This window comes from Homalodisca vitripennis, chromosome 2 (assembly GCF_021130785.1).
Source record: "Homalodisca vitripennis isolate AUS2020 chromosome 2, UT_GWSS_2.1, whole genome shotgun sequence".
In the NCBI taxonomy this organism is placed as follows: domain Eukaryota; kingdom Metazoa; phylum Arthropoda; class Insecta; order Hemiptera; family Cicadellidae; genus Homalodisca; species Homalodisca vitripennis.
This window is the reverse complement of record NC_060208.1, coordinates 64,066,033-64,138,121: the sequence shown is the minus strand read 5'-3', so window position 1 is coordinate 64,138,121 and position 72,089 is coordinate 64,066,033. Positions and strand designations below refer to the sequence as shown.

The 72,089-nt window shown below is 33.2% G+C and overlaps 1 protein-coding gene across 14 annotated transcripts; it reads left to right on the top strand.

Moving 5' to 3' along the window:
- Nucleotides 1-21,554: 21,554 nt before the first annotated feature.
- On the top strand, nt 21,555-71,706 carry LOC124354078 (histone-lysine N-methyltransferase, H3 lysine-79 specific-like). Of its 14 annotated transcripts, XM_046804271.1 has the most exons (15): nt 21,575-21,637; nt 23,307-23,372; nt 37,191-37,251; nt 44,809-44,874; nt 47,192-47,242; nt 49,732-49,788; nt 50,089-50,145; nt 53,496-53,552; nt 53,854-53,910; nt 54,242-54,298; nt 56,396-56,446; nt 59,388-59,435; nt 63,015-63,062; nt 68,433-68,519; nt 71,335-71,706. In XM_046804271.1, the coding sequence occupies exons 3-15, from the start codon at nt 37,228-37,230 to the stop codon at nt 71,581-71,583; spliced, it is 909 nt and encodes a 302-aa protein (XP_046660227.1). In that variant the 5' UTR covers nt 21,575-21,637; nt 23,307-23,372; nt 37,191-37,227; the 3' UTR covers nt 71,584-71,706. The 14 variants fall into 14 exon arrangements, with proteins under 14 accessions (XP_046660225.1, XP_046660227.1, XP_046660229.1 ...); XM_046804269.1 differs by lacking the exon at nt 23,307-23,372 and having other exon boundaries at nt 21,555-21,637; XM_046804273.1 differs by lacking the exon at nt 23,307-23,372 and having other exon boundaries at nt 21,593-21,642.
- The last annotated feature ends 383 nt before the right edge of the window (nt 71,707-72,089 follow it).

Genomic DNA, 72,089 nt, shown 5'->3' with positions numbered 1-72,089 from the left:
ATTAAATAAGTAAGGCTAAATGAAGTCAAAACTGTCCAAAGTCCATTTTCAAAATGTTATATAGCTTCCTTAGTGAAATGTGTACTAATTATTGTAACAAAATATTTCCTTCATAAACGTAAATGTTGATCGATTTAATTAGAGTATTTTGAGGACATAAATGTTTTTGATTTAAGAACTCACGTCTTAATTGCATGATCACATTTAGAATACAAACCTAAAAATATTTCTAAAATAACAGCTGAAGCAAAGACGCAAAATTTCAGTTAAGGCATTTCGGCTGACGATTAATCGTTATGCGTTCTAGAGGATTTAATGAAAGAATTGTTTGCTGATATTCTTATAAGGTAACGCAAGAAGTCTCAAGAATAGTATCAATAAGGGTATATGGCCATTGAATGTACAAGATTCATCAGAGGGATGAAATTTAATTGCTTAACAAATTCTCTCTCTCTCTCTCTCTCTCTCTCTCTCTCTCTCTCTCTCTCTCTCTCTCTCTCTCTCTCTCTCTCTCTCTCTCTCTCTCTCTCTCTCTCTCTCTCTCTCTCTCTCTCTCTCCTCTCTCTCTCTCTCTCTCTCTCTCTCTCTCTCTCTCTCTCTCTCTCTCTCTCTCTCTCTCTCTCTCTCTCTCTCTCTCTCTCTCTCTCTCTCTCTCCTCTCTCTCTCTCTCTCTCTCTCTCTCTCTCTCTCTCTCTCTCTCTCTCTCTCTCTCTCTCTCTCTCTCTCTCTCTCTCTCTCTCTCTCTCTCTCTCTCTCTCTCTCTCTCTCTCTCTCTCTCTCTCTCTCTCTCTCTCTCTCTCTCTCTCTCTCTCTCTCTCTCTCTCCTCTCTCTCTCTCTCTCTCTCTCTCTCTCTCTCTCTCTCTCTCTCTCTCTCTCTCTCTCTCTCTCTCTCTCTCTCTCTCTCTCTCTCTCTCTCTCTCTCTCTCTCTCTCTCTCTCTCTCTCTCTCTCTCTCGCACCACTGCGCCTGTTGCAGTAATTTATGTCCTTCTCATATTAGGCTATCTGGAATTTTTAATTCCTTTTGTATTATTTTTTTCCTGTTTTAAATTTTTTCTTTAGGAATCAAACTATAGTATTAACAAGTATAGTATAAACAAGTTGGGACAGGTTTTCACTTGCAGCCAAATTTTATCATAATTAGCATGAGCTGGGCTTTAGAACGAATAAAACGTTTGCCACGTGATTAAATGGAAATGGGCATTTGAAGGAGTTGAAGATAAATAAGATCAACAGAAATATAACATTTTAATTCAAAAATTGCAGAGTAATCAGTTTTTAAGTTGTGAACTACTTCATTTTCCAATTGCCAATGGCGCAGTGTAGTGGGTACGGCGGTTATCGCAAGATAACCAGATCAAGCAACGCCGAGCGTGGCTGCTGCTTGGACAGGTGACCGCTGAGCGATCCTGTCCTTGCAAGCGGCCCGCCTGCCCGGCCATTGGTGGTGGTTCGGAAGTCACCTTTAAGCCGTTGGTCCCCAGGTTAAGTGTTAGAGAGGGCTTCTTAGCCCTAACTTCGCCTGGTAAAATAAGACATTCTTTACTTTTTTTACTTTATTTTCCTCAATTTTCGTATTAAACATTGATTTTGCCTTGTTATAACGTAAATATGGAAGAGACAAAAATATAACAGTTTTCTAAATTTGTATCTTAAGATTCATTTAGCGGTATAACAAGACTGTATTGTATTGACTACATCTCATGAAAAGTATATGAAATTGTATTCAGCATTCACAACCAGATCAAAACGAATTTCCGTAATGTATGGTTTTTTTAGAAATCCAATAAATCAGACCGCAGGTCTTGGTTAGAAATAATGCAGATTCTTCCACCGTCTAAAACAGAACTCTTATTATCAGTATTGTCCACTTCGGTTTCCATTTATCTTACTTGGTAAGAGCTTGTCATTTTCCAGGTGCAAATCTATATTATTTTGGAATTGTGTGATATGGTTAAATTGTTTAAGACCTTTCAGCAATAAAATTTGTCTCGAAATTTTTAATCGTGTAGCATTGATATCTCTCTCCAGCTTAGTTTTATCTTTCACAGAAATAATAAACTATATTCTGTGATATTAAGAAATGTATTACTTTTACTAAAATGTAATGTTTATGTGGGTTTTATATATAAATATGAATACATTTTACATAATTTTACATTTGTCTCAAAAAGTGGAATGTTCTAGATATTAAAGGTGTTAGTGACATATTTTAATATAATTATTTTTACAATAATCTTTAACATTGCTCACTTAATTAGTTACGGAAAGAATAAAAATACTCTAGAGGAAACAAGAACACATATAAATCTGCGGGTTTGAGATAATTGCAGTAAGTGTAGATGTGGCTGCAGTTGATAGTTGTAACACCAGTGGATTTATAGATATAGTTCCAGAGAATATGGATGTAGCCGCTGTGCCTCATCTACTCCAAAATTGGTGAACTCTGGGGATAACTTATTGAAGCGAATGGTTACGTTTTAAGTATTCATTCATTAATCTTTAAATCATTTACAGTATTTTAATGGGCCACACACATATACTCAAATTGACAATCTAAAGAACTTTATTAATTTGAGTCTGTTTTTTTTTCAGATTCTAGCATATGTTTATAAAAGGAAGTGAAGGTTTTGCCTTCTTGCAGGTATTTCAGGGTAGTATTGATTCTTTAATTTTTATACTTTTGGTTCTAAACAATTTTAAATTTAAAGCTTGTTAATAGCTAACCGTTGGTGAAGCATATTTATCACTCAGAGGGTTGGTAAAATTTCTCTTCTGACGGTCTGTGTGTGTGTGTCTATATGTGCACAGGATATCTTGAAAGTGAATTGAGTTAAAAACTGGAAATTGTACATAAACTATTTATATTCGAATTTAAAAGACCCGGCAGAGGGTACCTAATATGGTACTCCACATTGTTCTTCACTAGTATATACAGGAATTACACGGGAGGAATATGTTTATCTTTATAAATTCAAAATAAATTATTTATGTTTTAACAGCTAAACAATCTGAGGAACGGTTTGATAAGATATACAATTGTTTACATGAACTCGAGAGATAAACAACTCTGTGATGTATTGGACTTTCATAACCAGACAAAGAATGATTTCTGATACCCAGAAGTTGTTTACCAAGTATGGTATTATTTCCATATAAGACTTATTGTACCAGACGTGAGTTTGTTTGTTCGCCAAGTTATTTGATATATGGCATATCATTGTTACTTTTGTTGTCTGTTCGCAATTTAAATGATTGGTTCTCCAGCAGATCTTCAATTTGCCTAATGTATTAAAAAAACAAGGTCTCTTGGTAATTAAAATTCTTGTTACTAGGATAATACGTCACTAATGTTATACAATGTTACTCGTTACTGCCTTTGATATGTGGGTTAAACTAAGAATTACATATAGGTTTCGTTCCTGCTACATATAGGTAGAAGGTATTTGGAATTGGGGCAACCGTTCTGAGAAAAGTTGTAAATTTCTTCAAAAACATTTAAGGGGAAAATCTTTCAATGCCAGCGGCTTATATAATATTCTAAGAATAGACTGTCTCTGTGTACTTTTATACTAAGAACTTCTACATTAATCAATACAAATTGATTGTAGTCCAGAAAAAGACAATATTTTAGAAAATGTTTATAACTCAACGTGAAGATTATATTCAGAATTTTTGATGAGTTCTATTACCTACTTATTTTAACCTAAATAAAATTACAACTGTCTAATTTCATTAAAAATTATGATGTAGATGCAATTAATCCAGCAAATTAAATTGGAGACTCTTTTTTACTTTATGGCATACTCTTTTTTATATTTAATTTTAAAACCCCAAAGCTTTCAAGTTCATGTTATTAAATAAAGGGGTTAATACTAAAATAAATAAGGTATCTTTTTTACATCACATGTGGTTGTAAAGATTGAAAAAATGTACTAAGCCTGTGGTTACTACAGTTTTCTTGTCAACATTTGCACATATTTGATACGGTAGGACGAGTTGTGTTTAAACAAAATATTTATTTATTTTAAGAACATGTGTGCAATTCTTACTATTCTGAAATGTTCCTAGAACGTAACGTTAAGATATCTGTGTTTTCGGGTTTTGAACCTAATGACTTTCACCAATAGTTATCATTGTTACTATATTGATCCTGAACTTTAGTTTATCAAAACTTGCCTCTTTAGTAATGGTTTCTTAGTTCCGATGTAACAGAATTCCTCCGCTTTAACGGAATGAACACATAAAATGAATGGTCCAAGGGGTAAAATCGTGACAGAGACAAATAGCAGGTTCCCATGGAAACGGTGGTTGGTACCTAACTGCCACTAACATGCAAGTGGCGGTTTCGTAACTGTTTACGGTATTGTTTCGTATTTTATGTTCCTTGCTAGTTATTTTACATGCTTTTATTGTTGGAGTAAATATAGGTGTTTTGTCAAATGAAATGTTTTGTAATAATTAAAATATTGTCAATCGCGGGAACTCCACTCATAAAATTATTTAATTTTTAAGGTAATTATTTTATCATTACACCTCAAATGTAATGAGCAATAAAAAAGAACATTTTTCATAGCAAATTTTACTTTTTAAAACTTTTTCTGGAGGGAAGGGGGTGTATCGAAAAACATAGTTTACGGATACTAAATTTGTATTAAAGGGAGACTTATAATTATTTTCATATGAATTCTTATAATTTTATCTACAAGCTATAAAAATCGTCAAATAAATTAAATAAGCCTTTTAATTTGATACAGCTTTTATATTTAATTAAATTATTTAAAATTCTCCTAAGGTTACGTTTTAATCCATGTTACAATTTGAAGATAATTTTATAAGCCTCCAATAACCCAAGGCTCTACCTGCCAAAACTTGATTCATGACTGATCCCAGTGTAGAGAACTTTGAGAACTACAATTTTCAGTAAACTGCGTTTGAAGTAATGCTGAGATTTTGAAACACTAGTAGCGCTTATTTAATTAGTAAAGAAACTACTGTATAAATATTATTTACTGTGTGTGTGATATTATATATCTAAATTTTCAGGAAGTGCTAGCTATAAAACAAGTTTATATCAGAAAAGATTTGATAATTGTATCATAAACGAATAATAAATCATAAATATGTTATAAAGAATAAACAATTCTATCATGTAAAATAATCCTTATACGTGAAATGAACATATATTTCTGAAAAATCATTAAATGACAACCTTAACCATTTTTCTACTAATTTTGTATGTTCTTGAGTCCTTACTAGGTGTTTATTTCTTGTTAAAATCAAGTCATGAGTTTGACTCTCTATTAAAAAATTAAAAAAGAAGTAAGTACTTTAAAAGCCATTATACAGTGTTTGTACGAGTAGAAAAGTCTTCTAGGCGTTACGAATGGAATCAGTTGATAGGACAAGATCCAAAACAACAGGATATCACACACATATAAAATTATATTTAACGCAATAACCTTGAATCCAAAAATAAAACTTCAATCTAATGGTTATTCAAAAACAAAATACTTAAAACTGTCGGTTATTTCTTATATAAATAAGGCGCAGTTATTTCATGTTTTGTGTACATTTAATAATTCTCTAAAAGCAGACATCGAAATTGTTCATTTATTAGAGTAATTAAAAGACAATTAAATTTTAGTAAAGTTGCATACATTTGTATTTAAAAAGAAAATGTATAGAATTTATGTTCCAAAGAAAATACTATAGCCAATCGATCATCTTCGGAACAGCTTGATTTGCTGTTGAGCACAGAGTAAGAACATACCTAGACAAAAAAAAATTAAAAGTTTTAGTACAAATATAATTTTCACTGTACATTTTTAGAAAATATTAAGTATTAGATATAAAAGGCAAGGTTACTATAAAACTTTTACTGTAAATTTAAAGACTTACAAAACTAATCCTAGTTGTCTTTAGACAGAAGTAGGCTTGTCATACCTTTGTATGTATTTAAATTTCTGGATAAAAAAAAAAAAAAAAAAAACAAGGTAAAATCTAGTATCGAGCAAAAGATATTAAGACCGGAGTAAATTAAAATGGCCTTGAATATATACTTCTTGACATATTTTATTGATCGTGGCAACAAGGCGAAATTAACATTAGCGTCGTAAATACAGGGTGAGGCAAACCACCCGTACAGTACGTATATCGGTCAAACCAAACGAGGTAGATTATTCGTAACAACTTAAACCCCCCTATTTCCACCCCAAAGAATTGGGAGAAATTATTTTGAAATCTCTAAAACTCCCCAAAAGGGTAGTTTTTGGGGGGTAGGGGTGGTTTTTGGAAAATTTTCAAATGTAAAGGTATGTTGAGTTATACCTCATTTTAAAGGTATTTCTTCACTGATTATTTTGATGCAAAAACTTTGAACCTATCTTGCCGCTTATGTACAGGGTACACCAAAACGTAAAAAAATCAGGGGTTTGTGGGTAAATTTATTGCAACTACCTGCACAAATGTAGAGAGACGATATTTTTATTGAAAACCAATGATGAGATGGTTTATCGAAAAATATCATCAAATGCCACCCTCCCACAAAATTTACACATTTTAAAAAATACATAGAATTTGAAATATTTAACAGCCCCAATCTAAAAAAAATTCAAATAGCAATCTAGGTTTTGTTGTACATCATTAGAAAGGTCTTTAAAAAATAAACATTTTCTACATTTAAAGTTTGTCTCTATCTCCAATTGTTTCAAAACTGTAGTACAAAAATAGATTTTTTAATAATTTTGCTAAGTTAGTTTGTATCGTCTCTCTACATTTGTGCAGGTAGTTGCAATAAATTTACCCACAAACCCCTGATTTTTTTACGTTTTGGTGTACCCTGTACATAAGCGGCAAGATAGGTTCAAAATGTTTGCATCAAAATAATCAGTGAAGAAATACCTTTAAAATGAGATATAACTCAACATACCTTTACATTTGAAAATTTTCCAAAAACCACCCCTACCCCCAAAAAACTACACTTTTGGGGAGTTTTAGAGATTTCAAAATAATTTCTCCCAATTCTTTGGGGTGGAAATAGGGGGGTTTAAGTTGTTACGAATAATCTACCTCGTTTGGTTTGGCCGCTATACGTACTATACGGGTGGTCTGCCTCACCCTGTATAATTCACTCCGACCAAAAGTGTTCATACACGTGCGAAGCCACGTGTATCTGCTCATAGTTAGTAATTTCAAAGTACTAAATTCAAAAATACGCAATAATATATACATTCTGGGATTATTTCTTTTGCTTAGAACCTAACTAAGTATAAAGGTAACATTAAACGTTTATCCAAATTTATATGGTAAAATATATATATATATCTTTATATGTATATATATATATATATATATATATTTCTTGTGTGCGTGTGTATGTTACTGAACTCCTCCTAAACGGTTGGACCGATTTTAATGAAACTTTTTGTGTGTCTTCAGTTGGATCCGAGAATGGTTTAGATTCATAATACGGTCCAATTTTAATAGTTTATTTAATTAATTTTTTAGTAATAAATTGTTGTTAATGGTGGAGTGTTTTACATTGCATCCGCCAGACTGCGCTACGACACGTAATACAAAGTGAACTGTTACTTAACAACTGTGAATATTTTCAGCTGAAGTTCATCAAAGAGGCAGAAACATTTGTTCACATTTAAAATTTAGAAAGTTCATATTTTAAATTTGTAAAGTGCTTGATCAGTAGTGTAATGCAGATTGCAAAGATGAAGTTTCACCAATTGTTCTACGTAAACATTATAATATTACAACACAGCCATAATGTTTTTCTATTTTAATTCCAGGTTTTCCCGACAGTTTGTGCTGCTATCAAATTTGTGCGTTGTTTTGTAACATTCTGTAATTATTGTGTGAGTGCTAATTGTTATAATACATTAATAGAGATTGAAGATGTTTGAAGTGCATAAAAAACTATAGTTATTTATTAAAGTTATTGAACTCATTTTGCAAATTTATTGAAGTGAGTATATTGGTCGCATACCTCAAATAACCTAAGTAGCATACAAATTAAAAGGTTGTGTTTCTATGTGTGAATATTGTTAACAGTTTAGATAATCAAGTTTTAATCTAATTGGATTTAAAATAATTTGTTGTAATTGACATTTTTTAATCTGCAGTCAGAATTGGTCACATAAGTTCAAATTAAGTAGCATACAAATCACATGTGTGAATAACTAACTACTTATTGTTAATAGTGTAGGAATTGGGTTTAAATTAAATTCTGTTGGCCAGTTCCGATATTATACTATAATTTTAAATAACTAATTTTATAACAAGTATATGTTTTAATTTACAACTTAATTTATAGTAATGCCTCTACATTTCACATCACTCATGTTATACTCACACACTATCAGTTGGTCGAAGTGTGATTAAATGTACATGTGATGAAGTTAGATATTGTAATAACTTTTTAATAGACATTTTTATCAAAACAGACCAGATTGTTACAGATTAATCAAAGATTAAAATTTTCGAATTAAAGACGTGTGTACAGGACAACGTCTGTCGGGTCTGCTAGTATATATATATATATAAGTGAAAATGACAGAAAATAATATCAGCTTAAATTCCATTATTACTATAAAAACTTTACTTGTATTTTCATTTAAAATTGTAATAATGGCTGCTGCCAATCAAAATAAATAAATATAAAGTTTAGGAATTAAAAATTTAAAACTGTAAATTAAAGTCATCTGCTGTAAAGGCAACAACAATAGGCAAACTTCTTGATTGCAGGGAATAAAAGGTTCCCACAACTTTATGTATAACCACAACATTTTCTTTTTATTTCTAACTTTGACATAACTGTTCATTTTTGTCAAAGTTTAAGTTTCTTATGAGGATTTTTATTTTCTGTCACAACAAAACTCCTGACTTTCTTGTAAGTTGAACAGTTCTTGTAAGTCAGATTTTTTAAAGTTTACAAGAGTTTAACTTGATGCAATTTTACTGTTTTGGTTGTGCAAACATATTAAGTGTATTTTCGTCGGAAATGAATTGAAGATATCTCATCATAACATTTAATTTAATAACGAATATCAGGGCTTCAAATGTGCATTGTCTTAAGAATGTTTTTGTCGGAGTTGAATCCAAAATCTTTAAAGGGCATTCTCAGTTAAGTTCAAATTGGCAGGATTAAATATACAGTACTGGGCTTAAGTGTTAAGTGTTTGTTATATTCCAGACAAACACTTTCTTAGGCTTAAAATTCAACGTATAATTATACTTATTTCTCCTAGAGCAGAAAGTACAACTTAAGAACTTTAGCAATGTAGCAACTGAAGTACCAGTCACACAGTAAAGAAGAGTATCACTATGAAGTTCTGCCATGGAACTTTATCACAAACTTAATTGCTGGTTTGAAGTGTACTTTAATTAGTCACGTGATCCCCAGTTTCGTTATTACCTAAGCACTACCTTGTACTGGTACAATAGAGTTTTAAGAGTTTCATTGTTAACAATACTTATAGCGAACACTTCTAAATTTCCTAACCACTAAAAAATTAGTATACTTTTGCATACTCGTGTCATTTATGTTGCTATTCCAACAGTTAATTACTGTTTTTTGAGATGATAAGTGTCAATTGTTAAAAGAAGTGCCATGACATTAGAAACTACAAAAGTTTTACATGTAAGATTACTTGTTCATAAAAGAGCCTTAATTAAATATTATGATTTAATATTACAAAAAAGGACTCTTGGCTTACCAGCTATAATATTTCAATAGAATTCCACTGCACTTCCTAGGATAGTATATTAAAACTTACACAATGAACCAACTGGTTTCTTTTAGCCACAAAAATATAGATTAAACTTACTTGTGAACACTTTAAGGTCCTAGCCTCTGTCAGCTCCATGTCTTAAGAAACTCTGGGGCTGTGAGCTCTCAGCTTTTAAAAGACCTCTAGCAGTTACCAGCCATTGCAAGCATTCAACCTATGGGAGTTTCCGGCAACTGAGAGTTCTCAACCTCAGACAGGTCAAGCTCTAGACCACTACAAGGCCATTAGCATGGCCTCTTGCAGTTCCTGACTATGGCAGTTTCTAGCCTCTGGTAGCCTTCAGAATTTCGAAGCCCCAGCCCCTTATCGGTCTCGAGCTTTGAGAGTTCCTGGTCTCTGATAGTTCTGGGCCTACGATAGCCTTCGGACTCTGGCAGAGCACGGCTGGTAATTGCGCCCAGCTCCTTCTGGCTACTGTCGGTTTTTGCTACTTCTCATCTTCTAGGATTTCACGACCTCCGGTTAGCTTTTGGCAGCCTCCGATTTTAAGTACATTTCTGGCATTAGATAGCTGACGGACATTAGCAGTCCTCAGCCTCTCGTAAGTCCTGACATCTCGTTGGTCTCAGGCTCTGGGGTTTCCCGCTTTCTGGCATCACCTGGCATATCAAAATGTGTAATTTGTGTATGTTTTGTATATTTCCATTAGCAATATGGCTTCCAAAAGTGTAAAAAAAATTAAAAAATTTTTATATTTTTATTCATGCTTTTAGGTAGTATTGTCCATCTATAATGTAAACCTTCTTATTTTAATGAGTGCTGGAAACAGACTTACAATCATTATAAAACTGTAAAATCACGCAAACAACTAAAATATTATATTAAGGAATAGATAGTAATAGATAGGCTATAGTGTGATAGTTTGACTATAAACCCTTAATACGAGTTTAGGTTTAGGTCGTATATCCTGCTGTCTTTGCTATGTCTCTCTATGCAACCAATATTCCAAAAGTTTAATATATTTTAGCTCTATCTCTGTTACCGCTGAATAAGTTAATGAGGAAATAAAGTGGTTAGCTGATAAGATTTACATAAGAGAGAAGTTTCCTGCCTTAAGAACGATAACGACTGCGAGTTTGGTAGAAGAGCGGTCGTTGGCAGTGCTGAAAGTGTGGTCGTTAAGTTCTTTACGATCCGCGACTCGAGAAGATTAAAACCGAATATAATATTAATCTTATAATAATTGAAAACCCCTTTGGAACTACAAGTATTCTCATTTGTTAAGGACTCATTTTTGTATAAAAATCATAAAGGTTTTTGTAAAAAATAATGCTGCTTACCCAGTTGTTAGTTAAGTTATATATCAAATTTCTTTTGTACAACAATTGGACCATAAATAAAAGTTTTCTCGTTAGTGATGCATAATTTGATGTTAGTAACATTTAAGTCACATACTAACACATAATGTACACCTTGTATATTGTACAATCTTCATGTGGTAATGCGTACGTACGTGATTCAACACGCATATTATTGGGATTATTTCAGATAACAGTGTTATTGAGTGAGATCTGAGGAAACAGACACATAAACCTTTTACCTCGTTATGATCAGCCAGGTATATTCCTTATAATAATCGTATAATTTACTGCGCAAAGACTTGTGTTGTAATAATTGAAAAAGTTCAGTACCCATACATTGTACAAAACTCCGCGAATTAATTACGTAAATACGTATAATTCAAATATTCATTGAATAATAAATTGGTTTCTAAACTTAAAAATACATTAGATATTTTATGCAGTACACTTAATAATCACATATTTTGTGGAAAATAATGGGAAATTCCAAAAATAAACCTCGTTTAAACAAACAAATTAGACGTTACTGCAGACTTTTACTACTTTCCATTGAGTAATCTTGTCTTTTAAAAGTGTGATGTAACATATTTGACTTTCCAGCCGAGGTAATCCTAGATTTCACATATATCCTTTTCGTAGGATAAGATGTGTCCCAGTAATCCCTCCATTGACACCACGTAATCCCAGGGACCTCTAATGCCCTTCCAGCTCGACGGGATCAGCTCAACGTGTAGAACTCATCATTGGAATGGTAGCACAGCTTATAACATATCTTAGAGAGTTCTTTTATAATTTATTACGTAGCATCATTAATGTTCAGTGAAAACTTTATATGAAAGTAAATTCATTATTATAATACATTTTTGGTAGAATTTAATATAACATTCGTTTGTTACATTAAAATGGTATCAAAAATAGAATTTGAGTTAACTTTTTTGTGTGAATATATTACACTAAAATTAGTGCTGAACTGAATATTCTTTGAGTATTCATATTTGATAAGTATTTGTAACGTGTGTACAACCATACTAATTAATTGCAATAAAAAAGGTATAACATTTGCACGTTGTCAATACTCAGTATAAAAACAGTATTGTGATAAAATTAACACTTTATACTACGTGTTATATGAATAAATTTAGAACAATAGAGAAAGACAAATCTTGAATTACAAAAACTGTTTGTTTTAAAGACATTTCAATGGGATTTTCGTTCATTTTAAGCAGATTCATTCAATCCTAAAGATTTATATTTTATGAAACTACATGAAAATATAAATCTGTAGGTTTTTTTGTGTTCTCGGTGATTTGTAAGATTTGGAAAACCCAATTGAAAGTACCTCTATTACATATTTCATGATAATGCCTCAGTAATAAGCTTGCAAAAAATGTGGTACCCTCCCATATTTTACTAAGAATAACTTAATTTTAAAATGTTTTATAAAACTTACAAACATCCTATAAATATAGTTTTAAATAATTGACTTTATTTTCACAAAAATTATCAGTATAATATGACCTTTAAAATTATTTAATAAACAAACCCCTGTTTAGATTTAAATTTTCTAAACGGAGATCACCCTCACATCCCAAATTGAGTTGTATTTAGGCACTGTCTTTACTTAAAATAATGTACTGAGTTACTTGCGATAAAATTAGGAGGTATAGAGAAAGCTAAATTACAAGAGCTAGCCTCCTTGGTATGATACTTTACATACCACAAAAAAGTTACCTCACCTTGTATAATTAATTGAATCTATCCTAAAAAGTATGGAACAGTGTAAAAAAGTAAAACATTGTAGTAGTGTGTTCTGACTAGAATTCTGCAAACCAACAACATGATGTTTGGTCTTATCTTCCATGTTTATACTTGATAGTACTAGAGTAAAAATCACATTTTCCATGCAGGATCCAGAATTTTAAGTATTTTATTGACAAGATCTACGTAAAAGAAAATTTTGATGGCGTCACAATTCAGAGCTTGACGGGGGAGGGATCTGTGGAGTCGTCAGAAGTTCGCTCATAAAGTTCCTTTAACGAGCTGTGACTTGGACAATAATTTTAAAGGTCTCATTTACGGTTTAGAAAATCAAATTTTATAATACGGCAGATTACCCATTCAATTTCTATTACAAATAACGTTTGTTGATACACTATAAATTATAGTATTTCTTCATTAGTTAGTATCTTGCTATTTTACTCTATTATCAATTCTCACTTCTATATAGCAGTGCATTGTTAAAGTCTAGTAACACAAATGATCACACGAAAATACTCAAGCTTTCTTTTATAAGAATGAATTATAATGAATTTTAGTCCAAAAGGTCACTTTAGATATCTTTAAGTTGTTAATATCACTAATATTTAAATCTTAGGATAATTGCTGGAGAAAAAACAGTACATTTATTTTATACCAATAAAAAGTAACTATAATATAATTTTGATTATTGCTTATATTTTTAGGAGCAATGTATGTAGTGATTAATAAATATGCCAAAGCTTAAGATTGAATTTAAATTATTCACTTTATACCAGTCCCTATTTTCCTTGTAAGGTCGGTATTGGCATTACGCTCAAATAAGAAGAGAAAATCACCAAAACTTTGCAACTAATTCGAAAATATTTAGTTAAGAAATTAAAGTATTTTTTTATGTATTTGAATAATTATGTCTTTTACAAAATACACACAAAGGCTCACTAATATAACTATACGTTTTACGTTTTTACATTAGTGTTAGGAAATAGTGACTGCGTCTGGGGCCTAGATAGTTTTACACTAACACGTACACGGATACCACACACATACAAGTACAGGGGATTAGGACCGGCCGCATATCCGCTTTATTAGTTACCTAATTCACTTTCCCAATCAAATTCCCGATTTTTTGTATTTGTGGTTGTATACTTTATAAATAAAAATGATACGATAAATTTATTGCTAAGCTCTAGTCTCAGGACAGCTGGACCAACTAATTTGTTCAACGAAGGATTTTATGTAGAGAAAAATCTAAAAAGTTATTCGAATATTTTGAAATTTGGAATAAATAATGATGATATTTACTTATACTTATTTAATATTTATTATTAGTATAAGAAGCTCAAAATTGACTCTCTGCATCGTTTCGGCATTAGAATCACCTAGGCTACAAAATATAGTGCAATCCTGGTGAAGAGCTGTTCTTATTGTCTTTTCAGGTGCAAAATTATATTTGGAGACCAAGAGATTGACTGCCAAGAGATATTTACACTTTCTACAACACCCTTTGCCTACTCTGTAAATGGATTTGATGACAACGAAAGAGATTCGATGATATTTCACCATGACGTTGCTTTTCCTCACTGCAAAAGTGTAATACGGCATTAGTAAGGTGTCAGTTACCCTGATTTTATTTGACGGCGTGGGAATGATGCGTCCTAATCACTAATAGGAAAAAAATTTTCATGTTAAAATAACATGAAGACTAGTTCAATGTCAAGACATATATCATTGTCACCATACATGTCATATATGTCAAACGTACATATTGCCAACTTAGCATTTAAGATTATGTATATCCCATAAGCCTAATATATAATAAATTTTCTTTGGTATAAATGGAAACTCTACTAGTTTAACAAGCTGTAGTATGTGACAACCTTAATTTTAAAAGAGATCTAATAGGCATCATTTTAGCCACGTATTTAATGTGTTTAGTAAATGCAGTCATGAATAAGTTTTTTAATATAAAATCGACTGCTACATCAAGATAAATTACATAAACAACACATAATTTGCACCTTTTTCTCGTGTTTTGTATATAGTTTTACCAGCTCAAAATTAATTACACTAATTGTCAAACACCCCATATTACTAATACCTCAAAGCTAGTTTTGAGTTTTAGAGTTTATATCTTGATATATAACAAATATAGGTGTAATAACTACATTTTTGGTTTTGATGTTATTCACGTACTTTAGAATTTAAGCGAACATTGGCATATTAACTTAACATGAGAGAACTTGTATTACCACCCGCTGGCTGTTTAGCGTTACAGTTTACATCAAACGCCCCTGTTCCTGCTCAGGAACATTCTCGCAAAGCAAACACACTGGAAATATTACCGCTCTTCAGTCAGTAGTTAGAGTTCAATATCTTGTATACCCGCTGGCTGTTTAGCGTTACAGTTTACATCAAACGCCCCTGTTCCTGCTCAGGAACATTCTCGCAAAGCAAACACACTGGAAATACTATTACCGCTCTTCAGTCAGAGAGTTCAATATTTTGTATACCCGCTGGCTGTTTAGCGTTACAGTTTACATCAAACGCCCCTGTTCCTGCTCAGGAACATTCTGGCAAAGCAAACACACTGGAAATGTTACCGCTCTTCAGTCAGTAGTTAGAGTTCAATATCTTGTATACCCGCTGGCTGTTTAGCGTTACAGTTTACATCAAACGCCCCTGTTCCTGCTCAGGAACATTCTCGCAAAGCAAACACACTGGAAATGTTACCGCTCTTCAGTCAGTAGTTAGAGTTCAATATTTTGTATACCCGCTGGCTGTTTAGCGTTACAGTTTACATCAAACGCCCCTGTTCCTGCTCAGGAACATTCTGGCAAAGCAAACACACTGGAAATATTACCGCTCTTCAGTCAGTAGTTAGAGTTCAATATCTTGTATACTCGCTGGCTGTTTAGCGTTACAGTTTACATCAAACGCCCCTGTTCCTGCTCAGGAACATTCTGGCAAAGCAAACACACTGGAAATATTACCGCTCTTCAGTCAGTAGTTAGAGTTCAATATCTTGTATACCCGCTGGCTGTTTAGCGTTACAGTTTACATCAAACGCCCCTGTTCCTGCTCAGGAACATTCTGGCAAAGCAAACACACTGGAAATATTACCGCTCTTCAGTCAGTAGTTAGAGTTCAATATCTTGTATACTCGCTGGCTGTTTAGCGTTACAGTTTACATCAAACGCCCCTGTTCCTGCTCAGGAACATTCTCGCAAAGCAAACACACTGGAAATATTATCACTCTTTTGTTCGTACTCTGTGTACAATAAATTTTTTTAAATAGTGTAAATCAATATTTCAGATACTTGTGACCGTACCGTATAGAGGCAACATATTGTGCAAATTTTTAATTTCTACATTCCCAGAAATAGTTCTTATACTAACATATCTGCTGAAAACTAAGTTTGATATCTGTAAATAAATTAAATATCTTTGCTTAATCAAGCAGATTTTTTTTGTATTTGAATTTAATCTGCAGGATAAATTTGAACTAATTTACAGTAATGTATATTTATGTTAGTTTAATAATTTGGGTTATATTAGATAAAATATTATTTTGCATTTGTGAACTTACAGTCGTTACATGTATTTCAATCTTATGTACTCTAAATATTTAAAGCGAACAAGGTTGTGCTTATCCGAGAATGGGTGCCCTATCAATTTATTTCAACGGTCACTCATTACACAAGACTTAATACAATGTTTTGCAGTAAATACACTTAAACTAATAAACTAAAAAAAGTTCAGTTTATCAACAATAAATTAAATGTATTTGTAACAAAGTAATCCATAACAACCAGAAGAAGAGAATATTGAAGTGCATGTAACAACAATAATAATATAATTAACCATAATAAAAGCTTAAATTAACAAACATGTAGGGGTGAAGCCGCTATAATTGAGTTAAAACTACTTTATGGCAAACAGATTAAAATGAATGCAATACATTAATTAAATAACAGCAAAAGTATTCTAAGAACAAACAATAATAACAAAAACGTAAAATAATAAACACAAATCTGTTAACAACATCAATAAACTTAACAAAAACAACAAGTAAAAAGACAGTGTTGAATACGACTCTCACTCTATCAAAAGAGAGAATAATTTAGGTAACTAAACAAGGAGGGAAGGAGAAAAAAGTTAAGGTTTCAGAGGGTGTCTGAGACACCCCTGTAGGCTACCATCGACTGGCTGTCAGCTCTGCTCCCCAGCTCGTTGGTGTCGTTGAGAAGACGAGGAATACATAAGTGTTGACAATAAATAGTAGGCTGGAATCGCTTTGCGAAAAGACTCTTGAGATTGAGTTCTTCTTGGCACTTTAAAGTCAAAGGAAACTAGAATCTCCTGACTATCGGTAATTTCGTTTAGCAATTTGTAGAGTAACAACTGGTCCTATATTCCCATTGTATTGACCATGTACTATGATTTTAAGGGCCTTCTGGCTACGCTACTCTCCAGACTCTTGATTTCTTTCTTACTGCACCCATAGTGGATTAGCGGAGTCACAGGAACTCAAGCGTATATCTACCAACACTCCTTTATCCACATCGGGGGAGATATGGTACTTACCTAACACTCATTATAAAGTAGTCTAAGTGGTTAGGCCTATATTATCCGCTTTATAAACAATACAGGTCCACAGACCTATCTTTGATGCAGAATTAAAGATTTCCAAGACGATATCTTTAAGCCTATGCAACAAATATCTTCGATGTTGTAATACAATATTTTTATACATAACAGCCATCTGTGTGTGCTCTGTCAAAACTCAACGATTCAACCCCTACTTCAACCAAAATGGGCTTCCCCATGTGGGAGGTCCTTTCAATTTTGTTAATCTTCCTCTGGAAGCTAGGCATACCTACATTGTTCCCAAGACGTACATGGATGGCTGTGATTATTTTTATTGATCATAATCTATTATCTATTCACCTTCATTCAAGTGCACAGTTGACTCAAATTCTACTTTTTCGCTACGTCTGGTAGAAGTCCCATCCAATATCGAATATTTAGTTATATAAAACTTACTTCAGAACAAAAATACCATAATATAATTTTACATATGGGATCGGAAGAACCCTCTCTCTTCTTTTCTGAAAACAAATATAGACTATTTCGAACTTCTCACTGTAAAAGATGCTTCATTTGAGTGCTTTGATACATATTACTGTGTAACTTATTTGTTCACTTTTGTGAGCATGGCAACAAAGCATGTTCGTTTAGAAATTAAAGCAACATTAATACAGTAGCCGTTATAGCAGCCTGATCTCTCTCCTCAAGGCTTTTTGCAGATTTCGACTCAGATTTGGTTTCTAATTTTTCATATGTCTTAATATCTTTCTCCGTAAGCACACTGAGCCTTTCCCATACTAAAATTTTAGGGGAAAACATTCTAATTTCACTAATTTTATAACTATTCCTTACTATTTTAACTCTCCAGGCACTCCTCACCCAGGTGAACTGCGGAAAAATATGGTAAACGTTTAAAAGAATATTTCTATCGAGTTATGGGAAACTGTAATGAACTCTATCCCTCACCCCAGAGGAGTGGGTAAACCAGTGCTGGGCTCAACTCTACTGGCCCCTCGCTGTGTCAGAACGTCCAGGCCGTAATGATGGAAAATACATTTGACCTATAAATAATCATCTTAGTTTAATATTCATGAATTTATACTAAGTGTCCCCATGTTCCATTCCTAGTATAGCACATTTCTTATTCAACCTACATTCAACGACGGAATTATCCAACTTCTCCATCATTCCAGGGACTTTATTGTGGATCAACTCACCTAAACCGATAATGACATAAATCTTGAATATAGCGGAAGCAGTGAATCTGAGTAAGTAAAGTTTGAAAAAAATCATTGATTGTATATTGACTTATAATATGTTTATTGATTTTGATCACCCATCAAATAAAAAACTTAATAATTTCCAATGTTTACAAAACAGTGGCAGTTTAATTTCGGTACCGGCAGTTTACTTCGTAGTTTAAATTACAAATAAATAATTAAATCAAACATAGTGTGTATTTCATTTAATATTTCCTGATTGCATAAATATTTCAATATGGTATTGACGTGCCAATTAATTTTTTACGGGTGTGAAATCGAATAAATTAAAAGATAGTCTTGACAATTGCTACAGAAGCCCAATTAAGAAATATTACAATTTTTTCGAATTATATTAAAATATTTGAAGTGGTTCGTATAAATTTCTAACCTATTTATTTCAGTAATTTACATAAAGACTAACAGGTTTGAAACTGAAAAATACATTTTATGCCTCGATTTCATTTTACAATATAAAAGGCAAATTAAAATAAACAATTTAAAATACCTTCCACTTTTTGCCAATTTGTTACTTGTATTTAACAATTTGTTTCAGAGATGTATTGTTAATAATTTAATCAAACAAACCAAAACATTGTAAATGGAACATTTACAGACTCAGTAGCACAAGTGTATATTAAATTAAATTGCATAAATTGCTAGGGGTCTCAATTAAAAATATCTAAACAAATAACGATTTTTTACTTAGCTCATGTTACAGACTGAATAAACTCCCTTTATGGAGTTTTTGTCACTATCAACACTACTCCTTTGATATTAGGTAATCTACATTAAAACCAATATAATTTGAAAGGATGATATAATTTTGAACATCGTTTCCATCGCTTATTGTTAATAGAAACTGGTTTTAAATGTATAAAAACACTTTGAATCTAGAGCTGATATCTATCGTCTTCTTTAGGTGTCAAAGAGACTAAGTCATTATCATCATGTTAGGTTAAGTATTTTAACCTAAATTAACAAACATGTGTCGATTAACAACATCAAATGTCATACTTGACAATACATGACACATATTCATTCATTTATGCAAATGCTTAATCTTATGTTTCTGGCACCTAAAATTACACATCTCATCAGTGAATCTCTTGCCAGCATAGTATTTTAAGACTCATATTGATATTATCTGCTACTTCAGAGATTTTAGAAAGAATTTTCACTCGCCAAATAAAACATTTTTTTATGAAAGAGAAAATTTTGTAAAAAATGCATTCAGGTTTTCGAAAAAGCCACAGCACTTGTTCTTCCCTGGTAAATTCAATTACCTTTTAGATAAAAAAAAAGATCAATGAAAGTTCAGCACACTAGTTAACATTACTAGTGCGCTAGTGTGGAGAAATCTTTCTAATCAAACTCTATTGATTATTCACTGCTGATGGCTAAGATCTCTTTCTATGGATTCTGTGAAAATGCAATCGTATGTGTGAGATCGTATCTAAAGGGAAGAACACAGATCACAAGGCTAAGGAGTGAGCCATCTATTCCTCTGGTCAAAACGCGGGGTGTTCCTCAAGGTAGTTGTGTGTGGCTTTTGCTGTTCAACCTGTATACTTTTTATTTCCAACGTTTCACAGCTCATTTATATGCTGATGATTGTCAGTTACACTTGTCTTATGAACCTAGCTTGGCTGAAGAGTCCTTTGCCAAAATTAACTTTGACCTTACAAACATTTATACACTGTCAGACAATGGTCTCCGGTTGACCATAGACAAGTGCTCTTTCATACATCAAACTCCACACTATGTAGTGCAGGTTCTCAGTGGCAAGAATGTGGTGGTCAGGGTCTGTGGCGAGGGTCTGGCTGTGAGCCATAAGGTGAAGATCCTCAGCATCGTGCTTTAAAGCGCACTCACATTCTCTGATCATGTAACTGATGCTACCCAACGTGCATTAGGTTGGGGGCCTTATGCATTTAGAAATGTACTGCCAGAATCCGCAAAGCTACAGCTAATGCAGTCTTTAATTTTCTCAGTTTTTTACTATTGCTATCCTGCTTGTAGAAAAACGTCTCGAGGGAGGACATTTTAAGGATTCAAAGGATGCAAAACCAAACCGTCCGTTTTGTATTCTGCTTGAAACGGTTTGACCGTGGGTCGTCCTCTCATTGAGATGCGGCCCATATTTTGTGTATGGATATGTAGTGATTACAGACTGCATGGTACACAAGATCCCAACGTTAGGAGGACCTGTTTATCTTTTTGTGAGAAACTTGTGCAAAGGAGGTCTCGCAACGTACAGCCTACATTACACTTCCCCAGAGTGGGGCTGAGGCTCGGTAGGAGAAGCTTTTCCAAAAATGGCCCCAATATGTGCAACGTCCAATCCAGAGGCTTAAGGAGCACAAAATCATGGTGTAGTTTTAGATCTAAATCAAAGGATTTCGCGATATCTAGCTGTCGACCACTGAATGAGTTCCTAAAATTGAGACTAACTTGCTCTGTAAAGCAGTATAGTATCCTAAGAGACGATCTAAATAAAGTCCTTTTCCTTTATTTTATTTAAGGAGAGGACAGATACTAGTTTACGAAACGTAGTGTTTTAGTTTTAGTTCACACAAACCATTTAAAATACTTTGATCTAATCGTATTATCCATGGTAAATAATAATCTTAGAAAAAATAGTTCATAGAATTGTTTAAGTAACAACAAGGGGTATTTGTGTACTAACTAACAAGTATTAAGCAAGTTTAGTCCTTTTTATGCAATATTTTTATCAGTAAGTAGTATTATAATTATTACAACGGCTAAAATTTTACTTGCAGTTGTGTTTCAATCTACAGGGGAATTATGAAACTTCTCGAAGATAGTCGAATACATCATATCATACGTCATCCGCCGACTAGTATGGCAGCCTTAGTTGTGCCCGGGGCTTCAACTGTAGCTGCAACGTATCTCTGTAAACTTTTTGGTAAAGTACGATTAACACGTAAATACAATAAGTATATCTTTTCGATACCTTTTATTATGTTTTGAGACAAAATAATTTAATAATTCAAGTTTCACTTTTTTATTCCATTCAAATTCATCCAAATACTGAATAAATGTTGAAGATTTGTCTTTATATGTTATTTCATGTAAACATTATTTTTTTTATTTAAGCAACATTAATAAGAGATAAGTATTCACTTTATTGCCTTTGGTTTAAATTTTATCAATTAACAATATAAACTGTTAGACTTTGCACGTGACTAAAATAGACTCCATAAAAAAATTAAAGTTAATACTTAATACGTGCTATTTATGTTAATTAAAAAATGATAAGTGGCCGTTTATACGTCTAGATCACATTTTTTTATAAAATAATATAATTAATTTCAATAGTTGTAGTGTTTTATTTTCTATGTGCGTATTTGATAATGGTCCGAATTTTATATACAGCTATTCAATATTTGAGAACCAGTATGGGAAAACTGTTTTCGTGCAATTTTTGTTCTATACAGAAATTCAGATTTATCTAGGGCTTTTATGTCATCAATAATTATTTTCCTTAATCAATATATTTTTTTACACTTTAAGCTCATTAATTCCTTTAAAAACTATACAGGCCGCATCTTTATAAAATTGTCACAAAATACATGTTTTATTTTTTATTTCGTCTAAACATATACTTGAATCAACGGAGGCTTGAACGTCATGTGACAAGCCACATTTTCACTTTTTAAATTTTAGTGTATAAATTATTATATAAACAGTTAACCACAAAAGACAGGAATGTTATGCCATAATTTGGCGTCATTTATTTCTGAGCACCTGAACTAGAGCGCTACAGTAACTAAAACTGTTATCAGTTGTTACTTTTTCTTCCGTAATTAGTCTCTTTCATGTTGCTTTATCAGCACCGCAGCAAAAATTATAATTATAATTTTTAACAGTGATTTCAACATAATGACAATGAATATACTTTACACAATTATCCATTTTTCTATTTAAAAAGAGTCCAATCAATGTAATGTATAATTATTGCCTAATACATTTACTACAATATAAACAAAACACACACACTCACGAAATCGCAACTGTTATGAAATACTTTGCTTCATACGACAAGTAAAGTTAAAGTAAATAATAGCATATAAACTGTGATAAGATTGACATAAATTTCAGCTCCAGGATTTACGACCGGAATAATCTCCCATTGAGTCAATTATCAGTTAGTTAAAGTTGAGTTACATCATAAATTATTAATTTCACTGAAATTTCGAGATTGATGACGAAATCTGTGACTGAATTAATATGTGAATTATTAGAAATTTTCGAGTTCTTCAGTGAATTGAAATACTTCAATTTCACCCTGCCAATCTTTATTTTATAAATTTATATTTAAGGTTCATCTGTCCTTTCTCTGTCCATAAGTTTCACATAAATTCGTATTTCCAAACCCTCTAAATTCCAAAGTGATTATTAAATATTATAGCAATCAATCTACCATAATAGTTATAAATCATTATAAACGTAGCAATGTACAAACTCCTACCTTATTGTAATATGAAATATATTTGGCTGCGATGAAAACAACATAATTTCCTAACATAAGCATACTAAACAAAACTTTGTTATTATTATTAATGTTATTACAGATACATTAGGCTCTGCGTATTAGACCGCCGTCCTATCGTCTAGAAGCGCTGACCCTTCCAGTCAACGTAAGTAACTCTACAGTTGGACCAAGTTTTACGTCGGCTATCTTTTTTGATCCATCTTGTTATTTTTTTTGTCTGTAATATAATTCTTTAAAGGGTGCACTTTGACTCCAATAAAATGCAGAACAGGAGTAAATGTTTGTTTGTGTCATTCAAGAACGAATTTTTCTTCAATTATATTGTATTTGTACGTGTGCAGTTTTATGAGCGCTTTTTGAAACGAGCTGTAAAAAATACTGCCAAACAAGTAAACAATAGTATTGTAATCTAGAAATGTCCCTAGGACAAAGATGCAGAGAAAGTTTCAGTGTATGACCTCATCTAAATTATAGGACGAATTTAATAAAAATATTTTGACGATATATAATCCGTTAAAAATGTAATAGCCTTTCTTCAACTGTGAAAGGATTATAACATTGTAACTGTATAAATCTAGCAATAATTGTGTTATAATTTTTAATTTGTTGTCTATGTTAAATTTACTAGGATATATTGCATTATAAAATTAAATAAAAAGTATCAAAAGATCCATTTAGACGCAAAATATTCGTGAATTAGAAGAAATCTACATTTCAAACCAATTTTTATGGGCACCTCATGGAGATATTGACAACGTAAGACAATTTTATATCCAAAATTACAATCCACGTATAATTGTTTTAAATTTTTATTTATAATACGCTGCTATATTTCAAATGTGTTCTTAATAGCACGATATTTGTGGTATGTTGCGCCTACTTCAGTTATAGTTTTAATTTGACCACTTTCAGGTTAAACACTTTTAAATCAATACTTTCTTGAGAATGTTGTTTGTGATAACTTCCTACAAGTATACAGGGCTAGGCATACTGAATTCTTTTAGCCAAAACAAATCGCATACTGTTTTAAACGTTTTGGTTTAAAAATCACTAACTTTTAGTAAAATATCATGAGTGATTGGGTTTTATTTATTTTTTTTTTTTTTTTTTTTTTTTTGTAGTAACGGAAATACGAATATGGATGGGGTTTTTTCCGAAGTTCTGGCTATTTATCAAATATCTTCCCTAAAATGTAGTTCACCTTCTGGGATTCGTCACGATTTAAGTAGATACCCCAAACCAATATTCAAGTTGCGTAACAGTTTAAGAAAAACTTTTAGAATAAAAGGGTCTACTTAATATATAGACTACGATAATCACTAAGATTCGTGCTTCAAACCTTTTGACCTAAAACATGATTTGAGAAGAAATCGAAGAATGTTAATAAGTTGTCTGTGGTTATTTATTAACTACACACGCGAGATACATTAGTTAAAAATATATTTGTTCATATCCAACACTCCCAAACTGCTTTACACGCACGTGGATGTATTTTACACACAAAGACAAACATTTTTGCTAAATTAAATTGACCAGAAAAAAACACAAAAAAATAAATTGGATTTGTTTGGGCCATCACAAGCTGATGACCTTTGTTTTATTATAGTACATATCCTACGCTCTACTGGGATCATTTAGGTAAAGGATTATCGATTTCTCATAAAACTGTATAAGTTAATTATAATTGTTTTATGTTATTAAGAGGGATAATTTTGATAGATATAATACTGTATATATATATATATATATATATATATATATATATAAATATATATATATATATATATATGTGTGTGTGGTGTGTGTGTGTGTGTGTGTGTGTGTGTGTGTGTGTGTGTGTGTGTGTGTGTGTGTGTGTGTGTGTGTGTGTGTGTGTGTGTGTGTGTGTGTGTGTGTGTGTGTGTGTGTGTGTGTGTGTGTGTGTGTGTGTGTGTGTGTGTGTGTGTGTGTGTGTGTGTGTGTGTGTGTGTGTGTTGTGTGTGTGTGTGTGTGTGTGTGTGTGTGTGTGTGTGTGTGTAACAATTAATCTGTAAAAACAATAACATTGACTTACAATAAATAGTAATTCAATCCTGAAAAATATATAAAATATATATATAAAACAAAGCAAACACTATTTAAATCTATACCCTTAAATAAACCCCTTTAAAAATCAATTAGTCATACAAATTTATATTAAACTAAATCCCGTCTGACTTTACAGGTCCTTAAATTCATGCATACACACTTAAAAAAATTTTAAATGAAGATAAATTGCATTAATCATAGGTTTTTAAATATTTATATATACAGAGAAGCAAAAATTAATTCTATTTAATTGTATAAGGTATATCAACTCTTATTCCTTAATGGAGATGCTTTAGGAAAAAAGTACTTCAAGGCAATACCTGATTGGAGATTCTCTCACTGGTTAAATAATTTAGCTTATTGCTTGAACATAATATGTACCAATGTTCCAAAGTTTTTTACAAATGATGAAAAATAATAAAAACTACTCTTTTGAAATGCAAAAGGAAATATTTCTACTATCTTGAGTGTAGTTTAAAATTATTGGCTTTTTTGTGACTCTACAATGAAATACTTAATTTAACTTATTGCATTCAAGATTACTAACCAGTCGGTCCACGAATTTTGAATTACTTTAATTAACACAGTAATTAATCCTATAGAGGACTAAAGGGAAAGATGAAGCAATGGAATTAATTACTCTACTCATTTAAATTAGACTACTCATAATGCTATAATGCTGTGTTCAGAACCGTTTGTATATTTGTCTGGATGATCAACCTGCGGTGTCAAGAAGCAGAAAAATAAATCAAAGTTCCTAAATCAATAATATAAAGGTTTTATTATTTTTTTATCCTTATAGGTAGAATAAGATATGTCTGTTATTCTCGCAGCAACGCGCAATCTCAGTAAAATGAAATATGCGTCAATCGTAGCTTCAAGACGTTTTACACTAGTGCGGGAATCATGTGTGCGGGAAGTATTTTGAATAACACATTTTCAACTATTTGATCAAATTTGGGAGTAATCTTTCCCCAATATATAAATATATATATATATATATATATATATATATATATATATATATATATATATATATATATATATATTTGAGGTATATGATTTGTAAGCCGACCTAACCTGAATAGAGTCAGGTGGTTTAGGGAGGACTTTATATTTTAATGCTCTTATTTTATTGTTCAGCTTCAATCAAGCCAATTTTTTTAGTTCATTCAAAAGTGAAATTTTGTTTTTAAGCCCTATACAGTCTTTATATTTGAATCAATTCTCGAAAAAGAAAGTGCGTTGCTATTAAAAGGCTCTATGTTTTAAAACAAAACAATTGTTATAAAGGTGAAGAATTACATTGGCTATTCTTCAACTACTCCTGTTCCATAATCTAACAAAACTTGTGAATCGACATGACTAATTAGCCCGTATGACTTTAGATAAGTTCAGATTACGTCATCATTTCTCAGCTACGGGATAATCATGTAACGGTCAAGTCAACAAAGTCATCCATAGAACCACTTCGCTTATCAACGTCCCGACCCAGTGTGAGATAAGCAGTTTTACTCTGCTGGCCTGAGAGCAAGCTCATTAACATCGTTCATTTCGCAAGTGAGTTTCTAAATCCAATTTTATATTCTGTGTCCTCTGCCATATTTTAGTCCGTTCCCACAATATTTTGTTACGAGAAGTGAAGCATGTCGGATAGTAGTAAATATTGTGCCCGTGACGTCCTTCACCAGAACGATTCTCTCGTGTGCAAGGACTGTGCCGAATTGTTCCCCCAACAGAGTGTCGGTGATGTGTTGAAACTAGCGGCCCTGAGTAAGTGGCGGAGTGAGAGGAGTACAGTCGAGAGCTTGTCTAGTGACACCACTCAGTCGGACGTCCTGCAAGCGATCGCCGCATTCCGCAAAGAAAACAATGAACGGTGGGACGTCCAGCTTGAAAAGTTGAATCAATTACAGATGAACGTCACCGTTATATCTGTGGATGTTGAACGTCTAAAAGGACAGTGTGATGATTTAAAAACTACATCGAATAGAAATGGCGAAGCCGTGGGAACTCTTCAATGTGAGAACGGCAGGTTGAACGAGGAAGTAAGAAGACTCAAGCGAGAAGTTTCAGAGCTCCAGCTCCACACTCGTGAAAACAATATTTTAATCACCAATGTTCCAGTTACAAACCATGAGAGTATTTTTGATGTATTGGATTCCATAGCCAAAATCTTAGAGATCAGTTTTCACCGAAGTGATGTATCCACTGCGCACAGACTTCGCACTCCTCGAGAATCCAATCGCCATCCTATCATCCTTGTTAGTTTTTTGTCGAGAGCCACCAAATCAGAATGGATCACAGCTAGAAGATACAGAAGATCGTTATCAGCCCGAGAGATACAGTCTTCCTTCCCAGACGAGCAGATATACATACAAGAACATTTAACTACAGAAGCAAGGGATATTTTCAACGCCGTCAGAAATTTAGTCAGGTGTAAAAAACTTGCCTCGGCTTGGACTAGTGAATGTAGAGTTCTTGCTAAGAAGACACCGACAGGAAAACCCTTCAGAGTTTTCAGCCTCCATCAAGCGCACGCTCTGAGTGGACAGCCCCCAGAGGGCCAGAAGGGTGACACCAAGGAACTGGGAAAATCACTACCACCATCGATGATCAGATCTTCACAGATAGCTACTTCATGAATGCATCTCACTCATAATGCGTTGAAACCATAACCATTATACTTTTTGTTTGCAATTCGTAATATTCTGTGTCTAAAATATTATTGTTAACTGTGAAATATTTGTTCACTTCTGAGTTCTGTCAATATCTGAGTTTAAATACATTATAACACTTATGGGATAAGTTATGATTACGTAATGCCTCTTAAATCAACTGATCGATGGATTAGAGCAAAGAATCTTAGTACGAGAAAGTTATACAGTATGTATATCTTAATGTCATCAGGTTGAACTATCGCTTAGTGTAAAAACCTAAAGGGTAGCCTCCGGTTATCTTGTAAGGTACGACTTACTTCTAGATGTTTCAATAACTACAGGCTTTTTCATGCAGTTTCCGATTGGATGAAGGGTGATTGCGTGGCACCTGTGTGGTGGAGCCAAGGGGATAGCATTCAGAGGAGAGGTCGTGTTAGGAGGATTGGGGGTCTTCATGATTTCATCCATGTTCTGCTTTAGTTGAGAGAAGTTGAATTACTTTTGTTGAAAATTCTTTATGGTCTGTATTAGTTCAGTTGCTTTGAATTCGCTGTTTTCCTTAAGTGATGTAAAACTTTATTTATTTTTTGTAATACAGAGGAGAGGTTGATCCCCTTTTAAGCCTTATTCTGTCCGCCCTCATGGGCCACTGGCCTGTGCGAGGATCTTATCAAACAGAATAAGAGGGAGAGAAGATACAGTACAAGGTCAATGGTACTGATAAAAAGTGCAATGGTCACAGACAGTTTTTGAACCTGCGTTATCTCTAACTCAGACCTAAAGTCCAACGACTTAGACCGCTCGGCAATCGGCACTCCCAAACACATTCTTCCTTATTTGGAATTCAACCATAAAAAGTATAATTAAACTTAAAATAATCTTTAAGAAACAGAAGCATATTTTTAAAACTACATCTACTCATTTTAATGTCTTTGCTACGTAATTATTACTTTCTTATAAACAATGTTTTCATTTCACTTTACTTACATGAAAATTAACCAAATGGGGTCCGTTTCTACACACAAGTAACAGTTTATAGCAAATATTTGTTTTTTTACACGAAAACAAATTATCACTTGGTACATATGTACAAATTATGGTATTTTGAGGTTACCACTAAATAAAATTTGTAAAGATGTAGTTAAAAATTAATTTAGAAAATGTAGCGTTTTAGATTTGCTTAATAGTCACATATTTAGACCAAATGTATTAATGAATAAACATTTAGTACTTTAATTAAATTTATTCTATTTAAATTTAATTTAAATAGAATAATTCTTTTTTATAGCAAATCTATAGGTGTGGGTGTGATGTGTAATTTCAAGTTATAATTACTATGATCCACTCTTAGTTTGGTTTTATGAACATTACTACTACAAGTCTTTTATATTAAATAAATTTAATACAAACAATCATCGAGCACCTGGAATTTATTTCAGTCAATTTTTTTAGTTAAAAACACGAACCACACAGATTTTAATCTATTGAATTTTTAAGGAACATTATTAAATATTTCTGTGTCCACGATATTCTATGTTTTTATGTATTGTTCTATTTGCATAATGCCTACCATTAAAACTTACTTTGTCTATCATAATAATTCTGTATAGGTTTTCCTTATTTTTAATTATGTTTAACAATTTTGCAAATAAACAGATAACGAATAAATGGTGGTGTTATAATAATAGATAAAGATAATTTTGTTTCATTTTTTAATTATACTTATTAGTAAATTTTCACGAAGAATTACTGGTAAATTTCGTCATATCTATGTAGTGGTATCAGAGAGTTCAGTCTCAAGCATTACTCAATGGAAATCAAAGATTACTCGTAATAGACAGAACGAATTTATTATGAATGAATTGTCAATTTGTATTATAAATGAATTGCCATAGTGTAAACACAAAAGATACGACAATGATGATCTTAAATCAATAAACAGTGATGATGTAATCTCCAAATGTATTTTTATCATACCTTCCATAGACTTCCTCAATGACTAAAGTAATCTCGTTTGTAAAAGTTGATGAATGCAGCATTACCTTTTGTCATAGCTGATCTCTTTATAAAACAAGTTTCCTACAAAAATAGATTATTCTTTTCAAAGATATATATTTAAGGGGAGATGTACGCCCATAAGCCCGTAATGTTAAACATATGCATATATATAACCCATTATCTCAGAAAGTATCAGAGTTATAAGATTGAAATTTTTACCCTGAAATAAACATAGTATTCTAAAGACACCCTACTAATTTCATTGAATTCCATTAACTTTTTGGCATTATTTTTATTTTTTAAATATTTGTAAATTTTTTTGCTTATAATTTTGGATTACTATTTTAAAATAATTTTTTATTGTTGAGCTAGAAGTTTAAATCTAGTAGGGGTTGTGTAAACAGACATTCTTAATAACCTGTAAAAATTTGAAATGAATTGGCCTTCTACTTTCTGAGATAATGGGACTTTTGTGTAAAAAAAATAGATTTTCGGGAAATCGCGAAAACATGATAAACATATATTTACTTACATTTCAAAACATTCCAGCTTCGTAATTCTGATCATTTTCCTTCTCAACATCAAGGAGTTTCTTCCTGATCATCCTGGTCCTTTTTCTGGCTAGCTTTGTCTTCTCTTCACATGCTATATCTGATTTTATCATCCGACCTCGATCAATTTCACTAAGGCACTTTGCACAATTTTTGCCAATTTTGACCCCAAGCCCTTTTAAGACTGCTAATCTCCCCTGACTGCCCTCATTAAAAGTAATAAACTGCATCATATGTACCTAACTTTAGAGTTTGTAGTCCTACAAAGTTATTTTTTTGGCACTCTGGACCAGAGAACAGAATTGAAGCTTTCGTTAATATTTTGAGTGCGGACGTGCAGACTAACAACTCTAACAACTCAGTTTTTGCCAGGTCCCTGAATATAGGTTTTATCAGATCAATTATGGGCTGGTCCAGTGAATTTTTTATGTTCATATGTTTTAGCATCCCGAATGGCTTGCTTATACCTACACCATGATATGTCGCAAAGCTGATGCTGTGGGTTGTCGTCCGTGGACGCTTTATGCAAGAAAAAAATATTATTTTTATATTATTTAGGATCCGTATATGCATGTATTATATATCATTTTAATCAGAACAAACTAAACAATACAAAAAAAATATAAAAAAAATAAATCAAAATTTTTAATTTTCGGGCGTACATCTCCCCTTAAAACTCTCGTTCCTCAAATAATAATAATTATTACTATTACGTTATAGAATGGCAGGGACATCCTAAAATATTCCTTTGAAACCAATTTATGAAGTCAGTGATATATTCCTCACACTCCCATTGAATATTGAAAGGAATTCGAACCTCTTCATTGTGTCTGGCTGTACCAGACCCCGGGATTTCGTGGGGTCCGTATAAAAGGGAGTTTCGTTCTCCAAGATAATACCAGTACTTCTCCTACTAAATCCACTAAATATCTTTTGAAAAATTGACATCTCTGAACTTTTATTTTTCAGAAAAAAACATAACTTTCGCAATAAATAATTTTTAGGTATTTATTATTGTTTTTGAAATTTCCCAAATATTTTTGTGGCACTTTTATGTACTTCAATTACTCAATCTTCAATACCTGAAGTGTTATCCAATTACACTTATCAATCTTATTTTCAGTTAAATATACCTGATTTATTTCATATTTTTAACAGTAGTTATTCTAAAAACCAATTCAATAATTTGAATTAAATTTCAATTACATATTAGAAATCTTTAGATAATAATGTGAGGAAATGGCTTAACTTGATACATTTAATAAAATTATGGTATTGATAAATTAGTTATCTATGTCGTTCAAGGTGACAGCCACTAAACCCACCAAGTCTTTTCAGTTCATTAATCTGTCCTATCATGCACATTATGTTATTAAATAATACGGGTTAATTATCTTCTAAAACCCTTCTGCTTCCAATGGTGTATTACTTGCTTATCTATCGACATTAATATGTATTGTGCCAGATTATGTTATTAAAGAATATGGATTACTTACCTCACTAAAACCTTCTGCTTCCAATCGCTTATTATTTGCTTATCCATCGTCATCAATCTGTCCTATGCCTGATGACGTTATTACATAATATGGGTGAGTTACCACACTAAAACCTACTGCCTCCAATCGGGTATTACTTGCGTTTCTTGCTTATCCATCGACAGCAATCTGTCCTATGCCTGATGACATTATTAAATAATATGTGTGAGTTACCTCACTAAAACCTACTGCCTCCAATCGGGTATTACTTGCGTTTCTTGCTTATCCATCGTCAGCAATCTGTCCTATGCCTGATGATATTATTAAATAATATGTGTGAGTTACCTCACTAAAACCTACTGCCTCCAATCGGGTATTACTTGCGTTTCTTGCTTATCCATCGTCAGCAATCTGTCCTATGCCTGATGATATTATTAAATAATATGTGTGAGTTACCTCACTAAAACCTACTGCCTCCAATCGGGTATTACTTGCATTTCTTGCTTATCCATCGACAGCAATCTGTCCTATGCCTGATGATATTATTAAATAATATGTGTGAGTTACCTCACTAAAACCTACTGCCTCCAATCGGGTATTACTTGCGTTTCTTGCTTATCCATCGTCAGCAATCTGTCCTATGCCTGATGACATTATTAAATAATATGTGTGAGTTACCTCACTAAAACCTACTGCCTCCAATCGGGTATTACTTGCATTTCTTGCTTATCCATCGACAGCAATCTGTCCTATGCCTGATGATATTATTAAATAATATGTGTGAGTTACCTCACTAAAACCTACTGCCTCCAATCGGGTATTACTTGCGTTTCTTGCTTATCCATCGTCAGCAATCTGTCCTATGCCTGATGATATTATTAAATAATATGTGTGAGTTACCTCACTAAAACCTACTGCCTCCAATCGGGTATTACTTGCGTTTCTTGCTTATCCATCGTCATCAATCTGTCCTATGCCTGATGACATTATTACATAATATGGGTGAGTTACCACACTAAAACCTACTGCCTCCAATCGGGTATTACTTGCGTTTCTTGCTTATCCATCGTCAGCAATCTGTCCTATGCCTGATGATATTATTAAATAATATGTGTGAGTTACCTCACTAAAACCTACTGCCTCCAATCGGGTATTACTTGCATTTCTTGCTTATCCATCGACAGCAATCTGTCCTATGCCTGATGACATTATTAAATAATATGTGTGAGTTACCTCACTAAAACCTACTGCCTCCAATCGGGTATTACTTGCGTTTCTTGCTTATCCATCGTCATCAATCTGTCCTATGCCTGATGACATTATTAAATAATATGTGTGAGTTACCTCACTAAAACCTACTGCCTCCAATCGGGTATTACTTGCGTTTCTTGCTTATCCATCGTCAGCAATCTGTCCTATGCCTGATGATATTATTAAATAATATGTGTGAGTTACCTCACTAAAACCTACTGCCAAAATGGCCACACTACTGCCTACTGGCTACTGGCCACGAAATCCGCTAATAAGCTTAAATACTTTAATTAGAGCTGTTGTCCACAGCTCGTCCACTTAACCCGCTAAAAACAATAACAAACAATTACTTAGCCTAAAATAAATGCTAAAATACTAATTGAACACTAAATATAGTAATATGACTGACACGTCTTAAAAATCAGCAGCTGAATTTTTTGGGAAAAGGGAAAGGATTTTAACCGAATTCAAACATTGTCGGTCGAATTAATGTAGTCTATAATGAATGCTTTTTTTAGAATAATTCAAGGAGGATGTAATTAACGCACAAAAATATTACTTCTTTTCATGAACATAACTTTTTAAACACAATTACTCATATGTTGTATAGTTTCCAAAATAATTAAAAACTTTCTTTAATCATAAAAAACAGTCCTTTTATATACAATTACACCTAGACAATGCTCTGTTATTCTTAATAGCAATGACACATAAATAAAATCATTTTATGATAATTAAAAACAAAGAATACGCTGAAGTTTCTTCGCACAGTAACAACAGCTTCAACTCTTACAGAAATCTGACTTGACGAACTGAAACATCAGTGTTCTTTTATACGAGCGCCTCGTTGATCGGCATTCATCGTTATCAGGCTAATTTAACAATTGAATCTTTTTACTGCATTTATCCGCGCACACGCATACGCGCACGACACTTGCCTACGGGTAGCCCATTCACTGTATTTTAACTCAATGTATTAGTGTTCATTCGTGCCAAGTCGGGCATCTTGTCATATTGTGGTTTTACTCGTTTGATGGGTCAGAGCATTATTATCAATTGCCAATAAAAACCTATCCTTAATTTACTGATGCTAGCAAATGTAAATTAAATATTTATTCAATAAATTGTGAATATACTTCTAAATTAGTAGAACCTAACTTCCTCACACACATCTGTTGTTTACGTGGAAATACTGTTCTACTTTATTAATTTCGTATATTACAATCTTTATCATTAATAGCTTTGTTTTATTTAATTGATATAACTGCCGCCAAATTATTTTTATTATTTATTTTGAAGTTTGGGAAAGAGTCACCACACCATTCTTGCTGATTACAAACCAATTACACATACAACTACTACTGGGTAAATATTTGCTTAATAAAATAATGCTAGTACAAATAGTGCAATGGGTGTATGTTTACCTGTTATTTTTCTAGAATGCGTTGATAGAAAAACGCTGTTGTGAATGTAAATGAGGTGAAAAACCCACCTAGAATAAAATGATCAAAGAGATCAGTATCAAAAACACTTAACTTGATCATTCGCTCTAGCGGTTCAGAGCGCTCTTTTATCAAAGGTAACAGCCTGGCAGTTTCACTTGACCTAACCGTCTTTGTCCTCAAGCCATTCTGTGGTCAGCTTCGCCGATTATTTTTGGTATTTAATTAATTTCTCTTGAGCAGAGACGCATTTTCACACATCCCGTGGCCATAATCATAGATTTTGCCTCACGTATTAAAAATGAATCAACTTCATACTTTTAAGTTGACAAAATAATCAGTGAGTAAATTATACTGAACACGTACTGTTTGAGAAGAAAAACTGTATCGCCTTTGAAACCAAGTGAAACATAAATTCTATTTTAAACAAAACTAGTTAAAGCGCCTTTTACTTTAAACTTATGCCTTAAAGGAATCCGTTAAAAGATTATATTTTGGTGACGCGTTTCGCGCGGATACGGCATTGTTAAATGCATACTTACATAAGTAAGGAACACAATGTAAACTTACAAACGCAAACGCTTAAAACGCATCAAATTAACTAAAATACACCTTGATGGGTTGTAATATTTTAAAATATTATTAAAGCAAAATTGTATATCCTTGTTTACCGTCGTTTTGTGCACAATCTACTTGCGAGTGTCCAGGGTCAATGGACGTGTCCTTGTTATCAGTCACCTCTCCCTCAAAGTCGACCGCTTTGTTGGTTGGTGTCTTATCATAAAGAATAATTTCTGATGCCATTGGAAACTCTTCTCACTTTTACAATCGCACGTATATTTCATTGTCCTCGTATTTAATCTTTGTTTTGTAATCTTAATGATCATAAAATATTGTCATATTATGGTTGTAATTGCTTAGGTGTACACTGAATTGAGAGCGTCTTTATGGTTTTGAAGTGTTTAAAACTAGTTTGAAATGTTATTTTATTTTAATAATGTAAAACAAACACAAAATTTTGTAACTTAAAAAGTTTACACCCCATGAAGAAACATTTGTCACAGAACCTAAACATCGCATTTAAAAATCAATGTCACCTTATCCAATCGGGAAAACCAAAGTAGAAATGTATATAAATATTTCCAAAATATTGTTAAAACTTTCTCTCATTAAATAGGTGATGTATTATTTGATTATTAAACTAGCATTAGAATGTTCTAAAAGTCTAGATTACGAACAAAGACTATTTTAACCCTGTGTGATTTTAATTACTTTGGTTTGCAATGAAGGCTCAATATTTTGTAATGACAGTGCTTTTGAAAAACGTGATGAGTGCCATTTCTTAGTTCGTAAATTAATTATGAAATTTGAAAACAATGTTGAAAACTTACACAAACTTTAAATTACTTTTTCAATTATTGTACTGAATAGTTCAGGCGCAGCTTGCTCCAATTTCTGCCTCCAGCTTAGAAACTGAATTCAATCATTTACATGTTTACAATTTCATATCCTCAACTCTTGTCCACGCACTATTAGTTCGTGCCAAAAACAATGCTTGGCCTCACTGTCCGCATGATATTCGTATTTTCATGAGCTTACGTGAAGTAAGGTTCTGTAGCTCAATTTGTTGCTTTGATTCAACTCAAATAGCCAATTTAAATATTTAGGTCAAATCCACTTGCTGCCGAAAAACTGAAACTAATTCTGTGAAACTGCAACTTCTGAAATAGTAATCGAAACCAAAAAAGAAAAAACAGATTTGATGATATTTTGAACAAGACTAGAAAGTATTTATAGTTTTCGAACGGTCAAAAGTTCGGGTTGAAGAAGTAATCCCGACGAGACATGTCTATAGTGTAACATAAGTTTTGGTTAAAGGCACACATATTCATGAAGTTTCAATTAAACCATAACGAAGGATACTATATATTATAAACTAATTTAGAAATGTAGTGGCACATTAAGGCACAACGAGGGACATTGTTGTGGTAAGTGCAATCCGATAGAATTAGGGGACATCATTTTATTAGAAACTGTACAACTACTGTCATTTCAAAAGTTAATGATTATTTTATTTCAGCAGTTAAGGCTGCATAAAATAAGCCAACAAACATAAATTGGTCTTATTTTTAGATTAAACTATTTGTGGCTGATATTCTTTTAGTACGCCATGATATTAAATTAAAACCTGTAGTACTATTATAGGATGTAGTATTAGTACTAGTTGTCCATAATCCCTTACACGTTAAACGTAATCAGCTCCTTGCCCCACACGTTCGTTTGCAAAATTACTCATTCCACTGTAAAATTGCCTTAATCTAATCTTGAAATCTTAACAATTAGTCCAGAATGGACTCAAATATACAGATCATTTACAAATTGAGCAACAGATACTTTGTTAATCTGTATAAACTGATAGTATTGTGACATTTCCAATGAATCGGTCAGCTCACAATCGGTACTCGTATAAAGCTGTGAACAGACAAACAGAGCAATTTAATCATGTATGATGTTGTCAGGTTGGTGACACTTTTCCTGGCCACAGAAGTGACAACGATGGATACAAGCCGATTTGAGAAGGTAAGTAAATATTTCAATATAAGTTTAAGTGGAAGAATGTGAGTTATATATTTTAATTTTCACCCATACCGTTTTCAAATAATGTCTTTATCGCACAACTACACATCGTTTGTTGTCAAAAATATGTTTGAAATATATGACCATTCATTATAACAGCTAATCTTTCAAATTACATAGAGCTGAAAGATTTAAAATACTGCAGTCAATAGAAATATTCCCAAGATGTAGTTGATCTTTATTTATAACGCCCTAATACGGATTAAAATTTTTATCACGTTTTAGAATTGTTGGTGGGATCTGGAATTGTTTGTATTATTTCAAAATTAGACCATCTAACTCCCCATTTTGAAACGTTTTTCAAAAACTAAAAACATTGCTAGAGGTCACAATTTAACCAGCGTTTTGTTACCCTTATAGACTCAATCCACTACATCAGCCTACAACTGTGTAAGTTTTGATATATACAATATTGATGCTGTTTGTTCTCGAGTAGATTTTTATATAATACCAGCCTAGGCTACTTACCCTCGGCTTAACACTCAATTTTCTACTGAAACTCAAAAAACAGTTAAACAATATTTATAACGCTTATATCATATTAGATATACAGGGTGATTCAAAACTAAACGGCAATCTCTCGAGAGCTTATTCTATAGCTAAAAACAAGTAAAAAAGTTCATATAACCATATGCCCGGAAACGCTTCGTTAGCGAGTTACGCCTAGCGAAAGATTTCGCCCGGATTTCAGAACCCTTGGTGAAGTCAGGCCGTATAAAAATGGTAAAGGTAGTTACAAAGATACAAATACGATTGTTTTTTATGTTTTTATATCTGACAAATTTATTAAAATTCGTCCCAGAGCTGTAAATGCAATACTTTCAGAGATATCTTACGTAAAAATGTTAAATAAAGGTCATTTTTTTCTTAAACAGATTTGTAGAACATTTAATTCTGAAAACATTCATGACCTTTATTTAACATTTATGGAAGTAATCTTACGTTAAACACAAAAATGTGTTATTTCTTTGCACCAATTCTTGTGTTTTACGTAAGATATCTCTGAAAGTATTGCATTTACAGCTCTGGGACGAATTTTATAAATTTGTCAGATATAAAAACATAAAAAACAATCGTATTTGTATCTTTGTAACTACCTTTACCATTTTTATACGGCCTGACTTCACCAAGGGTTCTGAAATCCGGGCGAAATCTTTCGCTAGGCGTAACTCGCTAACGAAGCGTTTCCGGCATATGGTTATATGAACTTTTTTACTTGTTTTTAGCTATAGAATAAGCTCCCGAGAGATTGCCGTTTAGTTTTGAATCACCCTGTATAAGAAATATATTATCACATGTCATAAACAACAAATTTACCATCACATGTTACGTAAACAATTACAACTTCTAAATGGGCAATAGACATCATCTTATTTTTAGACCGTCTCTGGTTAGTAAGATTTTTAAATTTTTTATTTCGCTAATTCAACATTTCAAAAAAACTTTTTCCACACACTTTGGACTAAGAAGCCTAAAATACTCAAAAATCGTCTACTTCAGGTGATTATGTTCCAAATCGGTTATGAGGATAGTGGATTATTCTTATCTTCCGGTTGTACGTTACTCTTCAATAGACCTATACTGTTGTTAAATATATGTACTGTATGTCAAACTGCTTTCGAGATATTGCGTGGACAAACCTTCGCGCGCATGCACACAAACATACAAGAAACTGTAGTTATTTACGATTTGTTTTAATTCGCTAAAATTAAATGTATCCTACTCTGTGAGCCACCCGTCTCGTTTGTTACTTTTATGCTCTTATCAGCCACCACAATATTTGGTTTTATAATGACTTCGTAGAATTCTAGTCATATAAGAAATAGGGACATACACACACACATATACAAATCTGAGAAACCAAACTTCTGTCAAAAGATAACTGAGATGGGTTTTATAACAATGTTTAAATTTATAGTAAAAATTAGATTTGTCTCTTATATCAAATATTTTATACAAATGTACAGTTAAAAGCAAAAGCATAACTTTACTAAAACTTTTAATTTTCTTATAGCCTAGATTGTTTTTACTTAATACTCAACAGCGGTTGCAGAAAAGGTTGAAATAAGAATAGTGTTGTTACTTTTAAGCTTACTCTACGATTTTAAGATTTTAAATATAAACAAATATAAAATAGTGGTTAAATTAATTTACATTGTGGTGTCATAAAACAATGTGTACACGGAACGCTTGATTACATTAAACAGACTCTTTCAGTTAATATTTCACAACTTTAGAGACCAAGACGGGATGTTTCGCTACTTAGAGACCAGTTGGGAGTAGCCCGGGGTTTTTAGAAATAAGAAATGGCCTTTAACATACCATGGACCCTAAGAATGTCCATTTAAAATTTCAGTAGAATTGATAGAAAAGTTTATGAGCGAAAACAAAACAAACAATGACACTTTCGAATTTATAATATTTTTGGAAATAAAATGTTTTATACATAATACAACCATTGTATAATTGGTACTAAATTAAAATGGCAGTTTCGATCTTTTATTAATACTTAATACTCTGACCTAGTTTACTTCATTGATATAATTTTGTCTGTAGATGAACCGGAAGGAAAACTTATTTTGAATTTATTCAAACAACCAGTTTTCAGATCAGAACGAAGTGAAATACTTAATTTTGACCATTTCATTTTGACGATATTTTATATTTGTAACATTTGCTGTTTTCTGGTTCTATTCCAAAGCCTTTTTCGAAATTTCCTTTTTTGACATTGATCAAAATTTGTCCTCATTACCTCAGATATCGATGGAAGATCTTATCAGTCCAGTTATCTACAGAAGCGTAACAACGGGTGAGCAGATTATGAGGAAAAATACTCTGAAAAGTGAATATATTGAAAAATAATGTTTGAAATAAAAGATGTACAGGAATGATATTTCCTCTTACCTTTGTTACTGAGGAAATAATTATCGCCTGAGCCGACAGTTCTTTATATCCTTAGTATTACATTTTTAAACTAGTGCCAGCAAAATAATGATTACACTGAGGTAACATCAATATATATAGCACTGGCACTAGCTAGATCTTGGTGGCTGGTTCGCTTTAGCACTGGCGCTAGCTAGCAATTAGTGGCTGGTTCGCTGTAGTACTGGTACTAGCTAGCTCTTACTGGCTGGTTCGCTTTAGCACTGGTACTAGCTAGCTCTTGGTGGCTGGTTCGATTTAGCACTGCTACTACCTAGCTCTTAGTAGCTGGTTCGCTTTAGCATTGGTACTAGTTACCTCTTAGTGGCTGTTCGATCAGTACTGGCGGTAGCTAGCTCTTGGTAGCTGGTTCGCTTTAGCACTGGCGCTAGCTAGCAATTAGTGGCTGGTTCGCTTTAGCACTGATACTACCTAGCTCTTAGTGGCCGGTTCGCTTTAGTACTGGTACTACCTAGCTCTTAGTGGCTGGTTCGCTTTAGCACTGGTACTAGCTAGCTCTTACTGGCTGGTTCGCTTTAGCACTGATACTACCTAGCTCTTAGTGGCCGGTTGGCTTTAGCACTGGTACTACTTAGCTCTTAGTCGCTGGTTCGCTTTAGCACTGGTACTACCTAGCTCTTAGTGGCTGGTTCGCTGTAGTACAGGCGCTAGCTAGCTCTTGTTTGGTGGCTGGTTCGCTTTAGCACTGGCGCTAGCTAGCAATTAGTGGCTGGTTCGCTGTAGTACTGGTACTAGCTAGCTCTTACTGGCTGGTTCGCTTTAGCACTGGCGCTAGCTAGCTCTTGGTGGCTGGTTCGCTTTAGCACTGGCGCTAGCTAGCAATTAGTGGCTGGTTCGCTGTAGTACTGGTACTAGCTAGCTCTTACTGGCTGGTTCGCTTTAGCACTGGTACTAGCTAGCTCTTGGTGGCTGGTTCGATTTAGCACTGCTACTACCTAGCTCTTAGTGGCTGGTTCGCTGTAGTATTGGTACTAGCTAGCTCTTACTGGCTGGTTCGCTTTATCACTGGTACTAGCTAGCTCTTACTGGCTGGTTCGCTTTAGCACTGATACTACCTAGCTCTTAGTGGCTGGTTCGCTTTAGCACTGATACTACCTAGCTCTTAGTGGCCGGTTCGCTTTAGCACTGGTACTACCTAGCTCTTAGTGGCTGGTTCGCTGTAGTACTGGTACTAGCTAGCTCTTACTGGCTGGTTCGCTTTAGCACTGGTATTAGCTAGCTCTTGGTGGCTGGTTTGATTTAGCACTGGTCCTACCTAGCTCTTAGTGGCTGGTTCGCTCAGTACTGGCGCTAGCTAGCTCTTGGTGGCTGGTTCACTCAGCACTGGCGCTATCTGGCTCTTTGTGGCTGGTTCGCTCAGCACTGGCTCTAGCTAGCTCTTAGTGGCTGGTTCGCTCAGTACTGGCGCTAGCTAGCTCTTGGTGGCTGGTTCTATCAGCACTGGTGCTATCGTTCCATTGAATATCGACTGACTTCCCAAACTATCTTGGGTGATTTTTCACGCATCTTAAGCTTAATAGATTGGGACTCTGCTCTTAGCGGTTTGGAATCTGAGGCTATATATGATAAATTTCACGATATCTTTATCTGTTGGATGAATGTCCATCTACCAGTCAAGTGGAAAACTTTTAAGCCTAAACCAAAGCGCAACTCATGGTATTCTCCTCATCTACAACTCATGAAAGACCGTGTCATGGCACTGCTTCGTCGTTCGCGTCAGTCTGGACAAAATGCTGACATAGAAACATATAAAGCAGCCAAGAGGACCTACAGACAAGCTTTACAAGTTGCGAGAAGGGAGTCAAATGAAGAATTCATTAATACAGCGGATAACAAGTGTAAGGCTGCTTGGACTATTGTGAATCGTGAAACCGGCAGAGATAGACCATCACATCATGTGCAACCCGATGCTGAGGAATTCAGTAAGTACTGCATCAGTGCTGTGGACGAGATTCGACAGAGCCTCTCTCTTCCATCATCTTCTGCTGTCGATCTGCTGCAACGCAGTACCCCGGCGGCCCCTTCCCGGCTCTTCAATTGGCGTCCAGACTGGTGGTGAAGTGAGTCGTTTGGTTTCAGGGTTTAAATCCTCGGGAAGCTGTGACGTATATGGCATATCGTCAGTAATTGTGAAAGGTGTAATCGATGCAATAGCACATCCACTGGCTAAATGTATAAATGCTTGTCTACTAGAGGGAAGTTTTCCCGCTAAGTTGAAAATGTCTAAGGTAGTACCTATTTTTAAGAAAGGTAACTGCGGTGAAATAAACAGCTACAGAGCAATCTCTCTGTTCCCCTGTTTTTCCAAAGTGTTTGAAACCGTCCTAAAAAATCAATTAACTTCTTTTTTCGAAATTAACAGTATTTTCAGTAAGAGTCAGTTCGGATTTAGGTGTGGAATGTCCACGATCTACGCGGTCGAGGGACTTGTGTCCCACATACTTTCCAAGTTTGAGCCAGATTTATCTACAGGAGCCACATTATGTGATATTTCTAGGGCGTTTGACTGCGTCGACCGGGGAATTTTGTTGAAAATGTTAGAGTATTATGGAATAATTGGTATTGAAAATTCCCTTTTTAATTCCTATCTCAGTAATCGTTTTCAAACGGTATTCAGCAATAATACCTACTCTAATTATGCTGAGGTTTGTCATGGGGTACCACAGGGATCTGTTATGGGCCCTCTTTTGTTTTTATACTTAGTTAATGATTTAGATGTCAATGTCAATTTCAGATCGGTTATGTTTGCTGATGACGTTACTTTTTTTACAACTCAACCATCATTAGACTTAATTTTAATGACTTTAAAATCAAGCCGATAACTGTTATAAAGCCAATATGTTATTTATGAACACAGAGAAGACCCAACACTTGGTATTTACTCTGAATAGAGCAATTTTGAAAGAAACAACAATTGAGAGTGTAAAATTATTAGGACTTTTTCTAGATCCTACGCTGTCTTGGCACATACATGTTAATTATGTTCATAAAAAATGAGCAGAGTGGGGTATATTTATTGCGAAAACTATAACTTTATGTTTCCAAAGATACGCTAAGAATAGTTTACGCACTGTTTCAGAGCATCATTAGTTATGGTCTGCTCTTGTGGGGCAATGCATCTGGTATTGATAAACTTTAATGGACTCAGAAAAAAGCCATGAGAGTTATAGCGGATGCTAATTTCAAAGATCATTGTAAGCCGATTTTTAAAAAAGAAGCCATTTTAACAGTTATCAATCTTTACATTTTTTACTGCTTGATCCATGTCAAAAATAATTTTCAAAACTTGACATAAGCACATTCATATTCACAATACCCGAGGCGCTAACCTGATCAGCAAACCATTCACATGACTTTCTAAAATTCAAACTTCATATTCAAAGTTGGAATAGATCTATTCAATAAACATATCTCTGAATGCTCAGACTGTTACATTAAATAAATTTAAAACGTATTATTTATAAGTGGCTGGTAGAGAGGCCGTTTTATGACTTATCAAAGTTTTATTCATCTTACATCAGTGAGATAGGTTTTTAGTGTATTGTTCTGCTAGATAGTACTCCTTTGTCTAGCTAACATTATTGCACTATTATAATACACTTTTACATGTAAACTATTGCGTCTTCTATTAATGAGTGTTTAATTTAAATTGTTTTGATAATATTTTCCTGTTAGTATAAGTATTCTGACGTGATGTATTGCATGTAATGTCTAATGATCAATAAAAATCTTATCTTATCTTATCTTATCTAGCTTTTGGTGGCTGGTTCGCTTTAGCACTGGTACTAGCTAGCTCTTAGTGGCTGGTTCGCTCAGCACTGGCGCTAGCTAGCTCTTGGTGGCTGGTTCGCTTTAGCACTGGTACTAGCTAGCTCTTAGTAGCTGGTTCAAATATTAAACAAGATTACATATTTTAAGCATTTTGTGTGGCCTGTTTTATAACTAACTAGCTGTTTCCCGCGGCTTCGCACGCTTTTCGTAAGTTTTGCCCGCGTATGAGCACTTCTGGTTGAAGCAAATTATATTTCCAACGCCGATGTAGATTTTACCTTGATGTCACGATCAAGAAAATCTGTCAAAAATGTATTGTACATGCATATGTACTTTATTACAAAGTGGTCTACCACTCAAGCTTTAAGTTCAACCAAAAATTTAATTTAAAGACAATTATACATCATAACTCAGCGCCTTCAAATAGTGTTTCACTGTTTAATATACGTATCTATCTCGTAATTGCAGTTTATAATGTGCACGCGCTTCGAAAACTTTTCTTTTAAAGTGCCGCCTGGTGGCGAGTTACATCAATGGGCATAGCATATTAACCTTCTCCGTGGAAAAATGCATATACATACAAATTTTCATAGTGATCGGTCTCATAGTTTACGATTCCATAAGGAACAAACATTCATTTATATATATATATATATATATATATATATATATATATATATATATATATATATATATAGATTACGCAGCAATTTCGATCATAGTATTAGTTACATATTTTTACATTCAGAAAATTTTAGTAACATAACTGCACTTTGATTGTTTCAGCTAGAGGAAAAAGGCATCCCATACGATTATAACCCAGAAATTGAGATATTATCTATCGAGAACAAGGTAATTTACGTATAAGAAGTAGTGAAGTCTTTATGTATTATGATAAATAATTGCTTAATGTTTTACTAGATAAGTATAATTAGACAACAATAATTGATTTTGAGTATAGGCTACTAATAGTGGTAGTTTAAAAACTAAGTATTTAAAGTGTATAACGACTTGGATTGTAGATATTAATATTCCAGAATATTAATATTTAAATTATTAATGAGACATCCAAGACGATAAAAAATATTTTTTTATTAGTAAGCTCCTAGTGAATATTCAGTACAATTCATTACTAAATTGTTAACTATTAAATATTATCTGGTTTGTCTAAAATAAAAGTCACAGATCTAAATAAAAATAATGGATTTATTTTAAACTGGCAAATTAATAAGTTCAACGTTTCAGGATTTGTATCACTCTATTTTCAACAAATTGACAAACCGTTTAGTAAATTTAAAAGTTCCTTTGGCAAGAAATAAAAAATATCAATCAATATATCAAACTAAAATCAGAGCTCTCTTCTAAAATAAAATAATAAAGTTTTAAAGTAAAAATCAAATACCACGTGGAAATAACTAAAATAAAATGTTCACTTCTAAGTATACTCAAAATTCAAAATAAAAATTTAAACTTCTCTTTCCACTAGTTGAACCTTAACTTTCAAGTCTCTGCAATTCAGATTACAACTCTCTCAAACAATCATTAAATTCTTAAAAATAAATTAATTACCAATTAACAATTCACAATAAAACAGTTGCAATTAAATATTAATAAATTACCAAATCTCAATTAAAGTTATTAACAAAATTCAGTTTTAATCCACTTTTCTTGCAAGTATGAACCAAATGCAACTTGTATGATTCTATTGTGCCCTACTGTTCATCAAGAATCAGTTAATTCAGATTGCTCTGTAGTTTCTATGAATTTAATTTTTTTCCTATAAAAAAGACAACAAAATTAATACAATATCAGATCAGGAAGACTACTTCAATAAAACGTACAATAAATTTGGTGCTTACCTCAAAATCCCTCGCGGAAAAAAATTAAGAAACACGGCGCACTGTAATCAACTTAACTCACGAAAATGACCAAAAGAAGGGCGAAAATTATGAGCGGGCGCTTAAATACTTCCCTTTCCAATCAACTTTGCAGGACATCCGCGATGTTCTCTCATTGGTCCAGCTGTATCAAACAAGGAGAACAATAGTCGCAACAAGACAAGTTCTTATCAATTTAAGGCAGTCACCTGCCTTCCTAACAATTTAAAACTACCATTACAAACTTGCCAAAGGATTACATGTTCGTTTTTACTCTGACTTCACAATCTAATCTAAAATTAAATCCCAATATTTCGATCCCAAAATTTTCATTTAATTTAAGTTTTAATTAAAAAAATAAATCAATGTAGCTTTAAAAACGCTACAAAGTGTATTGACAACTGTAGCCTAACTTTAAGTTACAGCTAAACCAATATTAAATTGCATAATTCAGTAATGAAAACATCATTTACAATTACGATTTTTTATTCTTAACTTAAATTTTTAGATAGCCATTATCTGAACTGCAAGTACGACGACATTGCCCATAGCTACGGAATATTTGGTTTTCTAGCTTTAGCAATGTAAGAATACTATTTCCATAATGCACTGCCTGAACAAGTTACTGATATGTCTACCCTGGAATACTACTTCCATGACGCACTGTCTGGTCAAGTACTAATATGTCTACCCTAGACTACTACTTCCATGACGCACTGTCTGGTCAAGTACTGATATGTCTACCCTAGAATACTACTTACATAACGTACTGTCTGGTCAAGTACTGATATGTCTACTCTAGACTACTACTTCCATGACGCACTGTCTGGTCAAGTACTGATATGTCTATTCTAGAATACTACTTCCATAACGTACTGCCTGGTCAAGTACTGATATGTCTACCCTAGAATACTACTTACATGACGCACTGTCTGGTCAAGTACTGATATGTCTACCCTAGAATACTACTTCCATGACGCACTGTCTGGTCAAGTACTGATATGTCTACCCTAGAATACTACTTCCATAACGCACTGAAAATGACTCTTTCAGAACATGGTGAGGGAGTTTACTGCATTGCTGTCGATCTTAGATAAGCCGGAAGGGTAACATAGCATATTCTGAATTTATTCAAACCTTTTCTCTGACCATAAAAGTACCAAAAAATGGCCAATACCATTGTCATTTTTAAAGTTCTTTCTTATGAACACTTGCTGTTTTCTAGTTCACACTGTTTCCACAGTATGTTTCCCATAGACAATTTTAGATACAAACTGCTTTGGTTGTTGCAGGAATTGGAGAAAAAACCAACATTAAAACCAGAAATACCTCAGGAACAACAGGTAATTTACTTCTACAGATACATATATATATATATATATATATATATATATATATATATATTACTAAAATATTATTATATTTCTATTATATATTGTTATTTTATATTATATTTACTAGTTCTCTACATATATTTCTACACACAAAAAGGCTACAAAGCCAAAGGTTATTTATTCATCTTTTGTCATAGTTAGTTTATTATTGTTTTTATTGAATATACTTTATTTAACTCGCTATAAAGTTCAATATAAGTTTTTTTAATAAATTTTATATTTTATATTAAGTTACGATTTGCTTCCGATGGTACTAAATGTAGCACAACAAATTTGTCACTTAAGTTATTGAATATAAATACTCGTATTGAGGTAACACTTTGGATAAGTCTCAACCCTCAATCTCAAGGAAAATTATAACACTAATAACGTTAGTTAAAACTGTGTTAACAGATGCAAATCTACTTTATCATTTTTACAATAACCAATAATAAATGCATTATTTTCAAATCGTCCTTTTTCTTCTTAACCAACGATTTCACATCGATATAGTATGATTTGCAAAATAACTAGCTATTTAGATAATCTTAAATCTTTTAAGCATTCTATAAAAAAGTGTATAAAAGTACTGTTTTTGCAGCGACCTAATTCCCATAGGTTTAATTAATACTTTATTTCTTCTAATCCTTTAATATATATTATTTATTTGTATGTCATAATTTTAAATTCATACAAGCAAGATAGACAATTGATGCACTATTAACTAACTACCTTATCATGGACCGAGAACCCCTTTCAAGATTCCTACCTGCATGACACAGAGCTTGATCAAAGAACTAGGTGGCTTTTCATGACTAGCATGGGCACTGCCAGAATAAAGATTGAAGTAGCCGTCCGAGAATACTACCTCAGTTCTCAATGGCCAGACTAAAGACCGAGGTGACCTTGAATATTGCTGTGACTGTACGAGAATACTACCTACACGGTTCAGTGTGTAATGAAAGATGATGAACGTGTCCGATAATACCGATTACTATTTGATCAAAGACCGAGATGCTGTTCGAGAATACTATCCCCAAGATGCATTGCCTGATCAGGGACCCGGGTAGGTTTTCGAGAATAGCACCTCCATGGGTTCATTGCTTGTATCCCGTTTCTTTGAATTGAACCGACAGCGACAGTTCAGCATCGCAGCGAACAGCAACCACCCTTTCCCACTTGTTTGTTTGCAAAATTACTCACTACACTATAAACTCGGCTTAATGCCGCCTTTAAATATTTACATGCAGTTTAAAACAAACTCAAACATGGGACTTATTAGCACATTGGGTAAATTTTAGTTTACTAATCCATTCAAGGTTTGTGTACGCCTGACCAGACAATATTACACGTCACACATAATTGACTCCCTTAAAGTTTTAAGGGAATTACCAGTCAATATCTCATTTAATTCACAAGACTTTCTGTGTACAGGCAAACGGTCGATCAGACAGAAGAGAAGTTTTCCCAGCCTACTGACTCAGCGAAATTACATGACTGACATGCCCCGGAACTCTATTTTGACTATAATGAGGTTTCATGCAATGTTAGAAATATTCTAAAGAAACCTTCCTCGACATATTTCACGATTACTCTGACAGCTGGAATTCTCAGCCAAATCGCACAGAACGACTGGCCCACCATCAAATACAAGTTCTAGTATGGTAGCGAAAATCATGCCAAATAACGCAGTCTACAGACTTACCGACATTAATTAATACGCCAACCGAAGGTTTAGAGGTCCTTTTTGACCTACGCCTATATCCACTGAAACAAACAGAATTATTGCTGTATATATGCAATACGTAAAACAAAAATTGCTGTGACTAGCAAAAGTTCATACAGAACAAGAACAACATGAAACATATTCGGGCCAACATGAAACAGCATGACAGTAGTGTTGAGAATTTCTGACCAATCTGACATGTAACGGCTTAAATCAGGAAATTATATGTCTGTACTCCATTCTTCACAGTTACGTAGGACTACTAAAACTTGTTCTTTATACATATATCTATATGTATATAGATATATATGTATATTATGTGTTGTATATCTTACAACAAATAAAATCTGTACTCAAGTTTAAGTTTACAATTAAGTTTAAGTGGGAGAATCCCACTGCCACAACCTAGAAGTGTGTAAGTTTCTCAATTTGTATTATTATTGTTACTAATTTGCTCATATGTTTATTTGTATTAATCTTCTAATGTTTTGTCAAACATTGAATGAAATAACTCTGTCAGAACATGCTGTGGGAGTTTACTTGAATGATGTCGATCATAGATAAACCGGATGGGAAATATAGCACATTTCTTACTTACGTGCTACTTTTACTTACATTAATTACTTTTTAAAATGCTTTATATTTTAACAATTGTTATTTTCTAGTTCTCAGTGATACCACAGCCTGTATTCCCTAGACAACTTTTGTTGCATAACTACTTTGGTTGTTGCAGGAATCAGAAAGGTTCCGCCAAAACCCAGAAAATTATGAAAATCCAGAGGGAAGACGGGTAATTTACATGTGAATATAGTTCTAGTTCTACAAATATAGTTCTACACACAAAAAGGCTTGGAGGCAGAAAGTGGCCAAGCCTTTATTTATCTTGTTTGATAATTAATTTCTTTGTTGTCGATCATAGATAAACCGGATGGGAAATATAGCACATTTAAAATGTATTAAAACCTGTTCTCTGCATTATACTTTTTAAAATGCTTTATATTTTAACAATTGCTATTTTCTAGTTCTCAGTGATACCACAGCCTGTATTCCCTAGACAACTTTTGTTGCATAACTACTTTGGTTGTTGCAGGAATCAGAAAGGTTCCGCCAAAACCCAGAAAATTATGAAAATCCAGAGGGAAGACGGGTAATTTACATGTGAATATAGTTCTAGTTCTACAAATGAATCGGTAAATGTTAAAAGGGCGGAAATCAATTTTTTTGACATATTCGTTTTATGAAGGAATAATGTTGTGATTATATAGCCGCACCAATTCGTGTTAAAAAGGGCATCTGAAAATAAATTTACTATAGTAACCATGGCAACATGAATTCTTTTGTTTTTGTTAAAAGGGCTGAAGTCCGGACTTCCGCCTTTTTAACAAAGATTGGTTGACTAGCAGCTGAGTGGACAAACAACATAACCTCAATTTGCTGCTATAGTTTTCTGAATCAGTGGGTGTACCGTTTTGGCTATTACATAACTCATTAAAATATCAGTAATATTAATTATAATTTAATGTTAATTTGATGGCGGGAAGTAGTGGTAGTGACGAGGATGTTCAATGTAGGAAAGAAGAGAAAGCAAAATCCTCAGAACTACAAAAGAAATCAAATTAAAAGTGCAAGTTATATGGCCAAGCCTATGAAAGTTTTAGTGGCAAGAAAGTAGAAGAGAAAAAGGTTGGAAACCCTAGTAGGTAAGTAATGATATTAATTATTATTACTGTATTCAATTGGCTAATAAGAAGAGAATTAAGTTAGGCTAGGCTACTAACATATTATATTGCATATACTTGGAGGGTGTTTATAAAGTTTAGGCCTAGGCATATTACTAAACAGTGAAATCTAGCCCCTCCATTGATTCAAGGCTTAAGTGACCAGTATTCCCGTTTTTTATGGTTCTAACGTTAGCCTCTTGTGATATAAAAAAAATTAAATTAAGGCCATTACTTTCTAGTAAAAAACCTGTTAAACTGTAAAAACCTAACCTAAGTAAATAGGCTGTTTTATTAACAGAATCTACTCTAATGTAATGTGGGTTGATCTGAAAAGTTCATTTTGTTAGTTTTATTTTCACACATTTAGCTAATAATTTGGTTTAAAAACAGTTAATTTTGGTGGTTGTTTTTTATGTTTTTTATGTTGCAGATGTTTCAGCAAATTGTTTTGAGCACATTGGGCCAGAAAACATCCAGGATACTTTTAACCGATTTTACTCTGCCTACAAGACAAAAAGATGAACAGGACCTTTTTTTACATGGTCTGATTGATGTTGGAGACGTTGTAACCAGAAGACCTGGATCACGCGACATCAAAGGGAAGGAGCGCGAAGAAAATGCAAACATTCGCCCTAAACAAAAGGCAAGTGGCAACAGCAACACCTTCCGTTACAATATTCTTGTTGGAGACAGGAGAGTAAAGGTATGCGCAGCAGCCTTTATTTCAATTTTTGCCATTTCAGAAAAGAGAGTAAGACGAATAAGGCAGCTAAAGACCAGTAGTAAGCCAGTTAGGGACCTTAGAGGGGCACATACCAGTAATACTTTGGCTCTAGAAGTTTATCAGAAATTGACAAGCACATAAGATCATACCCAACTAAGATAACCCATTTATTCTGGGAAAGTGAAAACAGTTTCTTAGTGAGAAACTGAATGTAAAACTAATGCACCAAATATTTTTGGAAGAACACCCTGAAGTAAAGGTTTCGTACCAAGCATACTGGAATCTATTTCAATACCAATTTTAACTTAAGTTTTGGCCAGCCTCAGGTTGACACTTGCTGTACCGTGTGAGGAGTTGAGCATTAAAATAAGTCGCCCCATTTAAATGAAGTTGCCAAGCGAGTAGCTGTGGCTGAAAAAATTGTACATAAAAGGAGAGCAAACAAGTTCTACAACCGCATTGAACAAGATGTTACTGACGCAAAGAATAAAATGAACAGTAATGTATTATCATTGGCAATTGACTACATGCAAAACATTTCATTACCCCAAAATACCGGTTCAAGAACTGTTTTATATGCGACAACTTACCGTAAGTTTGTTCTGCGTCCATGATGTTAAGAAGAATGTTGCCACCATCTACCTGTACCATGAAGGAGAAGCACGAAAATCACCTAATGAAACGTGTTCATTCATTTTACACTAACCTCTCCTCTGTGCCTGAAAGTGACTATGATGAGCTGAATCTGTATGCAGACAACTGCGGAGGACAAAACAAGAACCATTGTTTTTGCAAACTGTTTCTAGCACTCACACCGACTTAAAACGATTTAAAAAAATATAAATCAGTTCTTTCCTATTAGGGGCCATAGTTTCCTCCCATGTGATAGGGACTTCTCCATCATCAAACGGGAGCTAAAGAAACATGACAGAATCTATAGTGTTCATGAAATCACTGAGATAATCATCAAAAGCAGCAAAAGCCAGAAGTTCATAGTGGTTGAAGTAGACAGCTCTAAAATGGTTTACAATGTTAAAGATTGGTGGCCAACCTTTTACAAACGGAACATTGCATCAGAAGAAACCAAAAGGAAGCGCAAAGAAGAAAGAATCTTTTTTGGAATAAGTAAGTTCCACCACTTTGAGTACAACTCCGATCAACAAGGCATCTGTAGAGCAAGACAGGAAATCGATGGAATCCTTACTCATACGTTTAAAAATGAGTATGATTACATGTGAACAACAATGAGCTGCATCTTCCAGACCAAATAGCTTATCCAACAGGGAAGGTCTCTATTAAAAGTGCAAAACTAAATGACTTGAGGAGGTGTTTACAATACATTCCCAACGAACACGCTCAGTTTTATAAAGAAATTCTCGAATGGCCTCAAGACAACATTCCTGGTGTAGTCGAAATAGTTTATGAGACAGACTAAGTATCTCTTGGATGTAAATATGTATAATATATATTAATAAACTTGTTATTTTAATAATTTTTCTTTATTTCCCCGTCTAATCAATGCAAGGAGCAATAAAACTGAGGTTGGTTTTGAGATAAAATGTTTAAAAGGGGCGGAAGTCTAGTCAGTTTTAAGTGCTTTTATCCATCACATAAAATTTTATAATTCTTTTTATACATTAATTTTGTGTTTCTACATACATGTATGACTAAAAAAATACCACATGTATTATTAAATATGAATATTTTTAGAACCTACACAGTTTTTTTTGATTTCCTGAAAGTTTACTCAAACTGACTTCCGCCCTTTTAACATTTACCGAATTCAAATATAGTTCTACACACAAAAAGGCTTGGAGGCAGAAAGTGGCTAAGTCTTTATTTATCTTGTTTAATAATTAATTTCTTTGTTGTCGATCATAGATAAACCGGATGGGAAATATAGCACATTTAAAATGTATTAAAACCTGTTCTCTGCATTATACTTTTTAAAATGCTTTATATTTTAACAATTGCTATTTTCTAGTTCTCAGTGATACCACAGCCTGTATTCCCTAGACAACTTTTGTTGCATAACTACTTTGGTTGTTGCAGGAATCAGAAAGGTTCCGCCAAAACCCAGAAAATCATGAAAATCCAGAGGGAAGACGGGTAATTTACATGTGAATATAGTTCTAGTTCTAAAAATATAGTTCTACACACAAAAAGGCTTGGAGGCAGAAAGTGGCTAAGTCTTTATTTATCTTGTTTAATAATTAATTTATTTGTTGTCGATCATAGATAAACTGGATGGGAAATATAGCACATTTAAAATGTATTCAAACCTGTTCTCTGCATTTTAATTTTTAAAAATACTTTATATTTTAACAATTGCTATTTTCTAGTTCTCAGTGATATCACAGCCTGTTTTCCTGAGACAACTTTTGTTGCATAACTACTTTGGTTGTTGCAGGAATCGGAAAGGTTCCGCCAAAACCCAGAAAATCATGAAAATCCAGAGGGAAGACGGGTAATTTACATGTGAATATAGTTCTAGTTCTAAAAATATAGTTCTATACACAAAAAGGCTTGGAGGCAGAAAGTGGCTAAGTCTTTATTTATCTTGTTTAATAATTAATTTCTTTGTTGACGATCATAGATAAACTGGATGGGAAATATAGCACATTTAAAATGTGTTCAAATCTGTTCTCTGACCATAAAAATAACAAGAAATTAGTCATTAGCATTATAATTTTTAAAATACTTTATATTTTAACAATTGCTATTTTCTAGTTATCAGTGATACCACAGCCTGTATTCCCTAGACAACTTTTGTTGCATAACTACTTTGGTTGTTGCAGGAATCGGAAAGGTTCCGCCAAAACCCAGAAAATCATGAAAATCCAGAGGAAAAACGGGTAATTTACATTTTAATATACTTCTACAAATATAGTTCTACACACAAAAAGGCTTAGAGGCAGAAAGTGGCTAAGTCTTTATTTGTCTTGTTTAATAATTAATTTCTTAAGGTGTTATTGAAAATACTTTACTTAACTCACCTATTATGTTGAACATAAAGTTCTCAAATAAATACTAAATTTGATTTTAAATTAGTATTTACATCCGATGCTACTAACTGTAGCTTAAATAAATAGATCGCTAAAAGTATTGAATACAAATATTGTAAGCAGTGTGTTAACACTTATTTGGATAAGTCTCAACCCTCAAACTCAAGGGAAATTATTACACTGATAATGCTAGTTTAAACTGTGTTAACATATGCAAATCCACTGTATCATTTTTTAATTTACATTAATCAATAATAAAAACATCGTTTGCAAATTGTCCTTTTTGTTCTTAACCAACAATCTCACATACCCATTACACGGTTTGTAAAATAACTGACAATTTCCATAACCTTATAGCAGAGTATATAAAAGCAGAGTATAAAATAAATCGATATTTTTCCAGCAACCTATAATTCCCATGCTTTAATGAGTAATTTTATTTCTTCTAATCCTTAAGCACATTTTATTTATTTGTAACTAATAGTTTGAAATTCATAGAACGAATATATAAAACTGATGTACTACTAACTAACTATCAAATCAAGGACCGAGTAAGTTTTTCAAGAATCCTACCTGCATGACAGAGAGCTTGATCCAAGAATTCTACTACCATGGAGCACTGCCTAACTGAACATCGAAGTAGTTGTCCGAGAATAGGCTACTATCTTAGTGGTCAATAATCAGATTTCCACCAATACCTATATCTATAAATATCTCTATTTCCACTAATACCCTTCAATAAATACTCTAAACATCTAGGCGAATAAATAAATCCTTCCCCATGGATCTAGTGATAATTACAATCAATCTGCACCAGAGGCCATAACTCCTTACCTAACAAAATTCTACAAATGTCACAATTTAACCATGATCTAGTGGGGATACTCGTAATCAATCTGTGCCAGATGTCAGGGTTCCTTCTCTAACGAGGTTCTACAAATGTCACATTTTTAACCATGATCTACTGGGGATATTCGTAATCAATCTGTGCCAGATGTCAGGGTTCCTTCTCTAACGAGGTTCGACAAATGTCACATTTTAACCATGATCTAGTGGGGATATTCGTAATCAATCTGTGCCAGATGCCAGGGTACCTTCTCTGACGAGGTTCCACAAATGTCACAATTTAACCATGATATAGTGGGGATATTCGTAATCAATCTGTGCCAGATGTCAGGGTTCCTTCTCTAACGAGGTTCGACAAATGTCACATTTTAACCATGATCTAGTAGGGATACTCGTAATCAATCTGTGCCAGATGTCAGGGTTCCTTATCTAACGAAATTGGAAAAATGTCACATTTTAACCATGATCTAGTGGGGATACCCGTAATCAATCTGTGCCAGATGTCAGGGTTCCTTCTTTAACGAGTTTCGACAAATGTCACATTTTAACCATGATCTAGTAGGGATACTCGTAATCAATCTGTGCCAGATGTCAGGGTTCCTTATCTAACGAAATTTGGAAAAATGTCACATTTTAACCATGATCTAGTGGGGATACTCGTAATCAATCTGTGCCAGAGGTCAGGGTTTCTTCTCTAACGAGGTTCGACAAATGGCACATTTTATACAAATTTTTGTTTCCCAACTAATCTTAGCCCATTGTCACAGCCTACTACTATGTAAGTTTCGCTTCTTTGTTTTTGCTAATTTCTTCATACGCTGATCCGTATTAATCTTCTAATTATTTTTTCCGAAAATTGATTGATTAAAGCTCTTTTAGAACACGCTGAGGGAGTTTGTTTCATTTCTGTCGGTCGTAAAATGAACCGGAAGAAAACAATAGCCTATTTTAAAGTTATTCGAACCTGTTCACTGATCATAACAATATTAAAAAATTGTCATATTTAGAGATCTTATATCTACCCCCTGCTGTTTTCTATATGCTTCCATAGGCTGTTTCTCACAGACAATGTTAGTTATATAACTACTTCGGTTGTTGCAGGCATCCGACGAACAGCCAGTAATAAACCAACTACGGACTACGAAAGAACAGGTAAGTTACTTGCAAAGATACTCATAATTATAGAAATATATTTCTACACACAAAAAGGCTTGTAGGCAAAAGGTTAGGTCTGTATTTATCCTGTAGAATAGTCATGTTTTAAATTTAAATTTGAAAATATTTTAATTAACTTGGGTGAGGACTGTGGCAACCTTTCAATAGTCCTACCTGCATGACACAGAGATTCATCAAAGAACTAGTTGGCTTTTCATGACTTCTACTAGCATGGGCACTGCCAGAATTAAGATTGAAGTAGCCGTCAGAGAATACTACCTTAATTTTCAATGGCCATTGCTTGTATCCCCATTCTTTGAATTGAACCGGCAGTTCAGCGTTGCAGCGAACATCAGTCACCCTTCCCCACATGTGTGTTTGCAAAATTACTCATTCCACAATAAACTCGGCTTAATCCCACCTTGAAATCTTTACAGTCATCAACAAACTCTATATAAATTTATTGCGAAATATAAGAATAATTTAAATATCTTATCTTTGAATCTTTAAACATATGTTTTCTATAACAAACTATTAATTTGATCTGAGTAAACAATCTTATAAGTTGATTGCTTTTAAATATAAGTAATTTGGAAATGGAAATAAAAGGTACTAATATTAATATTGATAAAACTCTGATATTACCTAATGTTATTTTCTTAATCTTTAGATACAAAATTCTTAACTTACATAATTATTGGGCACTAATAACAAAACACTTTTACGCGTAAAGTATTTTCCCGCACAAGAATCACGTTCCCGCCCACACCCGTATTTTCGTTTACTCGCAAGTCTAGTGCAAACTATAGAGGATTATCTGACCGGGCTCTCGCCTCCACCCCAGGGCTTGTATTTGGCGCTTCTCCCTCCGATTCCTGGACCACGCCAATTGCGAATCTCCGCTTGTGATTCGTGAGTACCATTATTTTAGTATCAGCATATTTGGTGGGAACTGTTAAAATTATGATCACTTATGCAGTCTGGCAGCTGCATGGGAGCGGAAGTCGATATCCGCTCACCGGATATCACCGTGTGACCAGACAGTCGGTACGCTTCGTAGTATGGTTTGTATTACTTAACTTCCTTTCCTACGGTGTGAAGGTGGTTTCTCTTTAGTAATGAATTTCGATTTTCTAATTATATCCCTTACAATGAATCGTGATTTGTTAAAAGGGCCTTAGTCCATTTGGTAAAACTTTCAGAAATTAACAAAAAACCATCTTGTTTGGAAAATATTTACTTTATCTTTTATATTTTTTTAGTTATATTTAGTTTATTACTATTTTTAATTACTGAAACAATAGATATGGTGTTTTTTGTTCATTTATATTACTTTTTAAATTATTTAAAACTATTGACTTGTGCTCTTTTAACAAAATGCACTAAAAAGGATAAAATATAAACAATTTCTGATCAAACTTGTGCTTTTATTGCTTACATTAGTAGTTTGGTATAGCATTTGGATTATAAATTAGTCAAATTAACAAAATAAACATTTAATTTAATTTGAGAAAATATTTTTGAGCCATAGTATTAGTTGGTCACTTTTTAATGTGTTATAAGGTCTCAACCACTGGTACTCAAATCTTCTTCTTCAGCTGTTCCAATGGGCTCATTTACAATTTCATTATAAAATTCCAGATGTTCTACTGGTACATACTGAAAACCTTTCTTGATGTCATTGGCCTTGGCTTCCTTCAAAGGAATTTTTCCCTCCCGGGTATGCAAGTCTGTTTGGAGCTGAAGGCGTACCTGATTGAGCAGACATGAAAAATGTTTGCTTGTCTAGGCCATCAATTGTGGAATAGGCCGTGATGTACCCTTTTAAGTCTGACCTATACACAAAGTGGTATAGTTTACTAATACCAAAGCAAACCCTACTCTCTCTTTTCAAGTTTTTCGCCTCATCAGAAACTGTCCGGAGTTTGTAATGCTTGCCCCACCAGTTTTTGAAATCCAATATTTAATCACAGTTCACTTTCTTAACCAAAAACTTTCCTGGTATGCTGCTTTTAAAAATTTGCTCCACAACTTCATAGGGAGTGAAGAGTCTGTCATATTTCTTAAGTTGCCTTTTCACAAGACCGAAAAAAAACTTACCAGCAAGATAACTTTGGACTTTTTCATTCACAAAGTTTCCTTTGTGGTTTGGGTATGACTTTCCTTTCAAAATGAAACATTTTATGATGTTCCTCTTGTAGGACTCAGAATCATATTTCCTCTTCTTTGAAATATTATTTTCAATTGCAACTTCGTCATTTAAAACAGGAAAACCGTCGTTTGACATGTTAAACACAAAGCATTTGACAACAAAAGCAAGTTATAACCTTAAAATGCAGAAGGTTAGTCTGGAACAACAATCTGGGAATGGGAAACAGCTGAGACACAAACTAAACAACACAGCTGGAGACAGTGCTGCCAACAAACGTTTTGTTAAAGGGGCACAAGTCCCGGACTAGTGCCCTTTTAACAAAACTTTCAATACCAAACAAGCTCTGTAGCTTATACTATGTGGTGGATTTGTGCCTTTCTAACACAGTTAGGTGAATCTATGTCTGAAGAATGCAAAACAGTGAAAAAGTGAATTTCTCAAACAAATGGACTAATGCCCTTTTAACAAATCGCGATTCCAATAGAGAATTAAGAAAGTAAAATTTCTTAACATTTACCTAACACATTGGCAGCGGAAATCCCCATATTTCGCATTAGAAACTGTCCTTTCTTAACTTCGGGTATAGAACCACAGCGAATGTGGTAGGGAGCTTCTTTTTTGTGTATTTATGTTATTTGTTTTATGTAACTTCAAAAATATATTATACTTTGTATTATAATTAACTTATACTGGTATGATTATTAATAAAATGTATAACTACTTATGTATTATACTTGATTAAACAACGTGTATATCAATAAAAATATGCTTTTCTTTTCTTATTAGGTTAAATTCCTGAACGAAAAGTTTCATTTTCACCCTAAGCCTAAAAAGGTAAGGTAGATTTATTTTCACTTTAACTTAATGACAAAAACATTATAAACGTTTACATAATAAAAGGTACAATTTAAAATATATTTAACACATTTTATTGTGGGTAAAAGAATAATTTTTTACTTTTAGCCTTTTTAAAAATGATGTATACAAGCTTTTCTTTCTTAATGTTACAATGTGTAAGAAGGGTATTGTAATTGAATGCAATCAAACTATTAACATTTACTATATAACTTAAAATATGAATTACTATTTTATTTCGTTGATGTAATGTGTTCACCATTTACTAAAGAATGAAAGTGGGATTAATACTATACCAAAATTAACGATTAAAATTATAAAGCAACAATAATATTTCTCATAATTAAGTAATTAGTTGACTTTGTGACGTGATAGCAATTAATTGAAATTAAAAACATGTTTCCATCCCGTCCAGTGTCTCTTCATAGTATAAATTTCCTGCTCAATATATAATTACATTACACTGTAACATTATGAAAAACTTGAATGTTTTATGCATTTTTCAACCTGGTGGCAACATATTAATTTTAGTTAATCAGCATTATTTCATATTATAATGCAATATTATAATAATATTATTATTATATTAAAACAAAATAATAAAAATTTACTTTAGATTAATTTCTAATTTTTTTACTAAATTACAATGTTACAATTACAATGAGGATTCATGCAAAGGTTCAAATTTATATAACTCATTTTATTTTCTAGATGTCCTGCGGACAAAAATCATATAGAATAAAAAACTGTACATCCTCCCGGCAAACAAATGAGAAATTGTGTTAGCCTACTTATTAGTAGGTATTAATAAAGCTTAGACTAATTCCATGGTTGAAGTGGGCCATTATAGAACTCAATCTTGTCTACGTAGAAATTATCATGCAAACTTCAAAGTGTACAGATGACATCCTTCTCGAGATACGAGTATCTTGCCACATGATACATTCACATTTTTGTTCAGTGAGTTAGGTTTTATAGCAGTGTTCAAAAAATGTTCCTGTAAACTAGCGAGCGTAAGATAACGTAAGAGTACTCTAAAATCAAATGTGGACACCAATTTATTATTAACATTGAATCTAATATATTATATTTTCTTTCTACCCTATTAATAAATGTCACATATGACACATTTTGTTAACAAACATTTATTTAGCTATTTTATTGTTTCCCCATAATTAAAATGTAAAAATATTCAATTGCGTATACACATGATAGCTGTTTTGCAGGTTTACCGACACGATCGTTAAGCCCTATATTGAATAGGCATTCATTATTGATTAACTCACAGTGATAGACTTTATTATTGGTGAAATATTATTGGTTATAAATTCATTGCTTATTAGCCTCCATTGATTAAACGTTCATAATTAGTTAGTGCTAGTGATGAGACATCCATTATTACTTAAGCCTTAAACATTAAACATTAATTCCTTATAGACCCCATTTATAATTTTTTTTCAAGCCCCATTTTACCAATGGCGTATTTACTGGACGACGGATATTACATTATAACCGACTCAAGCAACGACGACATGGCTACTGCTTGGATGGGTGAGCGGTCCTGTCCTTGCAAGCTGTCGTCTACCTGGCCATTGGTGGTGTTTCGGAAACTAGTGAGTGTTCAGGGGAAAAATGTGATCTAAGGCTACGAGGACTGTCAAAATCCTGAAAAATCTATCTTAAATTCTTACATTAAACTAAATATTCTTCTGCTTGCTGAAATATAATTACTGGTTATTATATAAAACAAAATCTAATGAAAATTAAATTTTCAATGAAGGCTCAATATCCGCATTGCAGTTATTGTTGTGAGAAATATTTTGAACGAGATTCTTAAAATAAGTAAATGCATTAATGCTGTGTTATTCTTGGCTGAGTTTTAGCGTATCTTACCACTTTTGGGGCTGGAATGTTTTTATTTCTGTGTGTGCACACGATATCTCCAGAACAAGCTGACTTCAAATAGACTTCAAATTTTTCAAGAAACTTATTTATTTCAATTCCAACGATAAACCCAGTGTACAACAATAGTAAATAAAAGATTTATTAATATCAACATAACCATTTTGTGTTAAATTAGAATAGTAAACCGGTGAAAACAGTACAAACTAATCTTAGCGAAAAAGCATAAATATAGAATTAGTTAATAAATAACAATAATAAATACATTACAATGAATAATAACATAGTAATAAATTATAATAACAAATAATTGATAACATATAATACATGTATAAAATGTGAAATGAAAATGTAATTCTTTATATAATAAATACTTTAAATTGATAACAATAATTAATATATGTAATATGTATACATATCAAATAGGTATAACAAGAAAACATTGAGAGTAAACTACAAGCCCAAAACAACAAACAATAAAACAATTACAAATATTACAGGATTGTATAAGGTGTGTGTGTGTGTGGGGGGGGCGCACGCGCGCGCGTAACACATTCCACCAATTGATAAGGCAGATCCTCATCACATAGACAACTTATGAGATTTCCTTTAAATACATTGAGATTTGCTGCAACAAAGTCTAAATGAGAGGGCAGCTACATTTCCAAAGCGTTTGTTTAGAGCGCTATAAAATTCATCTCCTAACAAAAAGTTCCCTTGATCTTGTTACACAAGAACAGCGGAAATCAAAATGCATTAATTTATTTAATTTATTCAATAAATTTAATTTATTTATTAGCATTTAGATTAATTTATATATTAGCAACATTGAGTTTCATTGTGCTGCATTTCACTCCATGGAATTTGGCTGAGCGTTAGCGAATATTTTAACATTGATCTTATGGGTAACCATTATGACAATAAGAAAATAACAGAATAAATTAATTTGTAAACAAACTTAATCTTATCATTAAGATTTCAACATGTGGGTTTTATTCACAGAGTCAAAACAAAAAGTGTGAAAATTCTATGAATAAAATAGGAATGCATTATGTAGATATCTCGAAAAAGCTATCATTTTTTAATTTTTAATTTTGCCTGAAACTTCATTTCTACATAGATAAAAATGAGATCTATGATGGGGCATCTCCAACCATGGAATACAATAACTGTCTTAAATTGGCCCGAACTAAATTTGGAATATACAATATTCATGCGTATCATATCCTCATATGAGTAGCGTAGTTACTTAGTTTGATGGTACAATAACTGCTTTGTTTCGTCAAGTCTATTTAACCATCTTTCTCCGAAAATTCTAGATTTTGCCCATATTTAATAAACCCTATGAACATTTTTTACATGTAATTAATAAAAAAGAAGAGAATTATTTAGTAAAAGGTCTATTTCTCATCTAATAGGGTCTTTTTTTCATTGTAGACCTTATTATCATTACGAAATAATTTATGTAAATTATCTAACAAATACAATACAAATATCAATATTCATACCATACCTGAAGTAATATACAATAATTCTAAACTTGTACATAACAAAATGTTTATTATTAATATTTATAAAAATGTCTCTCAGATTATTCTTATAAAATTACTAATATACCATAAATCATTAATGATTTCACTGGACTGGATTTTTCAGGAAAAAGATCCCCCAAAATACAAAGAGGAAAACAAGATAACTCAACAGGTAATTTTATTACATTAAGTGTTCTACTTTTTAAGTGATTCTTGCAATAATAGTTATACCTTCTCCCAGTTTTAAATTTGAATTTGATAATAGTGTACCAATCTAAAGAAATCTACTTTTTTAGTTTTGCGAAACATTACGAGCGATGGTACTGATGAAAATGGTTGTCGATAAAATTTGACCTGCGCTATCTATAAATTAAATTTTATAGATAGCGAAAAGTAATAAGTATTTTATAATAAGTATTTTAAATTTTTCTTACCCAGCCCATTCCCCCGATCTTACAACACCGGACGCCTACGTCTGGGGAATGTTGAAAGAAAACATTTTCCGCGAGGACCCACCATCTACCATCGTTCAACTCGAAGAAAAAATAACCATTTGTATTAGAAGAATGGAACAACCCCTATTCATAAAAATTATGCAAAACCTACAAGAACGGTACGAGTGTTGTCTCAAACTGAACGGGGTCATATTGAACATGTTAATACCCGAGTTTAACCGATTTTGCTTCCTTTGACTTGTATTTATTGATAATCTATATGTAATGTTACTGCGTTTACCATAATAAAATATTACTATTTCAGTACTGTGTATTTTGGATAATACTGTACATGGAGGTCTGATAAAAGCTTGTTATACCGCTAAAATATAGTTGTAGTTATAACAATTTATACCGTAGTATTAGTTCTGATACATGTAACCGATTATTGTTTAACTCATCAGATGAATATTTAAGATTTGAAATAAAATTAAGTGAACACGACTATTGAAGGCGATAGATAGAGTCCTCTCTACCTCTTAACTTCAATTAAAACTATACAGGGTTAATCAAAAGTATGGAGACCCCTGCCAATATTGAAGCAGTTCACATTAAATCATTAACCTCTACACACCTTTATGTCATGTTATTTATTACATTTAAGTAGCTTTAGGGCATAATTTCTACTTCTTTCACAAACCCAAAATATATTTTATTATTGTATTTCGGGAGTAACATTTCAAATGATAGGCCCCATCAAGTGAAGTTCCAGATAAAAGAAAACTAAAAATGCAAACTAGAGGTCTGTGTCTTAAACCAGTACAAAGTGGCGGCCAATTGAAAAAAGTAACTTTTTTGAGAAGCTGGAAATTGTAAATTTTAAGCACCAGACAGTGACATCATTTAAAGTATTAAAAGGGAAAAATCAAAGCAAAGTATGGGTTTAATGCCAAACCTAGCGAATAAAAAAATTAGAAGAATTATTGGGAATTTCTAACTGCAGGAGAACTACATATCAGAGATTATGGTTTATGCCCAGTGTAATCAATTGTTTTTCTAGTTTTTTTAGAGGATTATAAACTTCAATGTTTTATTTACTTTTATCGTAGAGTTAAGTGAACAGAAACGAATTACATTGTTAATGGTGCGTAGTTATTGTGACAGATTCGGTTATACGATCAAGTAAGATATTTATTTAATTACACCTTTCCCGATGAAAACCCTATATCGCAATATGATATTGAAAAAAACAATAAAACGTTTTGAAGAAATAGGCTCAGTGAACATTTAAATTATAGTGTATTTAGTGTTAAAGAAACCTTAATCCTTAACGGGGGGTTAATATACACAATTATCGTCTCTGGAGTAATGTCAATCATTACTGGGTGCAAGAACACCACACTCAACATCCCGAATAAGTTTGGTTAGGTGTGATGGGAAGGTTAATATACACAATTATCGTCTCTGGAGTAATGTCAATCATTACTGGGTGCAAGAACACCACACTCAACATCCCGAATAAGTTTGGTTAGGTGTGATGGGAAGGTTAATATACACAATTATCGTCTCTGGAGTAATGTCAATCATTACTGGGTGCAAGAACACCACACTCAACATCCCGAATAAGTTTGGTTAGGTGTGATGGGAAGGTTAATATACACAATTATCGTCTCTGGAGTAATGTCAATCATTACTGGGTGCAAGAACACCACACTCAACATCCCGAATAAGTTTGGTTAGGTGTGATGGGAAGGTTAATATACACAATTATCGTCTCTGGAGTAATGTCAATCATTACTGGGTGCAAGAACAATAATAATAATAATAATAATAATCTCTTTATTGCATTTTAAAACAATTTAACATTGTATCGCAATCGTCATAAAAAAAAATAAATAGTCCCAACTATACCTTCATACACATTCACACTTACAATTCATACATTCGCTCAGGCACATTCAAACTGACTCCAGATCCAAAGCAAACATATACATACCGACTCCAGATCCAGAGCAAACACATACAAACTGATTATTTAAATACTGTGCAAATTTAGACCTCCCAGCGGCTCATCATGAATTCATCGACAGAATAAAACGCTTTTGACACCAAAAGGCATTTGAGACGAGTTTTTAATTGATTTTGATTGATGGAATTTTTTATACTCTCAGGGAGCTTGTTGATGAGTCTGACACCAACTTGTTGCGGGAGGTGTTGTGATAACGTCAATCTGTATTGACTAGTTCGAAAATTGTCCCTGCCTCTTGTCCCATATTGGTGAACGTCACCGCCACGAACCAAATCACACTTTGATTTTCAGTACGTGATCACCTCAAGAATGTAGAGGCAGGGCAAAGTCAGCAACCCCAGCTCCCTGAAAGATTCCCTACACGACTCTCTATAATTCAGCTTTGCAATGATTCTGATTGCTTTTTTTTGGAGCTTGAAAACTCTTTCCATTTTGTTTCTGGCACAACCTCCCCAGAGTCTCACTCCATACGCAAAGTGTGGGTGGATTAAGCCGAAATAGGCCATTTTTAAAACTCTGAGGGAACAAAACTTTGCTAAATGCCGCAAGGCATATATGCCTGAGGCTACTCTAGCACATACATTGTCCACATGATCAGCCCAGGTCAGTCCTCGCTTCTGCCGAATTTTCAAAGTACTGAGGTACTGAGAACACCACACTCAACATCCCGAATAAGTTTGGTTAGGTGTGATGGGAAGGTTAATATACACAATTATCGTCTCTGGAGTAATGTCAATCATTACTGGGTGCAAGAACACCACACTCAACATCCCGAATAAGTTTGGTTAGGTGTGATGGGAAGGTTAATATACACAATTATCGTCTCTGGAGTAATGTCAATCATTACTGGGTGCAAGAACACCACACTCAACATCCCGAATAAGTTTGGTTAGGTGTGATGGGAAGGTTAATATACACAATTATCGTCTCTGGAGTAATGTCAATCATTACTGGGTGCAAGAACACCACACTCAACATCCCGAATAAGTTTGGTTAGGTGTGATGGGAAGGTTAATATACACAATTATCGTCTCTGGAGTAATGTCAATCATTACTGGGTGCAAGAACACCACACTCAACATCCCGAATAAGTTTGGTTAGGTGTGATGGGAAGGTTAATATACACAATTATCGTCTCTGGAGTAATGTCAATCATTACTGGGTGCAAGAACACCACACTCAACATCCCGAATAAGTTTGGTTAGGTGTGATGGGAAGGTTAATATACACAATTATCGTCTCTGGAGTAATGTCAATCATTACTGGGTGCAAGAACACCACACTCAACATCGCGAATAAGTTTGGTTAGGTGTGATTGGAAGGTTAATATACACAATTATCGTCTCTGGAGTAATGTCAATCATTACTGGGTGCAAGAACACCACACTCAACATCCCGAATAAGTTTGGTTAGGTGTGATGGGAAGGTTAATATACACAATTATCGTCTCTGGAGTAATGTCAATCATTACTGGGTGCAAGAACACCACACTCAACATCCCGAATAAGTTTGGTTAGGTGTGATGGGAAGACGAGTTATTGGACCATTCCTCATTGAAGGGAACCTTATTTGAAATGTATACATAAATATGTTCCTATAACAGATAATTTCAACAATTCAGGCATCCAGAGATGTTTTTGAACAAGTTTGGTTCCAACAAGGTGAATAATCTCCTGCCGGAATAATCTCCGGCAAGTCCGTTACTAATTAGAAAATATTGTTCGAAATTGATGGATAATTCGACGTGCGTTTATTGCGTGGTCTACCAGATAACCGCATGTGTCACCACTGGACTTCTTCATGTGGGGTTATTTCAAACACAGAGCGTACAAATCAAAGTCACTGATGATCTGAGAAATCGAATTGTATAGGAAATAACCGGATGTGTCACCACTGGACTTCTTCATGTGGGGTTATTTCAAAGACGGAGCGTACAAATCAAAGCCACTGATGATCTGAGAAATCGAATTTTATAGGAAATAACCAGATGTGTCACCACTCGACTTCTTCATGTGGGGTTGTTTCAAAGACAGAACATACAAATCAAAGCCACTGATGATCTGAGAAATCGAATTGTATAGGAAATACAAAGAAATTCATAACAAACATTACAGGAAGTTTTTTTACATGTTTACACAACACTGGCACATTGTCAAGCCGCTGAGGGGAAACATTTGAACAATTCGTGTGAAACTTTATGCTGGTAAGTAATGACAGCCTACCTTATTCAAGGATTCATAATAATGTTAGAAAAGTGTTAGTAGATATCATGAGTTTCCTTTATTGATACTATTAGAAAATACGGATTACAAAGAAATGACTAATTCCTCTAGCTTATAGCCCTTTACGGATACCTTCAAAATGAGTAGTCACTTATTTGTGCTTTAAATTTACAATTTTTAGATACCGCAAAACGTTACTTATGTATATGCGTAGGTTTTAAGTAGTTAATTCTTGCTTCTAAAACTTTCAATTGGCCGCCATCACGGACTGGATTAAGATATATATACCTCTAATTTTCGTTGTTAGTCTTTTTATGAACCTTCGGAGTGCGGAGTCACTCGATGGGGCTTATCATTTGAAATTTTTCGGTTGCCCCCAAAATCCACAATTTTGAGTTTGTTAACGAAGTTGACATTATACCCAAACATACGTTATAACATGACATAAATGTGTGCAGAGTTTAGTTGTTCTAGTGTGAGCCGTTATAGTATTTACATTTGATTATTAGATTTACTAATAAAAAATAATGTTAGATTTACGATCACTAAATACATACAGACTCTTAAATTAGTGGTTTTGAGTCTCTCTATCTATTTTACTATCAGTAATATAATTATTTTATGTCTCAGGGTCGGTATTTGAGCTAGGAAAAAATAATTCGATAGAAAGGTACGTTTTATATTTTTAACCATTGTCATATCCTCCTATGTTGACCTCCACCAAAACGTGGTTGATGATTGATTTCTTTCTCAGGAAAATTATTCTGTCGATTATAAGATAACCCGGTTATGTGCTCATTCAGTACAAATTGATTCTCGGCTCCTAGACTAATATGTTTGACTTAATTATTTTTCAGGAAATAGACGCCATTGTTGAAGAGTACAAAAAAAGAATACTTGAAGAAGAAGAAGCAGCCAAAGCTAATGAAATGGCCCAACTCAATGTAAATATGAAGTTTATTGTTTTTATATGTGTTTTTTTATCGTTGAACTTGTAACATATCAATATATGAAGGTTGAGTTTAGCTCCAGTTTACGTTCCTCATATTGATGTAAAGGAACTTGAACTTATTTTTCTGTAAATGATCCCTTAATCTGAATCATTCTTTTCCTTATACCTGGTGAGTTTTTTAAAGCGATCCAATAGCTAACTTTTTAATTACACGACTTAGCACCACACTTTAAATTTGGAACTTGCTCAATTTTAAGTTGCACTCAAGAATACACTTTCAAATTTTTTGAAGATGGCCGCCATTTTCCAATATGGTGGCCAACTTTAAAATCTTTAATGTAACACCCTGCATTTTATGTTGTTTTTAGATTCTACTCTAAAAAAATAAGACATTTTTGCTATTGAGAGTTTTTCAATATCTCTAATGGTTCAGGAGCTTGTTGTTTAAAGTTTAGATCTAAATGAGCTACATGTACAGTTTTTTGGATCTAAGTATGAAAAGCTTATCCTTTTCTGTTTCACGTTTTACATTACGAAGATTTAGCAGATAGCCATTGCGGGTGCTGCGTCGTGCAACCCCCCCCTCACCCAATGAGTTGTGCATAAGGTTGTGCAGGACCTTGTGAATCACGTGGAACACTTAGTTCACTGGGGCAAGATTGTGATGTTGAAGAATAATCATGTTTTATCTTCTACCTTAGATATAGTGTTGATTCCTGATACTAACTGATCTTCTAGGTCTTGTGGTACCTCTTGACGATGTAATTAATTATCACCATTATTAGTTCCACTGGAAACTCCTTTGCCTACCAACTAAATCCTCGGGTTAGACACAAGTTTGTATTTATTTGAGAAAATAAATTCTTCGTAGCAAATTTTGTTTACCAAATAGAACTAACTGTTGAATTTTCGTATCAGTTATTAAGACATACATTGATAGTATGTATAAAGTTGCGATTGTATAAAATAGTTCTTTAATTAACGTATCCTGTCTTAATTGGAGATTTTTCATAAATAAGTTTAATTTTAATTTCTTAATACTTTTTTTTCAATACTTTATAACGTTCCTTCACCTAAAACATCGTAGTGCACCCAATGCTACATCTCACGAGACAATGAGAACATCTATCTCTTCATCTAGATTATACTTTTTTTGTATACGTGTCTGTGATGTCAAAACGATGCATATTTCGTTTTGAGCTTTTTCGTCGATGACTTCTTTAGATCTCTTCAGACGGATGTCGACTCCAGCTTTCAGCAGTCAAGTCAGATTACAGATGCTGCACTATGCGGAATGTGAAATTGAGCTGAACTCAACATTTGTATTATGAAGTATTTGCTAGATGCTAAATATACCTAATAACAGTTTTATATTACATTGACAATGTTCAAAAATTAATACATATAATATAAATATTGTTTTCTACAGTATGATGTTCAATGTCAATGTTATATTTGGGTTTTGTAGTATAAAATCTATGTTTACATATTTTTAACATGTTACGTGTTATACTATAGTCTTTGTATATTGCTTGACGTAAATAATACAAATTTTTAAATGTGTGATTTTTAAGGGTAGTTTCAAACACTCTTTCTTTTAATAATTTACTTGTTCTTTAAACATAACTGTAAATTAAATGTGTTTGCAGTTTGGTCACTGGATTTCAAACTACAACCAACATAACCACCTTTACTTTTTTTACTATTAATGTTATTTGAAACTATTTGAAATCTAAAGGTATGTGTGATTTGTTAAAATTACTTGATTATAAAATTTTAGCCCAAAATGTGGACATTAATTTATATTTTGTACGATGACTTTGGATCAATTATATTCTTAAACTTCATGAATACTAGTCTTTCTTCTATTTATAAGAAAACCATAACTTATAAGAGGTTTAATCATGTCAATACGATATACGCAAAAATTATCACTGAAATAGGGAGTTAATTTTGAGGTTTATCGTACTGACATTTTTTGAATCTATTCAGACTACCAGGTTGGAGTCAAGTCTGACAGCATCTGACACTGTATTAAGAAGAAGATGAACGGGAGCTAAACTCAAAATTCACATTAAATCCACCATAGCTACGTTGTTAATACTCTTAAAATCATTTAAAATCGTTTTCACTTAATAATGGTTACTCACGGAGTCTTCAATTTAATGATGGTTCACAGTTAATAGTACATTAGTGATCATCTTTTCATCCTCTTCATAGAGTTAATAGGGAAATCTGACAAGTATTGGAATATTTATATAAATTTTAATTCTAAAATAAATCGATAGAATTGTAGGTTATTTTAAAATATGAAATAAGACACAACTGTTACTTTTTACGTTATTATTCTAACATTTAAATAGCATTTTTTGTGCTTAAATGTATATATATATATAACATTCAAATGATAAATAACAAAATACTGATTTATTTTAGTATTTTCTATACACGCAAGTTAAAATCAACATCTTACAATTATGAAAGATATCAATATTTAATATTTATTAATATTTTTCTATATTAATTATGTGCTTATTTGGGATCATATATAATAGTGTTAAATAGTTTGTTTATTTTTTTATTAAGTGTAAATAATAACCTTTTGTGTATGTTGTTCTAAGTATTTTATAAATATACTGTTCTAAATGTCATTCTAATGTGTAGTTTGTAAATCTTTATTTAACAAGCTATTTATAAATATATGTTAATTATATTTGCATCGCAAAACTCATATAATAGCATAGTAAATTAGATTTTTCAAAAACGAAATTATAACAATATTGAGATTTTCTTGTGTTGTGTTTCAGATCGAGATGCAAGACCAGTCGATACCTGCTATTGAGGACAAGGAATGGTGGCGTCACGAGAATGAGAAGTTATGGAAAGATTTCGATCGTTCCGAACCCAGTGACTACGCAAACTCCGAACCCGTACGTGGCAACTCTGAACCCATACGTGGCAACTCCGAACCCATACCTGGCAACTCCGAACCCATACGTGGCAACTCCGAACCCATTCGTGGCAACTCTGAACCCATACGTGGCAACTCCGAATAAAAACAATCTGACTGGCACAGACATAGGAACATTCCGTTTTGATTCTTTAAATTTCTTCTCGAGTGTTTCATGACAATGTGTTATCCGTCTGATGTATTGGTATGAAATAAATTAGTTGAGTTAGCTCTTTATTATTAACCTCGTCCTTTTATGTATCAAACACGTAGCTTCAGGAGTATTAACAATTTTATTTCATGGATAACTGTTGCAAAGGTTTGTTTACCAAATGCCGATTTTCTACTATATTATGAATAAATTAAAATAAAAATAAATTAATGAACATTATAATTGATCGAATATTTAGAATACATTGAATCACAAAATTCACTTGCTCCGCCGGGACTCGAACCTGGATCTCTCACTTGCCTGGTGAATGTGCTACTATTACACCACAGAGCCCTTACTTTTTACGATTCAAGTATTTTGTATTTGGCTGTATCTGTCACATATGCGTTTAAATAACCAAACTAAAATATGATCGTAAGACCAAAGACTTTGATTTACAT

Bases quoted from the DNA above. Each gene is read 5' to 3' on its own strand.
- LOC124354078 (XM_046804268.1), top strand. From the start codon at position 37,174: ATGTATGATGTTGTCAGGTTGGTGACACTTTTCCTGGCCACAGAAGTG. The intron at 50,146-53,495 runs GTAATTTACATG...TGGTTGTTGCAG, and splicing joins AAAATCCAGAGGGAAGACGG to GAATCAGAAAGGTTCCGCCA. The intron at 54,299-56,395 runs GTAATTTACATT...CGGTTGTTGCAG, and splicing joins AAAATCCAGAGGAAAAACGG to GCATCCGACGAACAGCCAGT.